Below are 72,089 nucleotides of genomic sequence, written 5' to 3'. Positions count from 1 at the left end.
TTCTTCAAGTGCCATCCACTTGCTTGCGAATTTCAAGGTATCATTATTATTTTCTGCAGAGTAGTATTCTATTGTGTAGATGGCCACATCTTCATTAACCATTCTTCAATTGAGAGGCATCTAGGTTGCTTCCAGGTTCTTGCTATTACAAATAGTGCTGCTATGAACATAGTTGAACAGATGCCTTTGTTGCATGGATGTGAATCCTTTGTGTATATGCGTAAGAGGGGGATTACCGGGTCCTGTGGTAAACTAATTCCCATTTTCCTGAGGAACCGCCATACTGATCTCCAAAATGGCTGTATGAGTTTGCACTCCCACCAGCAGTGGAGGAGTGTTCCACTTTCTCCACATCCTCTCCAACATAAGTCATCACTGGTGTTTCTAATTTTAGCCATTCTGGCAGGGGTAAGATGGTATCTCAAAGTTGTTTTGATTTGCATTTCCCTGATAGCTAAGGATGTGGAGCATTTTCTTAAGTGTCTTTCAGCCTTTTTGATTTCCTCCATTGAGAATTCTTTCTTCAGTTCTGTACCCCATTTTTTAATAGGGTTATTTGGTGTTTTTTTGACTAGTTTCCCGAGTTCTTTGTGTATTTTGGAGATCAGCCCTTTGTCGGATATAGGATTAGTGAAAATCTTTTCCCAGTCAGTGGGCTGCCGTTTGGTCTTGTCAACTGTGTTCTTTGCCTTACAGAAGCTTCTAAGTTTGAAGAGGTCCCATTTATTAATTGTTTCTTTCAGTGTCTGTGCCCCTGGAGTTATGTTCAAGAAGCGGTCTCCTATACCAATTTGTTCAAGGGTACCACCTACTTTCTCTTCTAAGAGGTTCAATATGGCTGGGTTGATGTTGAGGTCTTTGATCCATTTGGACTTGAGTTTTGTGCATGGCGACAGACATGGGTCTATCTGCAGTCTTCTACACACCCTCATCCAATTGTGCCAGCACCATTTGTTGAAGATGCTGTCTTTGCCCCATTGTATAATTTAGCTGTCAAAAATCAGGTGTTCATAGGTGCGTGGATTAATATCAGGATTTTCAATTTGATTCCATTGGTCTACCTGTCTATTTTTATGCCAATACCAGGCTGTTTTCAGAACTATAGCTCTGTAGTAGAGCTTAAAGTCAGGAATGGTGATGCCTCCTGAAGTTCTTTTATTGTATAGGGTTGTTTTGGCTATCCTGGGTCTTTTGTTTTTCCATATAAAGTTGATTATTATCCTTTCAACGTCAGTGAAGAATTGTAGTGGGATTTTAATGGGGATTGCATTGAATCTGTAGATTGCTTTTGGCAAGATTGACATTTTTACTATGTTTATCCTACCTATCCAAGAGCATGGGAGATGTTTCCATTTTCTGGTATCTTCTTTAATTTCTTTCTTTAGAGTCACAAAGTTCTTATTATATAGGTCTTTTACTTGTTTGGTAAGCATTACACCAAGATACTTTATGTTGCTTGTGGCTATTGTAAAGGGTGATGTTTCTCTGATTTCTTTCTCTGCCTCTTTGTTGTCTGAAAAAAATAGGGCTACTGATTTTTTGAGTTTATCTTGTACACTGCTAGTTTGCTGAAGGTGTTTATCAGCTGTAGGAGTTCCCTGGTAGAGTTTATTGGGTCGCTTATGTAAACTATCATATCATCTGCAAATAGCGACAGTTTGACTTCTTCCTTTCCAATTTGGATCCCCTTGATCTCCTTTTGTTGTCTTATAGCATTAGCTAGAACTTCTAGTACGATATTGAAGAGATATGGAGAGAGAGGACAGCCTTGTCTTGTTCCTGATTTTAGAGGAATTGGCTTAAGTTTCTCTCCATTCAGTTTGATGTTGGCAGTTGGTTTGCTGTATATTGCTCTTATTATGTTTAGGTATGTTCCTGTTATCCCTGACCTCTCTAATACCATTATCATGAAAGGGTGTTGAATTTTGTCGCAGGCTTTTTCCGCATCTAGGGAGATAATCATGTGGATTTCTTTTTCAGTTTGTTTATATGGTGGATCACGTTGATAGATTTTCGTATGTTAAACCATCCCTGCAATCCAGGGATGAAGCCTACTTGATCATGGTGGATGATTTCTGTGATGTATTCCTGGATTTGGTTTGCCAGTATTTTATTGAGTATTTTTACATCGATGTTCATCAGGGATATTGGTCTGTAGTTTTCTTTCTTAGTTGTGTCTTTGTGAGGTTTTGCGTACCAAAGTTATTGTGGCCTCATAAAAAGAGTTTGGCAATAAACCTTCTGTTTCTATCTTGTGGAACAGTTTGAGGAGTAGTGGTATTAGTTCTTCCTTGAATGTCTGGTAGAATTCTGCACTGAATCCATCTGGCCCTGGACTTTTTTTGGTTGGAAGGCTTTCGATGACTGCTTCTATTTCATTGTGGGTTATAGGTCTATTTAAGTTGTTTGTCTGTTCTTGATTTAATTTTGGTAAGTGATAGTTATCCAGAAACTTGTCCATTTCCTTTGAATTTTCAATTTTTGTGGAATACAGGTTTTCAAAGTATGACCTGAAAATTGTCTGGATTTCCTCTGTGTCTGTTGTTATGTTCCCCATTTCATTTCTGAATTTGTTAATTTGCATATTCTGTCTCTGCTTTTTCGTTAATTTGGGTAAAGGTTTGTCTATCTTGTTGATTTTCTCAAAAAACCAACTCTTTGTTGCATTGATTTTTTGTATTGTTTTCCTGGTTTCTATTTTGTTGATTTCAGCCCTCAAGTTGATTATTTCCTGGCGTCTGCTCCTGCGGGGTGAATTCGCTTCTCTCTGTTCTAAGGTTTTCAGTTGGGCTGTTAATTCTTTTATGTGACTATCCTCTGTTTTCTTCATATGGGCACTTAGTGCAATGAACTTCCCTCGTAGCACTGCTTTCAAGGTGTCCCATAAGTTCGGGTATGTTGTATCCTCATTCTCATTGAATATTAGAAAGTCTTTAATTTCTTTCTTTATTTCTTTTTGACCCAGGAGTGGTGCAATTGCACATTGTTCAGTTTCCATGAGTTTTCAGGTTTTCTGCTATTTGTGTTGTTGTTGAATTCCAATTTTAAAGCATGGTGGACCGATAAGATACAGGGGACTATTCCTATTCTCTTGTATCTGTTGAGGTTTGTTATGTCTCCTAGTATGTGGTCGATTTTAGAGAAGGTTCCATGTGGAGCAGAGAAGATGTTATATTCTTTTGTCTTTGGATGGAATGTTCTATAGATGTCTGTTAACCCCAGTTGAGACATAACTCCTGTTAATTCTTTTGTTTCTTTGTTGAGTTTCTGATTTGTGGTCCTGTCTAGTGTTGAGAGTGGTGTATTGAAGTCTCCACTATATGTGTGTGAGGTTTTATATGAGCTTTGAGTTTTAGTAGTGTTTCTTTTACGAATGTGGGTGACTTTGTATTAGGGGCATAGATGTTCAGAATTGAGACTTTGTGTTGATGGATTTCTCCTGAGATGAATATGAAATGACCGTCTTCATCTCTTTTGATTAATTTTGGTTTGAAGTCTAACTTGTTAGATATTAGGATAGCTACGCCTGCTTACTTCTTATTTCCATTTGATTGGAAAATCTTTTCCCAACCCTTTACCCTGAGGTAATGTCTATCTTTGGAGCTAAGATGTGTTTCTTTTATGCAGCAGAAGGATGGATTCTGTCTTCGTATCGATTCTGTTAGCCTGTGTCTTTTTATAGGTGAGTTAAGACCATTAATGTTGAGGGTAAGGACCATTGATTGTTGATGGTTGTTTGATTTAGTTTTGTTGTTGGCAGTGGTATTGTGAATATATTTGTTCTGCTTCACCCTAGGTTTCTGGTGTACTTGGATTTTCTGTTGCCTACATTTTTGTGGGCGTAGTTACCTTCCTTGGGTTGGAGTTTACCTTGTAATACCTTCTGTAGGGCTGGATTTGTAGATACATATTGGGAAAATCTGGTTTTGTCATTAAATATCTTGTTCTCTCCATCTATATTGATTGAGAGTTTTGCTGGATATAGTAGCCTAGGCTAGCATCCGTGTTCTCTTAATACTTTTAGAACATCTATCCAGGACCTTCTGGCCTTGAGGGTTTCCATGGAGAAGCCAGGTGTAATTTTGATAGGTCTGCCTTTATATGTTACCTGTCCTTTTTCTTTTGCTGCTCTTAATATTCTTTCTTTATTCTGTATGCTAGGAGTTTTGATTATTATATGTCGAGGGGTCTTTTTTCTTTGGTCCAGCCTATTTGGGGTTCGGTATGCTTTTTGTACTTTCATGGGCATGTCCTTCTTCAGATTTGGAAAGTTTTCCTCGATGATTTTGTTGAATATGTTTTCAGCACCTTTGAGCTGGGCTTCCTCACCTTTTTCTATGCCTATTATTCTTAGGTTTGGCCTTTTCATGGTGTCCCACATTTCCTGGATGTTTTGTGTTAAGGATTTGTTGGATTTATGATTTTCTTTGGTCGATGAATCTATGTCTTCTAGTTTATCTTCTGTGCCTGAGATTCTCTCTTCCATCTGTTGAATTCTATTGGTTATGCTTGTGTCCGTGGTTTCCGATTTTTTGCCCAGCTTTTCAATTTCCAGCCTTCCTTCCGTTTGTGTTGCCTTTATTTTCTCAATTTCAGTTTTCAAGTCTTGAACCGTTTCCTTCACCTGGTTAATTGTTTTTTCTTGGCTTTCTGTACTTTCCTTAAGGAATTTGTTCATTTCTTCCACTTTTTTGTTTGTTTTTTCCTCCATTTCTTTAAGGGATTTTCTCACATCTTCTTTGAGGGCCTCTATCATTTTTATGATGGCAATTTTTAAGTCGTACCCTTCTGCTTCCTCTGCTTTGTTGTTGTGTTCCATTCTAGTTGGTGTAGATTCCCTAGATTCTGGTGGTGTCATGTTTGTCTTTCTGTTGTTATGTGTTCTCTTGTATTGCCTTCTTCCCATAGTTTCTTCCAGTAGGTGTTGGTGGTGTCTCTTCTCTCTCTCTATGGTACTTCCCCGATGGGCTTATGTGGATTCAATGTCTGTAGCTCTGTGTGGTCCAAGCTCTCTAAGAGGTTTTTCCGCAGACAGGGATCCAGGGATGGGGTCAAGGATGAGGATCCAGAAGAAGATGCCAGCAGGTACTCACAGTGGTCCTCTGGCCAATAGCTCTGGCCAATAGCTTTGGCCAATAGCAGGCAGAAGAGGATGAGGGCTGAGCTTGAACTTGAAAAGGTTTTGTAGGGTAGTGGGATCTCACTGGAAACTGGCGCTCTCCCGCTGAGACCTCATTCTTTGGCAGGGGCCCAGATTTGGGGGTCAAGGATCTTGCCTGCAAGAACTCAGAGTGGACCTGCAGAGATAGGTGGATCTCTGGGAGGGGCCCTGGACTCCAGCAGAGGACTGGAGGCGGGGTCAGAGACCCAGCTGTTGGAAATTACAGGTGGTCCTGTGTGGATATTCAGGTCTCCTTTGTTGGGAGTTGCTCCGAGAAGTCTCCGAAGTAGGGTGGACTGTTGGCTCCACCCTCTGTCCCAGTGCTCAACCAGAGCGTCAGGACTGTAGGTGAGGTAGGGCACAGGGTTGATGCATTTCTTGTAGGAAATGTCCAGTCTAGACACTAGAAAAGCAGATGTGAAATAAATAAACAAAGGGAGAGAAGAAGGAAGGAAGGAAGGAAGAAAGGAAGAAAGAAAGGAAGGAAGGAAAGAAGAAAGAGAAAGGGGTTTAGGAACAGATTTTTGCTTTCTCAAGAAACTTTGGTCACTCTCTCAGAGTTATATTTAAAATTAACAAAGAAAGGATAGTCTTATAGCTTAAACTCAGGACCTTGCACATGCCAGGCAAAGTGCTCTCCTACTTAACAGTGTTCCTAGACCCACCCTAACTTTCCTACTTGAAACTGCTTGGAGCTTCAGTCTTAGTGGATTTATTTGTGTCTATGCTATCTCCCATTTCTCTGTTTTGCTTATTTTGAGACAAGATCTTGTTATTTAGGCCAAAATGACCACAGATTTATTACTGTCTTGCCTCAACCTCTGAAATACTGAGATTGCAGGTGTATACCACCACACATGGCATTTTTATTCCCCTCTGTTCTTTCTATTGCTGTGAGAATGCTAGCTTATGAGGTATATGAGATTCTTATCGCTTCATTTTTTCTTACTTCCACAGGATCATAACCAGCTTCCTGACTGTATGAATGAGAATTATAATGGTCATAAGTTTCCCTTGGTTACCTCATCTATGAAGAAGCAATCTCATCGTACCTTAATGTTGAGGTTCTCAGACATAATTGGTTGTTTAGGATGTATACAAGGGTATTACTCATAATAGTGTTTGGACTCTGAACCTTCTAGCCATGTCATTTTATAATATCTTCCTCTTATGTTGCTGCTGTATTTAGTAAGGAATTTTGAAATCACCCTGAAGCCTGGCTCCTGTGTGAAGCCAGGTGATGACTTTCTTGATGTCTGTCATCTGTCCCATTGTCATTCTCAGATCTCAGAAGGATAAAACACATTCTTCTTGTCAAATGCTTGGTAATATAGTGTAAACAGAGATCTTTGAAAAGCTCAAAAAGAATGACCCTTGATCCTTTTCATCTCAGTCAATTAGGAATCAACCAGAGGCTGACAACTGGCTAGGTTTAAATTCACCTTTGCTTTGGAAAGGCTTCCTTCTGACATGTAAAACTTAATTGTGTAAATAGAATGTCAGGTAAGAGATGGGAGAAGAAAGCATTTAATTGCTCTCATGATAAAAGCAATCTTTTTCAAACAAACAGGATCAAGTTAAGAGTAGTGGAGAATAGAAAAAGATTGTTTAGAGTCCCAACTGCTTATCCTAGCACTTTTCTAACAACTATGCCACTAAAACATACTGATTTCCCTTCCTGGACCTCAGTTTTTTTTCAAAATCAGAAGTCTTTCTCCATGGCCTCTTATAATTTTATACTCCATGTCCTTTTGTAAATTAATACAGCTATAACAATTTAAGTTGTCAAACAAGAATAAACCTAGGCTTTCATTTTTAAGCCAGCTATCCTATTCTAATACTAAGGTAGAAAGCCCTGTCTGTTCCTTGATAGGTCACCTGGGGACAATTGACTTAAACTTCTTCAGTTCTGTTGTTTTCTTGCTTTGCTATTGACCTCATCCAGAATCAATTCTCTTCTATCTCAGTCGGGCAGTTCTCAGACTCATAGATACAGCCCCACCTTCTAGGTAAGCTATGGGAGAACTTTCAGTGTTTCTTCCTGCCTCTCTGTTTTGTTCAGATCTGCACATGTGCTGGGTACTGGGCATGCTGTGCTGTGTGCCATTCCAGATTGTTCCTCAGCCCCTCAGATGCAGTGTGTTTAATCATGTTGTTGCCCCATACTACCTTGGGACTGATGGGAGATGTCATTCTGTAAATATGTTTCTCATACTGGTTAATGAATAAAGCACTGTTAGCCCATAGGAAAGCAAGATAGGCAGGAGTAGGAGACAAGGAGTAAAGAGGAAGTAGAAAGGAGGAGTCAAGATGTAGAGACCGGAGAACAGATGTCCTGGCCCACTCTCTGGTAAGTAGAGACCACGTGGAAATACTTAGATTAATAGAAATAGGTTAATAATTAAGACAGAGCTAGCCGATAAGAAATTAGTACCTGGCCAACAGCATTATATCAAGTACAGTGTCTCTGTGTGTTATTTGTGGCTAGTGTTGCAGTGGGACCAGACTGGAGGAAAAACCTTACTGGAAACATGGGACTGCACCAATTTTCCCACTTTCAGTAAAAGTGCTTCATCAATATTTTATTCAAGCTTAGTAGACAGAACTGGTGAAACTTGGCCTCCCGAAGCTACCCTTATCCAGTGCTTCTCTTGCTTATAGTCACCTGTTTTTGTCTACTGCATTTTGTCTATGGGAATAGAATTTGTCTTATTTATCTTTGTGTTTCTGAAGTTAAGTGTGGCATACAAATAGGTTCATGGCATGGATGAATGAAAATAGTGCCAAAGGTAATAAAGAGGAAATTTTTAAATTTTCTTGTGGAAAGAAGAGTATTCTTAATTTGGGAAGTATGCCAAGGTTAGATATTGAGATGATGGTAGAGCAGGAATTTAATATTAAGGAATAGCCTAGTGTCTAGATGCCATGGTCTTAATCATCCCCAAATTTCTGCCTCTCAATGAAAAGAATTTATATTGCTTTTCTTCCCCTAGGGGGTTTATTTTCTAGGTCTGTTTTGTAGGTTATGGATTAGCAGCTTGAAGAATCACCTAAAGAAAGACCTGGAGCCAATGTCACAGAGATCATGATTATTATCTCCACATGCCTTACTCCTGAGCTCTCTAATGAATTCTTATCTTTACCTAACAAAAATATGGAGTGAAGAAATTTAACTACTTTATTTATATATAATTTGATTGTTGTCTACTGGTCAGAGAAATTATGTAAAACAGGATAAGATTCCAATAAGGTGAAATTTACTTTCTTTTTAAACATTATTTTACTTAAATTATTTTTAAGAGTCCTCACTGGGTTCACTCTCATAGATTCCAGAAAGTTTCTGCTTTACTGAGTTCTTTATGTGGTGTTTCAATATTGTTAAATTTCTGGGTCCAAATGGAAAATGGATTTTGAAGCCCTATGGTTTCTTGCATGTGTGGGATTTACACATTGAATTCCCATTTATATAAAGCAGTTCTTTCCTCAATTTGATCACTCTTAGCAATGAGACCTGAGCCTGAGTAATCAACTTCCTTAGGTATAAACTGATGAATAGCATCAGGAGAAAAGTGAAGTGGTAATTTAGAAGTGGAAGACATAGAACATGACAGAAATTTTGTTTTCATTGGTATATAAGGAAAGAAGTTATAGTTAATTTCTAATCTTTGGAATGTTTGAAAAGTCCTGTGATGAGCTGAGCGTTGGTGGTATACACCTTTAATCTCACCCCTCAGGAGGCAGAGGCAGGCATATCTCAGAGTTCGAAGCCAGCCTGATCTATAGAGCAAATTCCAGGACAGGCTCCAAAGCAATACAGAGAAATCCCTTCTTGAAAAACAAAAAACAAAAATGAAAAGAAAAACAAATAAACAAACAAACAAAAACGAAAGAAAGAAAGAAAAGTCCTATGGTGAAACTAAAGGGAATACAGTGCCAATACAGAGAAAGCTGTCTTAGGTAACAGATTGCGTCATATCACGTTTAGTGGGCAGAAGCAAGGCAATTGAAAAGGACCATAAAGGACCATCAAATATGACAAAGTAGGAAATTCTTTTGGGCAGGGTGAAGGGAGGGTTTATTGGATTTATCTAGATCATAGTCCATCGCTGAAGGAGGATAGAGATGGCACTCACCTGGAGGAAGAAACTGAAACAGGCTGTGGAAAGCTTTGTCCAATAGCGTGCTCAGCCTCCTTTCTTAGACCACCTAGGATGACCTGCTAGAGATGGCATTGCCCTCAGTGGGCTGGACCTTACCACATCAATCATCTTTCCCATAATCCCATTCAGAGTTGCCCAAAGTCAATCTGATGGAGGCATTTTCCTCAATTGAGGTTCTTCCTAGTCATGTTTCAGGAAGAGCGTTGGTAGGAAGAAAAGTAAGTAAGGTTCTTGATATATTTCATAGCCCTAAGAAAAAGTTTAAGAAAGTTGAAGAAATGAAGTGTAAGTACATGGACATTTTGCTAAGAGAATACTCTTAAAGCAATGGTTTAAGTGGTTCATTTATGAAACCACTAAGTATCATTACAAAGACATAGAAGATGGGCTTCCTGTGACTATAGTGGCAGGAGAAATCAGCAACTTCTGTGATCCTGTTCAACCCAAACCTGTATTGGTCCTTGGGATCACTTGTACACACAGAAGAAGTTGTTAGGATTTAAAGACGCTTCAGGATCTTCATTGTCACCATATATCAGTGGCTTAGCTCTTAGGCTCAATCCAAAGATAAATTGTGTGAGAAATTAAGCTGGTTCCTAGTACATTTGTTACAAAATAAATAGGCAAATGGGAGAGACAGCTCAGTTGTTAAAGGTAGGGGATTCTAAAGAGCATGCTTTCTTACAGAGGATGCAAGGTTCTTTGGTGGTGGAGTAATAGGAAGAGGTCCAACTAATTTACACAATCATCACCTTACTTTACTATTTGTTTTCCTCTTCCCCTCTCTTCTCACATTCTTTTTTATACTATACTATACTATATGCTTTAAAGAATTTTTATTCTCAGTTAATTTGATGTGAAGAGCAGCATGCTAGTGTATTTGTAATTCATATTATGCTGAGATATGGCTTATATAGGGTTTGAAAACATTTACTTGGGTACAGTGAGGTGGGTGGTGAAAGTGAGAGAGAAAGAAAGAATGGTTGTTGATTCTGATGATGTATTGGCTAAGGGTAATTCAATGCTAATGTGTTGTTCTGTAAGCACATGGTAAAGAAACTGAAATTCTGAATGAGACCTAAGGATGGACCCGAATCTTTAGGGTGACTACATCAAACATGGTTGAGAGTAAGAACAGCAATGTTTAGAAACTGACTGATGACACTGGCAAGGCCAAGAGTTAGCAATCCAGCAGCCGCAGGGAGTTTAAGGCTTTTTATTCTCATTATTGTTTATGCCAGATATCAAAGAAGGCAAGATTAAAGTCTTTATGAAAGAACTTCCCTTTTGTTATTGAGATTTCTATGCATGTATATAATGTGTTTTGATCATTTGCATCCCTCATTCTCTCTTCTTCAAATTATTCCTTATCTCTCTGCCCCTTCCCTCTTAAATTTATTAGATTTTACTTTTGGTTTTTTGAGACAGGGTTTTTCTGTTTTGTTTTGGATCCTGTCCTGGAACTTGCTCTGTAGACCAGGCTGGCCTTGAACTCATGGAGATTCTCCTGCCTTTGCCTCCCTAGTGCTGGGATTAAAGGGACTTGCCCGATAAAAGAGGATGATGCCTCTCTTAGACACCATAGATTATCCACCCAATAAAAAGCCCTACTCCAGGTATGGGTTACCTCTTTTCTAGTTGGTCAGTGGAGTTCCATGGAGTCCCTAAACATTAGACCTTATAGCCATTGCTCTTGGTTATATGCCAGAAGCTGATGGTAAGTCTCTGTTTCTGAAGACACCACATGCTAGAGAAATAGCACTTGGAGAAAACAAACTGGTACTGTACTTGAAGCTTGATTTCCACTGGGCAGTTTTCATATTACTGGAAGATTCTATGCACCCTTCTGGGGAAGAAAAATAATCATCGGCCTTGCCCATCTGTGGGCTTTGCAAACTACAGTAATAACTAGTTTGGCAAGATGTACCCATCAGTGCAATAGTGACATAAATGTTCCAGAAATAATCATTTACCCTTTCATAGAATTTAAAGCCAACTCTACAGAACAAAACTCATGCTCTGTATTGTAATTGAACTCTAAACCCATTGCTGGCTAGGTCATCAGCAGGACACTAGTTATTTGGCCAAGGCTCCTTGTTAATATTAATGTCCAATTTCAGAATGTTTCGCTGGACAGCTATGTCAAATGCAATCTTCAAGTCATTCTTGTTATTCATGGTAGGACCTTCTGGCATCAAATGCCTCATCTACCATGCCCTGACAGTCTCTCATGATCTCTAACTTTACATGCAAGTATTTGACTTCTTGCATTTTGACCTTCTTGATTGTTGCTTGGCACTACTGCCAATCAAAGCCCCTGATTTCTGGTTCCTTCATGTGTAGGTTCTTTAAATCATGAATCCTACCTGACTTAGATGAGGCTTTGACTGATCTCCATGACCTGACCATTTTTAAAACTCACAGCTCCAAATACATATTCCTGAAGTTGAATTTAACAACTATTAAGTCATTGCTTATAAAAACATGGTACCAAAATATGAAATATCTCAGTTTAATGTAGTAGGAACATTTTCCCACATAAAGTAGATTATGGCTTAATGTAAGCCCAGAGGGAACAGATGGGATCCTAGAGAGATGTCCAAATTTGCCGTTGGTGCTAAAGCGTAGCTAACTCAACAGGAGGGAAGCATTAAAAATTTAAAGCATTTACTTCAACACAATTATGGGGACAGATTTTTAAATGAGTTTTTTTTTGGGGGGGAGCATCAACATAATTCTGAAAGGAAACAGAAAACATTTTACAACTTTTCTAAACAGGTGGTAGAATTTAGACTGGTGGTTACTTTTTTAAAAACATGGTTATTGAATGTTATTGAGTAAATCTGGTGTCTTTGTCATTATCTTTTCTTTTAGGCTGTTTTACCTGCAACTGGGCATGATAAAGGTGTGTTTTGATGTATGGAAAGTTAAGAGGAGAAGTGGTATGCAAATAAGGCAATGAGAGACAAATTCATTAATAACAGCCTGCTCTGGTTTCCTTTCTGTTGTGCATACATTCTTTGACGAAAAGTCATTTATGGAAGGAAAGGTTTTATTTGGATTATACTTCCAGACTACAGTCTATCAGTGGGGGATATCTGGACAGTAACTCAAGAAGGGGCTTAAAGTTGAAACCATTCATGATGCTTGCTGCCACTCAAAGGCATATAGCCCCGGACCACCTACCAAGGGAACAGCATTGCTTACAGTGGGCTGGACTCTCCTACATCAGTTATCAATTAAGACAATCTACTATACGCATGCCCACAGGTTAGTCTAATCTGGGTATTTCCTCAAGTGAGATCCTTTTCCACTGTGACTGTAGGGCATGTTCAGTTGACAGTTAAAGCTAACTATGACACAGCCACAAAGGATTTTATAGGACAAATAAAATCCACAAGTCTCAACTCTCTATCATAAATTTGGAACAACAAATACCATAAAGGATCAAGTGGACATAAAAGTAGAATTTATTTAGCAATTATTTTAAATGAAGAAAAATATTAAACATAGGATAATTGGTGCTGGTCTTGAAATCTTTCAGGAAAATTATTTGTGTGTGTGTGTGTGTGTGTGTGTGTGTGAGAGAGAGAGAGAGAGAGAGAGAGAGAGAGAGAGAGAGGGAGGGAGGGAGGGAGGTAAGGAGAGAAAGGGAGAGGGAGAGGGAGAGACAGACAGAAACAGAGACAGAGAGAGAGTTGGAGTTACAAGCTGTTGTGAACCAAAATGTGGGTGTTGGGAACTGATCCTCTTGAAGAACAGTACATGCTCTTATCTTATGGGCCATCTCTCCAGCTTTTTAATTCATGATTTGCTAAAATATGAAATTTTGCTTGATTACTGCCTGTTGCAAAAAAGCAGCTTCTCTGACCGTGAAGGACATTCCAAGTCTATGTGTAGAAGCATAAACATTTTGAAGGCAATTCCACAGCATGGCCATTTAGCAAAACAGCAATAGTGGGTTCTATCCCAGGGCCTGTGACCTGCAAGCTGTGGTCTTTTGACCAAGGTTACAACATCAGGCATGTTAATCTCTCCTGTGAAGCAAGCCTTGGAATCCAATCAGAAAGCAGTGAGTTAGCTCACAATAGTTTTCCCACTATGGTACCAGTGGTTGTAATTCTCTCTGCAGGTGATTATTGTAGCATGCTGGCAACAGTGCTGACAAAGACCATTGATGTTTTTTCTTCCCTAGTCACCTCTGCAGCTCTTTCCAGCACTGTGAAATCTAGCCAGCAGGAAGGAAGTTTCCAGGTCAGTTTGAGACTGAGCTTTCTATGTCCTATAGCCAAAGTGTGTGGTGTCTTCGATAATGTGGTTTTACTCTATTGAACAAAAACAGATCCGTGTTAGGCAAATTCCGAAAACCAAAGTGGTTGAAACTAAAGAATAAAATGGTTTTCCTGATAGGAGTATAGAAATATTTAAAATCTTTTAAAGAGTCTTACTAATCCTATTAAGTTTTATACCTGTGCTTTATTTGTATAGAAACTGCTTTAAGATTAAATAAAGTAACATGATAATGAGAGATGTTGCAAACATTTCTGGCTACTAAGCTACGATTTGGACCTTATCACCCACTCATCTTACCTTTTTCTTTTCTATTCTGTGTACCTATTAATTTTTATTTCTCCCCAAATAGGGCTTATTACATTTTTTTCCAGTTTCTAGGCTCTACCCATTCTGTAATAACAATGGTACACATGTTCAATGTCTTATGTATGTCAGATATGCTGCTAAGGGTATGCAGACTCTCATAGTGCACATGAAATTGTCTCCAGGGACTCAGTCTCAAGTAAGTCTGATGAGGTAGGAGACTGTTTCTACTAAGCTTTGGATATTCAGACAAGGCAGAAAACAGGCAAGAACATCTAATACAGGTATTTTTTAGCTTTAATGACGTTGTTAGGTCAGATATTCATGACAAGCAGGAAAGGTATGGGTCATTTCCATGTTCTTTGAAGATACAATGTTGTACATAGAGAAAGTTGTTGGTCTAGGCTGTATAATGGGTGGGACTTTGAATTTTACATCAAAGGAAAAAAAGATTTAATTACTTATAAAGTAGGAATTTTTTGTGATGTCTCTTCATGTATGTGCATTACAGTCTTGCTTTTGTTAAAGGTTCATAACTGGAAAATGAAAAACAAGCTATGATGAAAATATTTGTAAAAAGAGCAAAACTAAAATAGAATTTTGAGGAGCCAGTAGAGGAGGAGCAGTTGAGGACCTGGAACTGTCCAAGATACTTGGTATTTATGTAATGCATAATAAGAAGACATCAGTTTAAGGGGTAGTGGAAAGAAAGTAGTCAGATGTCAGAGTAACAGTTGAAGACTCCATAGATAACTAGTCATGTAACATTGGAGAAGATGTTGAGCTTAGATTCCTAGTCTCCTGATACCACAGTCACATGAGATGATTTCTGTGGCTGTTTTTTATAGACTCCCCCAGTTGTAATGTCAACTGTATCTATGAGTAGGTAAGTATTAATCTAGGGCAGGATGAGATGAGGTTGTTTTCATTGATAATCATATTTCTTCCTTTTAAAATATGAAATTGTGTTTACTGGAAAGTACACACTGTATTTTTTTTTGACATTTTCTTTGAAATAATTCTATCCTTTCCTGGAGGCTTGTCCTGTATCATCTTACTAGAATTCTTAATAAAATTCCTAGAGACTGTTTTGTCTAAACTATATCATATTCCTATTATGGAGCAATATGAATTTATTTTCTATAATCTGATAACTTTCTTGAGTTTATTCAAGTTGGTCAGATATTAAATTAGACCCACCATATATATGCCAGGTTCTGGGACTTACCCAACCACCAATGACACATACACACAAACATACACACATGCACACACACACAGAGGGCATGCCTGTTACTGTTTTTCAATAATCAGCAAAGGGATATCTCAGAACAAATACTAGACACAACATTAGCAGGAGAATGAATATTCTTATTTGTGATTCTGAATGTCTTGTGGATTGTTTAAAAGTTTATCATGTCAATATGAAAGAAAAATATGGAAAAGCCAAGTCTTCTGATTAGGTGTCTGTCTATTGGTTACTGGCTGACTTTGAATAGTCCATTTTCTTTTAGATGTTTGTTTAATAAGGCAATTAACATGGAAGGCTTGATAAAGTTACCCTGGAGAGAAATTTTTGATAGGGTACAAGATAAAAATGCCTGTTTCAGTAAAGTGAGAAATTTATGTTTCCATGACATTTTGGGTAACTGAGGATGAAAACTCCAAGAAGGACAGATGTGTGTATATGAACATAAACCTCCTCTGGCAGCTCCCACAAAAGAGGAATAGTTTGCAACAAAGTGTGCTGCACTTACAAGACATCTATTGTGTTTGTATTGCATATATTTTATAGTAAGTTGCTTTATAATGCTTTTTGTTGTAGCAGTAAAAGCCCCATGTTCATACAGCATGGAGTTCTATGCATGAATTTAAAACATCTAGACAATCCTCAGATGAAAAGGGAAAATAGACTATTTCTTAATAATCCTTAGTAATTTCTTAACAATTTTCAGGGTATTTTTATTTTTAGATGAGGATGTGTTAGATTCTGAGGTACAGTAGAAGGAGGACTTACAGTTGACTTTACAGTGTCAGTTGTCAATGCTCATGCATCCTTCTTTGTCTTGTGAGAACAGTGCTGTCAGCAGAGCATCCAAGGTACCATGACTGTTATTTGAAAACAGTGATACTAATGCTGGTCATAAAAAACTTTGAGCCCTCACCTATGGAATTATTGTTGAATTAAAAAATGACACTGAAACAAAAGTGTGCTTTAGAGCCTAATCTTTTCACTTCCAGAGCCTCTGCTCTAGTCATTCCTTACTTTTGCTGATTCCCAGAAATGCCTTTCTGCACTACTGAAGTGGACTATTTGATATTCTTTACATATGTCCCTGGTTGAATCCCAAATCCTCAAACAGTTCCTCAGTCCACTTGTAGGACTGTCTTAGGGTTTCTATTGCTGTGAGGAGACACCATGACCACAGCAATTCTTATAAAGAAAACATTTAATTGAGGGTATTTGCTTTCAGTTCAGAGGTTCAGTCCATCATGTTGGGGAGCATGGTGATGTGCAGACAGAGGTGGCAGTGGAGCTGAGACTGAGGAAGTCAACTGACACACTAGGCAGTATCTTGAGTATATGAAGCCTCAAAGTCTCAAACCACAATGACACATTTCCTCCAGAAGGTGTGACCCAGATTAAAGGTGTGCTCTCCAGCATCAAGGTCTAGATTAAAGGAGTGTGTTATCCAGCCTTCTCCAACAAGATCACATTTCCTCCAACAAGGCCATACCTTCTAATAGTGCCACTCCTTATAAGGTTATGGGGGCCAAATAAACTCGAACTACCACAAGGATCCAGCCCCTCCTACCAGGTTGGAATCAGAAGCTAGAGTTTTGGAGACCATGGCTGCAGCACAGAAACACTCTAGTGCTTGAGGAAGCTACACCCAGTACCTGAAGGAGGCCTTGTGGTTGAAATGGAGTCTGGGAATAGAGACATCTTCCTTGGGACCAGTTCATGGTGAATTTTCAGCATTGTTTTTAGATACAATGACTCCCAGGCAAACCATGATCATTCTTCTCATATATTCAATTTGCTCAAAATAAAATTCCTGTTGTTTGTAACTAAGAACCTTATGCAAAAATGCCCAGAAACCAGTTAAAATATGCCTTCTGTATAGCTTCTTTGGTTCTTTTAGAATATGTTTACTCTTTTCTATGAACACTCTAGTCCTTGGTTTAACAGGGAAGTGGGCTTTGCTTGTTTTAATGGTCTGTACTCCTCTTTGCTGACTCAGCACAGTACCTGAAGCAAAGAAGTTTCTCCATCAATTTGTGTGCTTTATAGGGTAGCCATAGTGACCAGCACACCAACTCTTATTTAGATACAGTGATAAAAACATGATGTGAAAGGCCTTTGGGAGAGCAAAGCTTCTACCTTGTTTAGCATTTATTATTTAAATGTCATACCTTGGTTTAAAAAACAATGTTTGCTTTTAAGTTTTCCATTCAGGTATATATTGTGTGTTAGTTCTCCCCATACCCCTCTTCTCATCTCTTCACTCTTTTGTTAACCTCCTTTGTCCCTCAGAAATGCCTTGATTTCTACTTCCATGTCATACATATACCTGCAATTTTATGTATATATTTAAAATCTAGAAATCACAAAAGAGAGAAATCATATATTTGTCTTTCTAAAATTGTCTTAATTCATTGAATATGATGGTCTCAAGTTGTTTCCATTTTCCTCCAGATGGTGTGGATTCTTTCTTATTTATGGTTGAAAAAAAATCCAATATATATATATATATATATATATATATATATATATATATATATATTCCACATTTTTCCCATTCTCTCCTCTGTTTTTAGACATCTAGGTTGGACCCATGCTTCACTAATATGGACAGTGAAGCAGCAGACATTGATGTGCTGGTGTCTCTGTAGTATGTTGACTTGAATTCTATGGGTAAATGTTCAGGAATGATGCAGTTCTGTGAAATTGAAGATTTATTTTTATTTACTTATTTTTTTGAGAAACTGCACAGTAACTTCCATAGTGGCTGGACTAGTTTACATTTCCACCAGTGGCACTTAAAGGTTCCCCTTTGTCCAGCATTTGCTGTTATTTGCTTTCTCAGTGGTGGCCATTCTCAGACTCACACTGGGTCTCTAATAGTGTATACCCACTCTTCATTTATTTCCACCTCTCTCTTTGCTTTTACTGTTTATTGTCTTGGGAACCACTGTAATACTTTCTTAATAACAGGCTTGACTGAACTTGTTGAGTGCCACTGTGCCAATTTTTTCTTTTAAGGAGAATCAGGTTTTAACTGATTGCAGTTATTGTCAAAAAGTGAGGTTCATGATACTGAAGCAGAGAGGAGCATTTTTAATTTCATTTCCAATTCCCTGTCACAGTCCCTTACTGGAAGGTGATACTCATTGCTGCCTTGAATTCTCTGTGTACAGTTATGGAAGTATTTTAGTTTCTTATCTGCAGACAGGGGGATATTAGATATTATTCACATGGTCCCTTTTCTGTAGTAATGAGCAATAAACCTTTTGGTGAGTTGAGGATCATCTGTCTTCCCCAAACTATTTCCTTTAAAAGTTGTTTATTTTATATATAGAATAATTATTCTTCTTGTTTATATGAACAGATTTCTGTTTTAAGACTTACGACCAATTTTGTCAGTCTTGCTTTATGACTGCAGTTTCATGCACATATTGGCAAATAAATCAAGGGGGGGGTGTATTTACAAACACTACGATAATATTTAAATATCTAACTAAGATGTTAACATTTCAGAAGCCCATCAGATTATCACTTGGATGGCATGGTACAATTTCACCTCAGTGTCCTCTCTTAATTAATTTCAAGGTAAAAACCCAAAGGCACCATGAAAAGTTGAAATGAAAATAAGACGCTTCATGCCTGATCTATTTTTTTTTCATCCTGAACTCAATATCTTCTAAAATTGGAAGTCAGAATCCAGGTGTTAGCATAGTATTTGCCTCGGGAATTGTGAGAGCAGAGGTCACACTGTAGAAGGTCGCTAAAGCATGAATATTGCATGAGGCATTAATTGCTAAGAGCATGTAAGAATTATGACAGTAATAAGCACAGCCTGAACAATCACCATTGTGGGAAATTGGTTGCATGTCTCCAAACACAGGAGTGCTCTGAAACGGTAATGAAAACAATGAGATCTTCTTTCCTTGGGACTGCTAGGTGCTATGAAGGGGAAATCAACAGTGATGAGCAGTATTATGATACTTCACCATAGCTCCTTAAACTTGAAATTCTGAACAATATGATAGTTGAGTCCCTGTTTAAGGAATAGCAGAGGATACCTTAAGGCATGTCCAGACTTAGTGGTTTGCTTATTTTATGAATTTACAGCAAGAATGCTGTACATTGGAGATCTATTTTATCATACAAAGCTTGAGGCACAATTAAACCTTAAGTACTAAATGGTAATTCAATTATTTTCTTTCCATCCTATTTACTAAGGCAGAAAATTTAAATCATTCATCTTAGAACAGTATTTTTCCCTATGGGGAAAGGGGGTATAGAAAATGCCATCCCCCAGCCTTCCAAAAGACCATCCAGGAAATATATAAAAATATCTAAAACAAAACTTTAAATCAAACAATATGAAAACCTTACTTGTACAATGTAAACCATGGCAGAAAAATTGAAGATAACTTCTTGGCTAATCAGCTCTGCTCATCTCTCAGGGATTCCATTATTCAGAAGAGAATAAGGTTTCTGGATATAAAATGGTGGAGCAGGAGTTCTAGGCATGGGAGGAGATCTTTACATTCTAAAGCAGGCTGAGGTCATAAAAAGAAAGTAGAGTGATGGTCGTATGGTAAGGATTCTGAGTGGCAGGTCTCCTATAGGGATATATCATTACCTCGAGTTAACTGGGAAATTCAACCTAACACAGAGTTTCTGAACAGTTTGCTTAAGATCTACTCCCCCTACATGCGAAGCCCCCTTTCTTTTGCATGGACTATTTTGTGTAGTATGTATCCCTGACCTCTATGAAATGGTCTCTTTGAGGCAAGAGGAATCCTGAATCCTTTATGGTACTTCAGAATACTGTGAAGTTTCCTGGGGCATAAGAAAGGAATTATCACAAATAGATGGCCCTTTGGATTTGATTGTGAGGAAGCTGGGGTAAGATACTGTTCACCAATGCTTAAAGTCTATTACATCTATTTTCCTGCTTTGCTTGGAGGAAGCGTATAAGAAATGTTTTTTCCTTCAGCTTTTCATTTCTCACTAAGCTTGTTAGAGGATGTGACATTCAGAAATTCCATGCAAGTGATAAACATGCCATTTGTTTCAAATCTAGCATGGTTTAAGGTTACAAAACCATCCATGGAATTGGAGAAGAGGAAGAAAAAGGCTTTAAGTTATGGAATGATTATCCCATAGTTTGAGGAATATTATTTTTATATAATTTCATTGCAATCTCAGGATTTCATGCCAACAGTGATAGAAACATATTTAACACCAGGCTTAATATAGGACCAATAATACAGGAACTTGTTTCACCTAGTTCACAGGCCAAATACTGCATTAACTTTGAGAATGTATTTCTTTAGGGGCTGGAAAGATGGCCCAGAGACTGCCGCTTTTTCAGAGGCCCTGGTTTCAGCTCTCAGCACCTACCTTTATGCTCACAACTACAGGTGTCACTCCAGTTCCAAGTTTGCAGTACTCTCTTCTGGCCTCTATAAGCACCAGGTACTCATATGGCACACATATGTACACATTAAAGATAGTATACTTCTACCCCCTTTTACATTTTTAATTTGAAGAGAGTTCTGAGAGTAGTTTCTGAAAATGTCAGTTTTTCTTGGTAATTGCTAGAAATGCCCCCTTTAATGTGGATGGAGACCAGAAGTGAATCCTGTTATATGATGCAATAATGCCAGGCATGGAAAGACTCTATACTCATTGCTGGATTTCTCAACTTAGGAAGAATTTGGAGAGGTATATAATAAGCCATAAATATCAATAAAGAGGTTAAAAGGTCTAAATTCCAACACAGGCCAATAAACAGATATTGCTTATATACTTGGGAGGAAACAGGAAGATTGGTTCACTAGATGAGAGGTCTAGCACAGTATTTACTACCAATGCTCAATGTGTCTTCTTACATCATGTCTTAACAGAATAAACTGGAAGCTAGTTTGTGGAATGTTGTAATGATTCAGAGACACACAGCAGTGTAACAGGGAATGCATTTCTCAAGATGCTCATTCAAAATTTTCATGAGATAAAATACTATTTGATTATACAGCAAATAGGCTATCTTTTTCTTATATGTAGAATGATACTATAGAATTCTCAGGAACAAGGAGTAATCCAAGTATTATCATTAAATATATATGAAAGAAATATTATAAAAATATGTTGATAAATTACTTAAGCAGAACTTTGTGATGCTAGTACTTGTTTAAATATCACTTAAGCATAATTTTGTGATATTTGTAAAAAAATATTCAATTCTTTAATCCCAGATTTATTAGCATTTTTTAATTTTTTTGTGAGTAAATCCATGTTGAACTTTTAAGGTCATTTTCTACTTCAAAGTCCTTTTTCTATAAAATACACCGTGGGTTGCATGAGCACCCCCATCAGGGTTTGTGAATATGAATGCTGTATTAGTTTGTAACAAGAACTCCTACACCCTTTGCATGTGTGTTCAGAGATCTGAAGTGTCCCAAGGAAGGTCTTTGTCAGCATTTCTGATGCAGCACCTCAGTGCTTTTCACAGCATCTTGAATTGAACAGTTTCCCACTAGCTGGATTTGGGTGCTGACAGGGCTCACGCTTAAGTGGTTCATCTAATAGTTTTTTGAGTTCTGTCAAAAGATTAATTACACATAAATTACCAAGGAGGAAATAAATCTTGTTAATTCAAATAAGTCTAAAAAAGAATAAATCTTCCTTGTTCTTAGAGAAAATAGTGGTGGGTGAACAAAGTGCAGTGGGAAAGGATTTGAAGACTTCCATCTTTAATAAAAATTAAAAAATCGCATAAAAAGCAACAAACAAACAAAAGAAGTGAACTAGGAGGGGAAAAAATGAAGAGGAAAGAACGAAAGCCAAGACAATGAGACCAAGAAAATGGTTACTTCTGAGAGAGATCATGAGCTTTTAACATCAATCAGATTTAATTGCCATCTACCCCAGGGACGAAAAATATACTTGCCAATTGGCTGATTCCACAAAGATTAGGATTGATTCCATAAGATATTGAGTAACCAATAGTTCCAGGTTATAGGTGTGTGTGTGTGTGTGTGTGTGTGTGTGTGTGTGTGTGTGTGTGTAAAAAGGGGGTCTGAGTGAGAATAGCTTGTAGAAGATGTCTTGCTGCAACAGTGTCTTGAAGGAGACTTGAAAAGACTTTTAGAGATGAGGAAAGAATGCACGAGACAGTAGGATAACTAAAAACAACATTATAAAGATAGATTTATGTTTAAGAAAGATAGAGAAAAACATCTTCAAACCAGTATAAAGTAGCCATTTTATTAACACAATAACCCAAGGGCAAATTACTACCAGCTTATGGGAAAGAGGAGAATATAAAATCTTCAGTTTAAAAGCATGCCTAGTAATATCCAGAAGATGCCCCAAACAATATCATGTCCATTTGGTACAATAATATTTTATTTTCCTTATTAAAATAAATCTTGTATATGAAGCTTCTGTAATAATTAACAATGTTCTAAACTTGATGCTTTGTCTGATTAAAGACATTACCACTTATTTTTGTTTCACTGAGATAACCCATTTCCTACTTATCATTTTTACTATTTCATTGACATAACATTGGCAGGTTCTCAATGCTCTCTTTAAAGTCACTATCTTGTTAACTAATATTTTTACAGCTGAAATTTTAACTTAAAAGCTAACAATTTGAAATTTTATGTTAAGAGGAAACACTTGGTATACATGTAATATAGTGTGATCTCTATGCATTGGAACAATTCAGTAATAGGAAAATTAGATGCTGTTGAAGAGGAAGAAATCACCTTAAATTGTGCATTAAGTATGTTAAACTGTTTTTACTTTATGACAGTCTTCTTGAACAGCATTGCTTTTACATATAGCTGACTGTCTAAAATAATTTGTGCAGGACTTTGAATATAGGACCTGAGATCTCTAATATCATTTCAATAAGAATCCTGAATTATCATTGTAAGGACTTGTTTAAACAGGGACTACAGCTGGATATAGTGACACATGCCTTTAATCTCAGCACTTGGGAGGCAGAGGCAGGCCGATCTCTGAATTCAAGGGCAGCCTGGTCTATAGAGTTAGTTCTGGTGAAGCCAGGGCTACAGAGAGAAACCCCATCTTGAAAAGACCCACCTCCCCAAACAAAGCAAAACAAAACAAAACAGGAGCCATAGAACACAGACTTCAACCTATAACCACACTGTCAGACTTGGAAAGATTAATAGAACGTGAAAACAAAGGGAGAGAGAAAGAGGAAATATGGTAAAACAGAAACTCACTTTCTCATGTGACTGATGGATAAGCTAATGCTTGAAGGAGACATGAGTTCTTGGGGCATAAAGCAAGCTGAATACCTATAAGAGTAGTGATGGTGGGAGACTAGAGAGATGGTTCACCTTATTATTGTTACTATGACTCAGAGACTTATTATTAATCATGAAATCTTGGCCTTAGCTTAGGCTAGTTTTGCTAGCTCCCATAACTTAACCCATATTTTTTATTGATCTATGTTCTGTCATGTGGCATTACCTCTCTTCCATCTTGCACCTCCTGTTTCCTCTCTGTGTGACTGATAACTCTAGCACACCTTGATTCCTCCTCCTTTCCTTTCTGGATATCCCATCTATGCCTTCTATCTAGCTATTAGCCATTTAGACTTTTATTACACCAATCAAAGAAAATATACCTTCATACAGTATACAAATACTCCACAACATACTACTTCTACAGAGGATTCAAGTTTGGCTTCCAGAACCCACAAGCACACAACAGTTTGTAATTCTAGCTTCAGGGCCATCCAGTGCTTGTGGCCTTCAGAAGAAATTCCACTCATGTACATACATATTACCATGCCCTCAACCCCTACACACACAATTAAACATGAAATAGAAATGTAAAAATCCAATAAACTGAGAATGAATTTGAAGTACAATCATCACAAATACATCCATTTGTAGTCACAGCAGCAAATATTAAACACATTAGACATAAGGAAGCAAAGTACGTTACCTGAAAGAAAAGAAGGAGTGCTTTGATGGTTCATACTGATTTCCTTCTTGGTAAGTTCTAGAATATTTCTGGAGAAAAGCTTCCTGATGTGCTGGAGAAGGATTAAGTGAAGTGAGATGAGAAGACTCCTCAATCAAGAGTCAGGTGATTCTATGGGAGAAAGAGGCTGTGTGCTCAGGTTCATTGTTTTCTGCTTCCTGACTGTCAAGAAGTGTAACTGTATGCCTCAGCTCCTGCTGCCAGGATTTCCCTGCTAGGATGAACTGTCTCAAAAAATGAGAACAATCCCCTCCCCCTTTCTCCATTATGTTGTTTTTGTTAGGATACTTTATCACAGCAATGGGAGAAGTAACTAAGACAGAAAGCAACTAAGCCCTTTACAAAAATAGCTATTAGACAAAGTGTACATTTTAGATAAGGAAGAAAGGACTTGGGAAGGGAGAACTCACATTTTCCAAGCACTATTGGAAATTAATTCTTAGCCTAGAATTTTATATCTAGCTAAACTATCTCATTAGAATCAGTGCAGACTTTTCTTAGACCTACAAAGATCAAAATCACAATATATCATGGAAGATAAATTTATAAACCTTACCAAAGGAAAGAATGAGGGTTATGTGGAGAACAGAGATACTGATAAAACTTAACTACAACTATGAAAATGATGACAATTTATGCTGTTTTTTTATATTAGTGGTAATTCTAAAGCTTTAGCAAAAATGGACTAGAAGTACACAATATATCAATATCCTTATAATATTTGAGAGGAAAGTAGAAATACTGAAGATATGTATACTCCAAAAGAAATGATAAAAATAAAAAAGTGCCTATTAAAATTGAAGGACAGAATTTTAGAAGGATTTGGGGACAAATGAGAGGAGTGAAAGGAGGGATGTAAAAGTTATACTTATGCATGAAATTCAAACAGGTAAAATTAAATTTAATAATTGAAGGAGAGTTTCAAGGAAGAATAAAGTGATTTTTAACTAATCAGCACATATCCCATGTTCATTATGAATTGTATCTGTTTATTTTTATTATTTGACCAAAATTATGAAACCGTTCACTTTACTGTCCAGACTGAGTTTTTGAGAAGGAAGGTATAGTGACTGACAATGCTAGGAAATACATACAAGTGTAATAATGTGAACAATGATGAATGAAATCATTTTTTTCACATAATTCTGAACTAAATGGACCTTCATATAATATTTTTATCCTCTTTATTCCACTGTTTAATCTTTCTATAACCCTGTTTTATTTCATATATGGCTCTTTAGGATTCCTAATTTTGTTTTTGAATTTTTGAAACCTTCAAACGTAATTTCATTCTCTGTCTTCTCTCCAAACCCTCCATATTCCCCTCACTTCCTCTAAAACTGGTGACATCTTTTTATTATAATCCTTTCATATGTATATATGTATAAACACACAAATATAATCTGTTGGATCTGATGTGGCTTGTGTAGGTGTAGACATGGTTTCATGGCTGACCACTTTGTTGTGGATAACCAGTTAGGGGGCTCATCTCTGGAAGAGGCTAATTCTCCCTCTGTTAGTAATCATTAGTTGCTTGTAGTTCTTTTTCTGTGGGTGGGAATCCAAGAGATTTTCCTCCTTCTATGTTAGCATGCCTATTGATATTGTCATTGTTCAGATCTAGATTAGGCAACCTCTTGTTGAGGTGTTAGGTATGAATCTTTCCTATCATTTCTAGGAAACACAACCTCCCAGCAGTCATCCTATTCCTTTCTCAAACTTTCTGCTCCCCTCTTCTGAGATGTTCCTTGAGGCTTAGGTACAGTAGTTTGTATCACAAAAAATAAAAGGACCCAGAGTGATATTGGGATTCAGAATAGCAAACTAGCAAGGCATTAGCTCCTACCACTACCTCAGGCTGAATGGGCTGATCCTGCTGCCTCTCCTCAGTGTGACTGGAGACTCCTGAGACTGAATGTCTTCCTATCTTCAGTGTAGCTGGAGAATGAATTCCTGATACTGAGACTTTGCTCCTGTTTTACATACCTCCCTAATGCTGGAATTAAAGGCATATGATCCCAGGTGCTAAGATTATCTTTGTGTGAGCTGTTTCTCTTGAGTACTGAATTAATCTTGTATAGATCTGAGTGGCCTTGGACTCACAGAGATCCATCTGCCTCTTAATTCTGAGTCCTGGGATTAAGTTGTGTACCACCATCTCCTTGCTTCTGGCTGCTGGATTTAAAGGTGTATGCATGGTTTCTATGGCTTGTGGCTGACTTTGCTTTCTGAATCATCAAGCAAGTCTTAATAAATCATAAATAATATATCGCTACAGTAGTTATATTGTGGTTTCTTTGATAAAGAATGAGCTACATTTATCTGTTGGTATGATTATGTTTTAGAATATAGCTAGAAATGTGCTGGTCCAGTAAACAGCAAGCACCAGGCTCTCCTCTAAGACCCATAACCTCACTATCCCCAGGTAGTTAAATAGGTTTTTGTCTACCAGATATTATTTCTTTCACAGTGAGTGGTCTTTTAGTCCAAGTAGACAATGTGGGTTACTACCAAGATATAAGTGCAAATATTGCATCTTTAAGAATTTCCTATCATGCTGTTCTTTGCTATAGTTCATTGACATCAAATCTGGATGCTTATATAGTACTTTTTTAAAATGTTTTTTTTATTTAATTTATTATTTTACATGTTGATCCCAGTTCCCTCTCCCTCCCTCCCTCCCTTTTACCCTCTCTGCCCTCTCACATGCACCCTAACCACCCTCCTCCCCATCCTCCCACCCCAATTCCATATGTAGGGGAATGCCATCCAGTTGGGGTCATGTAGATCTGACAGGTCATATGAAGTAGGGACTAGGACTTCTCTCCTGTCTCTAGATTAAGGCAGTTAACCCTCCATGGGGCATGTGTTCGTAAAGGTCCTTTTGTGCACCAGGGATACATCCTGGCTCCACTGTCTAAGATCCCTTAGACTGCTCAGTCCTTCTGGCTGAGACGCATATTCAGGGGGGCCTGAGTCAGTCCCATGCTGGCTTCCCAGCTATCAGTCTGGGGGCCCATTAGCTCCTCCTTGTTCAGGTAAGCTGTCACTATGTGTTTCTGCAGCCTGGTCTTGTCCTCTCCATCTGCATCTGGGTTCTAGTTCGACTCAGTGTTTATATATAGGTGTTTGCTCCTGTTTCCAACAGGAATTAGATGAGGGCTCCCTGGATAAGTTAGTTGTTGATCTCATTATCCGGGAAGGACATTTATAGTAGCTTTTCTACATATGCTCAAATTGTTAGTTGGGAGCAGTCTTGTAGTTCTCTCGACCTTTCTTTGTGTTCAACTTTATCTTCAAACCTATATTGGCTCCCTCTTTTATGTTTCTCTCTCTCCTTTCTTCTAATCCTAATCAGGCTCAATCTTCCTAGTCCAACTTCTCTCTCCATTTGCTGCCCCCCCCCACTTCCCCTGTGCTCTGGGGGACTTGTCCCTTCCCAGTTCTGTGAGGAACTTTATATGAATCTCTTAGAATACACCTTGTAGCCTAGTTCCTCTGGTGGTGTGAATTATAGGCTGGTGATCCTTTGATCTAGGTCTAAAATCCATATATGAGTGAGTACATACTTTGTTCCTCTTTTTGTGACTGGGTTACCTCATTCAGGATGGTTTCTTCAAGTGCCATCCACTTGCCTGTGAATTTCAAGATTCCATTATTTTTTTTTTCTGCAGAGTAGTATTCCATTGTGTAGATGTGCCACATCTTCAATAACCATTCTTCAATTGAGGGGCATCTAGGTTGCTTCCAGGTTCTTGCTGTTACAAATAGTGCTGCTATGAACATAGTTGAACAGATGTCTTTGTTGCATGGATGTGAATCCTTTGGGTATATGCCTAAGAGGGGGATTGCTGGGTGCTGTGGTAAACTAATTCCCATTTTCCTGAGGAACCACCATACTGATCTTTAAAATGGCTGTATGAGTTTGCACTCCCACCAGCAGTAGAGGAGGCTTATACAGTACTTTTAAATACTTTGAAATATAGGCCACAGGGTGTCAAGGGTTTTATATAGTTTACTTTCTTCTCAGAAGTTGACACATAGACCTAAAATGTATTCAGTACCCAGGATTTCCTGTTAAGAATAAAAAAAAATTGACTTAAATATCTATAACCATCTTTTAATATAATATATAAACTTATTTCTTTTGTTCTTGGGTCTATTCTGAGTATAGGATATGAAACTGACTTAGAATGAAATCTTGCTAGTATTCCTAGTATACAAGTAGAATTTGGAATTATTTCATATTTGATAGTGGCCCCTCACTGTGAAACATCAGGGAAGAGTCTGATCACGATGGTTAACATTGGGTTCTGCCTGTGCTTTCCTTCTCAGTACTTCAATGTTTTTCTTCCAAACTGCAATGTGAATCATGTCACAGTGGTAACATTTATTTCTCTAGTAAGGACTCTGAATCCTGTGTTTTCATACACTGCCTTCCAACTGATACAAAAACTGGGTTAGCATTTTATCGTCTATTGTTTCTCTTCAATTTCTCAAGTTCCTGTGCTTTATTAAAAGAGGAAACATTTCTCTGCATGAACGGAATAAAAAAAAATCACTTTTAACTTCTATTATTCTATTCTCCAAAAGAATGATTGGAAGATCTCCCAAAGTCTCTAGGACCTGCTGAGTTCAATCTAGTGTATAACTGTGGTGGGTAATGACTATTTTCTCAGTCCAGTTAAAGGTGTTATTAGTTAATATCTCTGCAAAAGGGTTAGCAAGGGAGGAATGAGGCTTCCTTACTTTTTCTTACTTAAAAAAGTCTTCTTTTACTTTGAACTCCAATAAGTTGATGCTACCTGGGCAATGAAGTAAATCCAACCAAGAAGAAATGAGAAACTAGAAAGTGCAGTTTATCATTATGGAGGCAATAATATGAGGTGGTTATGACTCAAGAAAATCTCTGTAATTTCCTAATGCATTCCATTTCACATGCTGTGGATTTTTTCTTATTTTTTGATAGTCATATTGATAAAATGACTTACCAATGAAAACTCTTATTTTGGGGTTATTCTTCCTTTTTCTAACATGAAAATACACTATCAACATTTAGCATCTCAGCTTTGAGAATTTGGAATGAAATGGTCATATAATATTATTGACTTAAAATTTTTATAATTTAGGTCTTTCTTACGTTTGCTCTATTATTAGTAGTTATCTGTCAAAGAAAATGTTTAATTCATGATGGGGATACCTACATGCCAACATCTGAGAAATTTCCTAATTCTTTGAAACTGCCCCTGGAGCACATTTATACATCTAAGGTCTGTGCCAGAAAGTCCTAGCTATACAGCCCTGTCATTCAATCTTTTATGTTACAAACCACGCCCACCAGAGTAAGCATAAGGAAATTCACACCTTGCTTGAGATGGTAGAATATTATTTTTCTTTAAGCAATGGCATTTGTTTTATTTTTGAGATTATAACATAATTACATCATTTCACTCTTCCCTTTCCTCACTCCAAACCTCCCATATCCCCTTGCTTGAATTCAAATTCATGGCTTCTGCTTTCACTAATAGTTATTAGAGATATATATGCATATGTATATTCATATACATTTCTTAATATAGCATGCTCAGTCTGTCTAATGTTTCTTGCATGTATATTTTCAGGGCTGGCATGCAAAGTTGATGGGGAAAGTCTACAGGTCTTGAACCCTACATATAGAAATATAGATGATTAAAGAATGTGGAGTGAGAAGTCATCTTACCTTGGAAGTGGCAGTAGAATGTATAATGAGTGGGGACTAGTGCAATCCCTTATTTTCTGCAGCTCTATTGCATACTCATCCTTGAAAGTAGAGCTTCATCGAGCTGCATTTTAGACAACAATTGAAAACGTATGTGTCATCATCCCCTCCTGGCTTCACAGAGGCTGCTTTCCTGGTGAGATGGCTGAGAAGGTGGGAAGCTCTAGGCTTTCATTCTAGAACATAATCATTTTATGTTTAGGATTCAACATACTACCTGGCTTAAAATAAAACTTTCCTTTTTTAATGTTTGAGAATAATTGTTCTTCTGAACTATTAAAATGAACCTCTATTATTTTAAATTGATGCCTCAACTTGTCTTTATGTCTTCTTCAATAAAGGATCTCACTGTGTATCCTTGGATGTTCTGAAACTTTTTATATAGACCAGGCTAGACTCAAACTCATAGATTTTCATCTGCTCTTGCCTGGTTTCTGGGATTAGAGGTATGTACCACAACTGCTGGCTTTTATTTTCCTAAATTTAAAATTGATTTTTATGGTGAGCATTCAAGGAAATGTATTTTATTACAATAGTTTTCAATGTATGTGCCATTATACTTTTTGTTTTATTTGTTCCCCTCCACCATTGGCCTTTCTCTGACTGGCTTCCTTCCCCTTGACAAATTCCTCTAAGTCTGATGTCTTTTCATTTGTATTTCATTCTCTTCTTTTTACTCCTCCCTCAAGATCTCTTCCTCTATGCTTGTAATTCTTTTATGATGTACACACACACACACACACACACACACACACACACACACACACACACAATTTTAAGTGTATGAGCTCGTATTCCCCAATAAAATTCTCAGTATGTGGATCCTTTGATAAGGATGAGAGGACAAGTCTGAGAAGGAAATGTACATGTGCTGTGTCCAGGATGAGGAGAGGGATAGGGGGAATGGTCTAATGCCATTTATTCCCTACTAATATTTCCAGACTTATTCTTCACATTGTTCACTAAAATACGTGTTAGGAATGTAGAGATTATTTCTCTTCTGCCTGCATGTTCTTTCATCTGTCATCACATGCGGTGACCTGGTTTTGGAATGCTCAGCCTGTCCTCTCGACTGCCAACACATACTCATTCTTCATGGCCCAGCTTAAATTCCATTCCCATTGAAAGCCTACAAATCCCACAAATGAATGTCATCCCTCACTTTCAGATCATACTTTTCTTCTGCCTGTCTTGTTTTTCCTGGCATTCTCTGCATGGTATTTTCTACTGGGTTGTTTCTATTCAGGGTAATTCTGTGACCTCCAAAGGTAAAATCTGGTTTTGAGTTTTTAATTGCCATCTATTGGCCTTCACATTGTTTAATTTAAATAAGAAAATATGTTTAAATACTTTTGCTTACAGCCGAAAATGTTGGGCTGCCTACATCAATTGTGAATCCTCATAGGTCACACTTTGATCTCCTAGGAACTTCTGGAGCAATGGATTTAATTCTCTCTGGTTGTGGGAAAAAAATATCCATACTGAGGTGCACCATTATTTAGAGGTAATAAAGTTCCTCTCCTAGCAGCTGCATTTATAGTGTGGTCAGTAAAATTCATCGTTCTTCATTGGTGCTTCAATGGTTTCAGGGAAGACATGGGCATTATTAATATGCCTTTCTAAGGGTCACAGCAATTTTCTTATGTAAGCAATGATTTGCACTCCCTTCCAAGAATGCAGTTTTATTTTTTTGGGGGGGGCAAAATTTATATCTGATGCTTTCTACTAAATTATCTGTGCCAGGCATTGACTTTTTTCTTGCTCTGTAAGGGTCTAAAAATTTTGTAACATAACTCTTATTTTCCACTTCAAGAAAGAAATCAATGATCATGTTGGTGTTTCTGTCTGTTTCTGTAAGACACAGACTGTCATCTTAAAACCTGACTGACAAATGAAAAGGAACACAAGGTCCATATATGACAGTAATAGAATCAAGGTGTTATCAGTGGATCATTGATGCAATCAGCTCCTAAAAATAATGATAAAAATCAAAATCATTAGGGATGGGGAAAATTAACTCAAATCACTAGGCTAATGGCTCTATTGCTTGTTTATTTAATATAAAAAAGGACATTGAAGATTCACAATTCTGATGACTGCTATGGTAATACAGGGAAATGATTTAAGTGAGAATAATTAATTATTTATGTTGGGGTTTTATAATTTCTCTGCCTATAAATCAGTTATAAGAATTTCACTTATATCTACTACATATGATACACTGGTAACCCTAGATGGTGGCTGTTACAGGAGCAGCACATCAGAAGATTGAGTTCGTTAAAGCCAGACTGTTTGGAAATTATTTCACCCAACACTGCCGTACATTAAAGACACTTACAAAGAGAGTAAATGAGTTATACTTATTCAGACAAAAAAATGAATGTGTATTAAAGCTTTTGTTTAAGTAGTGAGGGATCTAGGCAGATGTGGAAAAGAATAGAGTATTTTAAGAATATATATATATATATGTATACTTATATATATATATATATATTTACCTTCTATATTGTATACATATATACATAAATTATTTAAATGGATTTAGAAATGACAGAAAATTGTTTCATAAAAGTAAAAGGCAATTGGATTTTTACTGAGCAGAGTTTTATGTCTAGAGCTCTCTCTCTCTCTCTCTCTCTTTCTCTCACTCTCTCAATCTGTGTGTGTGTGTGTGTGTGTGTGTGTGTGTGTGTGTGGTGTATGTATGTAATATGGAGGCCAGAAGTGTGTTCCTCAATGGTTTTTTTAATTTATTTTATATAACAAAGTCCATTTAAATGAAAACAAACATTTATAGACAATATTTGGGAATTAGGGAATTGTTCTTTCCAAACTACTTCCTGCTGGTAAGGGGCGCTGTCTTGGGGGATTCGAAGAAGATTCAGAAATCCTGGCTGTAGTCTGTAAGGCTGCTTTCTCCAGCTGTTTTGAATGTAGGATCACCTCTTACTCTGTTTCAGGCGGTCTGGCGTAATCAAACCACATTAGTCTGGAAGGAATCCACAGCTTTTCATTTTCTGTGGAAACAAAAATAGAAATCCTTTTCCCCAGTAACTTGTCCTTGAACTTAAATTTGGGAGTCAAAGCATTTTTTTATTTAATTTATTATTTTACATGTCGATCCCAGTTCCCTCTCCCTCCCTCTCTCCCTCCCTCCTTCCCTCCCTTTTACCCTTTCTGCTCTCTCACATGCACTCTAACCACCCTCCCCTCCCATCCCCCCACCCAATATATGTAGGGGAATGCCATCCAGTTGGGGTCTTGTAAATCTGACAGGTCATGTGAAGTAGGGACTAGGACTTCTCTCCTGTCTCTAGATTAAGGCAGTTATCCCTCCATGGGGGATGTGTTCGCAAAGTCCTTTTGTGCACCAGGGTTCTATTCTGGCTCTACTGTCAGAGGTCCCTTAGACTGCTCAGTCCTTCTGGCTGAGACCCATATTCAGAGGGCCTGAGTCAGTCCCATGCTGGCTTCCCAGCTATCAGTCTAGTGGCCTAGTGGCCTTTAGCTCCTCCTTGTTCAGGTAAGCTGTCTGTATGTGTTTCTGCTGCATGGTCTTGTCCTCTCCATCTGCATCTGGGTTCTAGTTCGACTCAGTGTTTATGTATGGGTGTTTGATCCTGTTTCCAACAGGCATTAGTTGAGGGCTCCATGGATAAGTTAGTTGTTGATCTCACTCTCCGGGAAGGGCATTTATGATAGCCTTTCCACGGAAGCTCAAATTGTTAGTTGGGAGCAGTCTTGTAGTTCTCTAGACCTTTCTTTGTGTTCAATTTTATCTTCAAACCTATATTGGCTCCCTCTTTTAAGCTCTCTCTCTGTCTCTGTCTCTCTGTCTCTCTCTTTCCTGTCTTCTATTCCTAACCAGGCTAAATCTTCGTGGTTGCACATGTTTTCCTTTCCTCCCCCTTGTTTTCTCCTACTTCTCTCTCCATTCGCTGCCCCTCCCCCACTTCCCCTGAGCACTGGGGGACTTGTCCCTTCCCAGTTCTGTGAGGGACTTTATATGAATCTCTTAGAATACACCTTGTATCCTAGTTCCTCTGGTGGTGTGAATTATAGGCTGGTGATCCTTTGATCTAGGTCTAAAATCCATATATGAGTGAGTACATACTGTGTTCCTCTTTTTGTGACTGGGTTACCTCATTCAGGATGGTTTCTTCAAGTGCCATCCATTTGCCTGCGAATTTCAAGATAACATTATTTTTTTCTGCAGAGTAGTATTCCATTGTGTAGATGTGCCACATCTTCATTATCCATTCTTCAATTGAGGGGTATCTAGGTTGCTTCCAGGTTCTTGCTATTACAAATAGTGCTGCTATGAACATAGTTGAACAGATGTCTTTGTTGCATGGATATGAATCCTTTGGGTATATGACTAAGAGGGGGATTGCTGGGTCCTGTGGTTAACTAATTCCCATTTTCCTGAGGAACCGCCATATTGATCTCCTTAATGGCTGTATGAGTTGCACTCCCACCAGCAGTGGAGGCGTGTTCCCCTTTCTCCACATCCTCTCCAACATAAGTCATCATTGGTGTTTCTAATTTTAGCCATTCTGGCAGGGGTAAGATGGTATCTCAAAGTTGTTTTGATTTGCATTTCCCTGATAGCTAAGGATGTGGAACATTTTCTTAAGCATCTTTCAGCCTTTTTGATTTCCTCTATTGAGAATTTTTTCTTCAGTTCTGTACCCCATTTTTAATAGGGTTATTTGGTGTTTTGTTGACTAGTTTCTAGGGTTCTTTGTATATTTTGGAGATCAGCCCTTTGTCAGATATAGGATTGGTGAAAATCTTTTCCCAGTCTGTGGGCTGCCGTTTGGTCTTGTCGACTATGTCCTTTGCCTTATAGAAGCTTCTAAGTTTGAAGAGGTCCCATTTATTAATTGTTTCTCTCAGTGTCTGTGTTCTTCAAATTATGTTCAGGAAGCAGTCTCCTATACCAATTTGTTCAAGGGTACCTCCTACTTACTCTTCTAAGAGGTTCAATGTGGCTGGATTGATATTGAGGTCTTTGATCCATTTGGACTTGAGTTTTGTGCATGGCAAAAGTCATGGGTCTATCTGCAATCTTCTACACAACCTCATCCAATTGTGCCAGTACCATTTGTGAAGAAGCTGTCCTCACTCCATTGTATTCTTTTAGCTGTTTTGTCAAAAATCAGGTGTTCATAGGTGCGTGGATTAATATCAGGATTTTCAATTTGATTCCATTGGTCTACTTGTCTATTTTTATGCCAATACCAGGGTGTTTTTTAGAACTATAGCTCTGTAGTAGAGCTTAAAGTCAGGAATGGTGATGCCTCCTGAAGTTCTTTTATTGAATAGGGTTGTTTTGGCTATCCTGGGTCTTTTGTTTTTCCATATAAAGTTGATTTTTATCCTTTCAATGTCAGTGAAGAATTGTGGTGGGATTTTAATGGGGATTGCATTGAATCTGTAGATTGCTATTGGCAAGATTGCCATTTTTTACTATGTTTATCCTACCTATCTAAGAGCATGGGAGATGTTTCCATTTTCTGGTATCTTCTTTAATTTCTTTCTTTAGAGCCACAAAGTTCTTATTATATAGGTCTTTTACTTGTTTGGTAAGCATTACACCAAGATACTTTATGTTGCTTGTGGCTATTGTAAAGGGTGATGTTTCTCTGATATCTTTCTCTATCTCTTTGTTGTCTGAAAAAAGTAGTGCTACTTAATTTTTTTAAGTTTATCTTGTATCCTGCTAGTTTGCTGAAGGTGTTTATCAGCTGTAGGAGTACCATGGTAGAGTTTATTGGGTCACTTATGTAAACTATCATATCATCTGCAAATAGAGACAGTTTGACTTCTTCCTTTCCAATTTGGATCCCCTTTATCTCCTTTTGTTGTCTTATAGCTTTAGCTAGAACTTCTAGTACAATATTGAAGAGATATGGAGAGAGAGGGCAGCCTTGTCTTGTTCCTGATTTTAGATTAATTGGCTTAAGTTTCTCTCCATTCAGTTTGATGTTGGCAGTTGGTTTGCTGTATATTGCTCTTATTATGTTTAGGTATGTTCTTGTTATCCCTGACCTCTCCAAGACTTTTATCATGAAAGGGTGTTGAATTTTGTTGAAGGCTTTTCTGCATCTAGGGAGATAATCATGTGGTTTTTCTTTTTCTGCTTGTTTATATGGTGGATCACGTTGATAGAATTTCGTATGTTAAACCATCACTGCATTCCAGGTATGAAGCCTACTTGGTCATGGTGGATGATTTCTCTGATGTATTCCTGGATTCGGTTTGCCAGTATTTTATTGAGTATTTTTACATCGATGTTCATCCCGGATATTGGTCTGTAGTTTTCTTTCTTTATTGTATCTTTGTGAGGCTTGGGTACCAATGTTATTGTGGCCTCATAAAAAGAGTTTGGCAATGAACCTTCTGTTTCTATCTTGTGGAACAGTTTGAGGAGTAGTGGTATTAGTTCTTCCTTGAATGTCTGGTAGAATTCTGCGCTGAATTCATCTGGCGCCGGACTTTTTTTGGTTGGAAGGCTTTCGATGAGTGCTTCTATTTCATTGCAGGTTATAGGTCTATTTAAGTGGTTTGTCTGTTCTTGATTTAATTTTGGTAAGTGATTGTTATCCAGAAATTTGTCCATTTCCTTTGAATTTTCAATTTTTGTGGAATACAGGTTTTCAAAGTATGACCTGAAAATTGTCTGAATTTCCTCTGTGTCTGTTGTTATGTTCCCCTTTTCGTTTCTGATTTTGTTAATTTTCATGTTCTGTCTCTGCTTTTTCGTTAATTTGGATAAAGGTTTGTCTATCTTGTTGATTTTCTCAAAAAACCAACTCTTTGTTGCATTGATTTTTTGTATTGTTTTCCTGGTTTCTATTTTGTTGATTTCAGCCCTCAAGTTGATTATATCCTGTGGTATCCTCCTACGGGGTGAGTTCGCTTCTCTCTGTTCTAAGGCTTTCAGTTGAGCTGTTAATTCTCTTATGTAACTATCCTCTATTTTCTTCATATGGGCACTTAGTGCACTGAACTTCCCTCATACCACTGCTTTCAAGGTGTCCCATCGGTTCGGGTATGTTGTATCCTCATTCTCGCTGAATATTAGAAAGTCCTTAATTTCTTTCTTTATTTCTTCTTTGACCCATTGCACATTGTTCAGTTTCCATGAGTTTGCAGGTTTTTTGCTATGTGTTGTTGTTGAATTCCAGTTTTAAAGCATGGTGGACCGATAAGGTACAGGCGACTATTCCTATTCTCTTGTATCTGTTGAGGTTTGTTATGTCACCTAGTATGTGGTCGATTTTAGAGAAGGTTCCATGTGGAGCAGAGAAGGTATATTCTTTTGTCTTTGGATGGAATGTTCTATAGACGTCTGTTAACCCCAGTTGAGACATATCTTCTGTTAGTTCTTTTGTTTCTTTGTTGAGTTTGTGATTTGTGGTCCTGTCTAGTGTTGAGAGTGGTGTATTGAAGTCTCCTACTATAAGTGTGTGAGGTTTTATATGAGCTTTGAGTTTTAGTAGTGTTTCTTTTACGAATGTTGTTGAGTTTGTATTAGGGGCATAGATGTTCAGAACTGAGACTTTGTGTTGATGGATTTCTCCTGGGATGAATATGAAATGACTGTCTTCATCTCTTTTGATTAATTTTGGTTTGAAGTCTAACTTGTTAGATATCAGGATAGCAACGCCTGCTTCCTTCTTGGCTCCATTTGATTGGAAATCTTTTCCCAACACTTTACCCTGAGGTAATGTCTATCTTTGAAGCTTAGATGTGTTTCTTGTATGCAACAGAAGGAGGGATTCTGTCTTCGTTTCCATTCTGTTAGCCTGTGTCTTTTTATAGGTGAGTTAAGACAATTAATGTTGAGGGTGAGTAAGGACCATTGATTGTTGATGCTTGTTTGATTTACGTTTGTTGTTGGCAGTGGTATTGTGAATATATTTGTTCTGCTTCACCCTAGGTTTCTGGTGTAGTTGGATTATCTGTTGCCTACATTTTTGTGGGCGTAGTTACCTTCCTTGGGTTGGAGTTTTCCTTGTAATACCTTCTGTAGGGCTGGATTTGTAGATACACATTGGGAAAATCTGGTTTTGTCATTAAATATCTTGTTTTCTCCATCTATGGTGATTGAGAGTTTTGCTGGATATAGTATCCTAGGATGGCATTCCTCTTCCCTTAATACTCGTAGAACATCTAACCAGGACCTTCTGGCCTTGAGGGTTTCCATGGAGCAGTCAGGTGTAATTTTGATAGGTCTGCCTTTATATGTTACCTGTCCTTTTTCCTTTGCTGCTCTTAATATTCTTTCTTTATTCTGTATGCTAGGTGTTTTGATTTTTATATGTCGAGGGGTCTTTTTTCTCTGGTCCAGCCTATTTGGGGTTCAGTATGCTTCTTGTACTTTCATGGGCATGTCCTTCTTCAGATTTGGAAAGTTTTCCTCGATGATTTTGTTGAATATGTTTTCGGCTCCTTTGAGCTGGGCTTCCTCACCTTCCTCTATGCCTATTATTGTTATGTTTGGCCTTTTCATGGTGTCCAATATTTCCTGGATGTTTTGTATTAAGGATTTGTTGGATTTATGATTTTCTTTGGTCGATGAATCTATTTCTTCTAGTTATCTTCTGCGCCTGAGATTCTCTCTTCCATCTCTTGAATTCTGTTGGTTATGCTTGTGTCTGTAGTTGCCGATTTTTTGCCCAGCTTTTCTATTTCCAGCATTCCTTCAGTTTGTGTTGCCTTTATTTTCACTATTTCAGTTTTCAAGTCTTGAACTGTTTCCTTCCCCTGCTTAATTGTTTTTTCTTGGCTTTCTGTATTTTCCTTAAGGAATTTGTTCATTTCTTCCACTTTTTTGTTTCTTTTTTTTCCATTTCTTTAAGGGATTTTCTCACATCTTCTTTGAGGGCCTCTATCATTTTTATGATGGTAATTTTTAAGTCGTATCCTTCTGCTTCCTCTGCTTTGTTGTTGTGTTCCATTCTAGTTGATGTAGATTCCCTAGATTCTGGTGGTGTCATGCTTGTCTTTCTGTTGTTAGGTGTTTTCTTGTATTGCCTTCTTCCCATAGCTTCTTCCAGTAGGTGTTTGTGGGGTCTCCCCCTCTCTCTATGGTACTTCCCCGATGGGCTTATGTGGGTCTGAGATTCAATATCTGTAGCTCTGTGTGGTCCAAGCTCTCTAGGAGGTTTCTCTGCAGACAGGGACCCAGGGATGGGGTCAAGGATGGAGATCCAGTAGAAGATGCCAGGAAGTACTCACAGTGGTCCAGCAGAGATAGGCGGATCTCTGGGAGGGGCCTGGGACTCCAGCAGAGGACTGGAGGTGGGGTCAGAGACTAAACAGGTGGAAATTACGGGTGGTCCCGAGTGGATAATCAGGTCTCCTTTGTTCAGAGTTGCTCTGAGAAGTCTCCGAAGTAGGGTAGACTCTTGGCTCCACCCTCTGTCCCAGTGCTCAACCAGAGAGGCAGGTCCATGGGTAGGGTAGGGCACAGGGTGGGGGGGTAAGCTCGCGGTGGGGATGGATGGGGGTATATCAGAGCTCCAAGGGTGCTCTCGATGGGGACCAGAGACAGGATCAGCAGGATCAGGGGCCAACCCACGGAGTTTGGGCAGGGGAGGGTGAGGAAGAGGTTGTAGGGGACAGGAAGCCCTGATTGGGCCCAGAGTCACCTTTGGCCAATAGCTGACAGAAGAGGACAAGGGCTGAGCTGGAACTTGAGAAGGTTTTGCAGGATAGTCAGATCTCACTGGAAACTGGAACTCCCCAGCTGTGGCTTCTTTTTTTTAGCAGAGGCCTGGATTTGGGGGTCAAGGGTCTTGCCCACAGGAACTCAGAGTCTTCCTCAATCATTTTACACCTTACTTTTGAATACAGACTCCCTTACTCCATTTTGGAACTCACCAATTCAGTATGACTGCATTTTATCAACTTACTGTCATCTCAGACCAAGAATTATCTTGTATCACTCTCACTTCTCTGTGGTTTGTGGTTTCAATATATCACAAAGACAAGGAAAGGGCAAAACAGATAATCTGAATTGTATTCATCTGGAGTAGACAATGTATAGTTTTCCATAAAATGTAATTTGCTTTTCTTTTTCCTACCAAATGAACTAAGTAGGATGTAGCTTGCTTAGCTTCACAAGAGGCAGAGATCTTGTGGGTTACCTGTGTGAATAGCTGAGTATCAGACTGCTTTTGTATGTGTTGCTCACCATGCTGAATGGACTTTACTTTCTTGTGAGACGATTACTTGGCAAGGTAGTATTTGTGAGTAGTTTAAAACATCTTCACACACATTGTTATAGTTAATAGCCACCTAATGAAATAATGAGGATAAGAGTAAATATTTGTTTGTAATGACCATGAGGAAGGTTCATAGAACTTCTGGGTAAACTAAAGAGGAAAGCATCTCTGAAACTGTGATTTCTGAATATAAAGTTTTGCAAATTGCCAAGATTGTGTCTATAATAAATGATGAATGAGACCTTTATGTTTATTAATATTTTAGATGTTGAATGGCATTTTAGTTTATAAGTGACATATATCTTCATTTTACAAACAAGAAACACAAAGTACAAATTTCTAGACTTTTTTTCCAAGACATGGTTTTCTGTGTAGTCTTCACTATCTTGGAACTTATAACTTAACTGCCTGTGCCTCCTAATTGCTGGGAGTAAGGGTAACTACAGGGTTATATTCATCCAGAAATTTTTATTTAATATATTTCAAAACTCATTACAAAATGTTATCAGTGTATACTGCAAAACCCAACAGGCAGGAAGTACCTTCTAATAGCAAGCAATTAATACAACCAAAATATTCAAAATATTCTGTCCAGCCTCTTTAATACTTAATATTGGGTCTAACTACTTCATTTTCAAAGTCATAATTACTACCAATAACATTTGTTCTTGGCAGTGTGTTAATTCTAAAGTAAATTAATTTTGTTATTTGGACTCAATAAATCTAATGGAGAGACATTTTAATGCCCATCTTAGTGATGATAAAAACTTAACTTCTATTAAACTAATTAACTTTCAGAAAAATAGGTAAAAAGCTGGTTTGGAATCTAGAATTGTTGGTCCCATCATGTGCATCACTGCAAACCGTAGTTCATTAAACTGTGCCTAGTGATTCATTTTCATAGTGAAGTTGATTATTACCGAGAAGAGCCAGACATCTCTGGAATTCTGGCACAGTGGGAAACATCTCTTAAGCTCAAATATCTATGACAGAGTGCCAGGAGACTGGTGGGCTGATATTTAAATTACATGGTGTAGCAGTTTGTGGGAAAATGGCTACCAAGGAGAGTGGCACTATTAGGAGTTGTGTCATTGTTGAAGGAAGTGTTCAGTGTAGGGGTGGGCTTTGAGGTCTCTTTTTCTCAAGCTTCCCTCAGTGCAGTTGACTTCTTTCTCTTTGCCAGATGTAGCACTCTCTCTTAGCTCCAACACCACATCTGCTTAAACATGGCCATGCTCCCCGATATGATGATAATGGACTGAATCTCTGAAACTATAAGTGACCCACCTTAATTTAATGTTTTCTTTATAAGAGTTACTGTGGTCATTGTGTCTTTTTACAGTAAAAATCCTAAGCAAGACACATAGGTACCTTGAAGTAACCCAAAGGAGAGTCTGAACTGCATTTTATACTCAAGGTATCTTTGGTGGTACATCTTTATTATTATTATTTTTTAGACATGATAAACCCATGGTCAAGAAGAGCTGTTTCTTCCACAATTCCATAAAGAAGTTCAAAATCTTCAGATGGTCCTTTCTGTTCTCTCTTCATCACCTCCACTATGTTCTTAATAACACTACATTTGTGGCTCAGATACTTAATAATTGGGTCCTTGTAATTTCTCTTGGAAGGTAGTTTCTCACTTGATTGGTTTCTGTGCTTTGCCCTGTGGGACAGCCTGCACTCTCCAGGCTCAGCCTTGCTTCCTTACTCTGGCTCTATTTAATCCATTACAATTATTCCTCATAAAATCAATGGCATTTTCTGCTTAAAGTTTGTTTAAAACAAGGAGGGAAAAGTAATTAATATTCTAGTATTTTTTGTTTGGCTGAGAAAGCCTTATTATCTTTAGCCTAATTTTACCCCATATCATCTTCATTTTCCCTTTGCCTGCATACAAGTCAAGAAAAAAACCTCTGAGGGATTGTGTTCAAACAATTGGCAACAATCAAGCAGAAAACAAAACAAAAAAATGTCTAAATTACTATTTTTTTAGTCTGTGCCAAGTTATGAAATAAAACTCTTAACATTTTTCTGCCATTCTTTATGTATGGAACAATGTTCAAAAGGCAGAGGGCCTTATTTAAAATTTTGTATTAGTTGAGAGGGAGAGATGGCTGAACAGGTAAAAGTATTTTCTGCTCTTACAGAGCACCTGGATTGTTTCCCAGCACATGGTTCTCATGTAGTGGCTCACATCTGTCTATAACTTACATGGACTCTAACATTTTTTTTTTTTTTGCCTCTTATAGGAGGAAGCACTTGGTGCACATATATTAAATGCAGTTAGATATTCATATACATCATTTTTAAGTTTGTCTTTCTGAGTCTTATTGATTTCCCTCAACATGAGGAGCTCCAGTTTCATCCACTTTTCTACAAATGGACTCATTTCTTTCTTGTTATAGCTGCATTATGCTGCACTGTGTGTTTATACTATGGTTCTATTTTCTATCACCTGCTGATGATCACCTAGACTGATTCTAGAAAATGGCTGTTGTTAAAGTACCACAGCAAAAAACACCTATGCTGGTATCTTATTTGTAAGCTGATTTGATGTCTCTGGGTATGAATCCAAAAATGGGTTAGCAGGATCAAGTATAATTATGGTTTGGTTTTATTGAGCACCTCCCTATTAATTTTCACAGTGTGTGCATTAATTTACAAATATTTAATGCCTTTTCTATAATTTTTAAAAGTATATTATATAAATATGTGAAAACTCATAATCAAACCTATTATTTTCCACCATTAATATGTACTGTCTTAGTTAGGATTTCTATTGCTGTGAGGAGACACCATGACCATGGAAACTCCTATAGGAAAATATTTAATTGAAGGAACTTGCTTACAGTTTCAAAGATTTAATCTATCATCATGGCAGGGAACATGGTGGCATGCAGGTAGACATGGGGCTGGCTATGTGTTGATCAGAAGGCAACAGAAAATGGACTGTGGCACTAGGTGGTATCTTGAGCATAAGAAACCTCAAATCCTACCCCCATAGTGACACACTTCCTCCAACAAAGTAGGCCATACATATTCCAACAAAGCCATACCTCCTTATAGTGCCACTCCTTATGAGGTTATGGGAATCAATTACATTCAAACTACCACATACACTATTAAAGAGAAAGATACAATATGCTTTGCTATTTTATATAGTTCTAATTTAGACTGTTGAAATGAACACTCAGTAGAATTCAGTCCTTATTTGTGTTCAGGTCCTGATTTGATCAGGGATTATTCACTTAAACAGTATGCCTCAGTTTCTCCATCTAATGGGTTCTTTGAATTGTTCTTTGAAATTTTTTTTAATTACTGTGGGAAAACATGTTAATTATCTGTGAGTTATCCCTAGAGGCCTCTGGAGAGATTTGTCTTCACTCAAGACCTATCAATAAAAACATGTCAACCTTTAGATTAGATCTTCAGTTCTTTAATTGCCATGCACACATCACTCTGCTACCTTATTGATTTGGAAACAATCTCAAGATGTAAACCTAGTACATGCTTCTCTCCATACAGTATCTCCTAGTTTATGGCATAGACAGCTTATGATAGCTATCACAGCTGTCCAGCATCACCTGCTTGAGATAAATATCAACAGTAATATCATCAACAATATGTCATTTGGATATGTATATTGTATAGAATAAAAAATTATTAATTCAGGATGCTCTTAAGGACACTGGAAGATATAGATTTTACTGTCAGCACCAGTGTGTGTTTTGTGCTATAAAAGCAACTTATTTTTTTTAAAGCAACCTTTTAGATTCTATAAAAATTGTTTTTCATGCAAATAAAATAATTATAACAATACCCACTTCTTATATCTAATAAGCACAATACTCAAACCAAAATATTTTCTATTAAATAATTGTATAATTGTGGAACAGTTTGTTTCTTAGGGAAAAATCCATGAATCTATTCAATCAAGATGACATATGAATACTTCCTTAGTGTTTGGAACTACCATGGTTCCCAGGGATATGTACAAAAGTTCACCCTGATGAGGCAGCCTGGCAATACTGATCTTGTACTCATGTGTCCTGTGAAGACATTAGCTATGATCTTGATAACTCATGAGTCTAGTTATTTGTTTGTTTGTGTTTTCCTTAAGCACTTCCTTTATTTTCCATTGTTGCATTTTTAAGTGTGTTGTAACTTCAACTTGAGGATTTTCCTCCTGTTGCTTTCACTTTTGTGAAGTTGTACAATAACTGGATTTAAAACCCTTTTTTGTTAGTAAGTATGTAAAGTACACTAGAGATGTTTACTCCACTGTATTTCTACTAAAGAGCTTACCAGCTGATAATTTATTTGAGGGATTTTTTTTCCCCTTGGTAAGCATTATCTACAATGTGCAAACATTTGGAATATAACACCATTAGTATTATTTATTATTATGCTCTTTATTTAGCTGATGTAATTCATTTAATGTTCGTCTCTGATGGATGTCTTGTTGTCCCAACATGTGATAGATATGCTCTTCAATACAATCAATCTTTTAAAAGCATATTCCTCTTTTGATTTATTTTCTTAGATTATGACACTCTATCCCAGCAGTGTTGTTGTGTCCGATTTTAATTGTTTGTGTTCCATCTACTTTACTTTAGTCACAGACACAAGGAAATTTGGAAAGTCATTCAATCAGTTTCTCTGCCTTTGGGCATGAAAGAGCCAAACAGAATTGTTTCATGAGATCTCTGCAGAGAAATCTGAAAAAGAAACCATGCTCTTAGGCAATAACTGCTTTAAGATAATGTTCAAGTATACTTTGATTTTTCATCTTTTGGGGAAAAGTTGAATATATTTGTTTTTCTTCTGCAAAATTAAAAATCCTCATTCAATTTTATTGATTGCCATAGGCAATTTTAGCTGTCACCAAATTTTATGCTAATAAAGTGATTTTTAGTATCCTTTGATTTCTATATGTTTGCTTTTATTGTGCAGTGACCTGAAAACCCATCAGTCCCGTACTTTATCTGTTAGTTTTGTCTATTTGAAATTGAGAACCAAATAGCTTTTTAGTTTGCTAGCAAACAGTATGGATGTTTCCCCATGTTAATCTTCCTTGCCTCTCCCAAATATTGTCACTTGGCATTGTTAATTTGATCTGCAGTTATGAACCAAAGTAATTCTCATGTTGCTTGATGTCAGTTGCAGGGATCCAGCATACTGCCTAAACATTACCCCCTTGGCCACTCTTCCTCTGTCTACCTATTTTATTTACTCTTGCTAATTAGTAGTTGTCTTAATACTCAGGACCATGAAATTTTCTTAGGCTGCAGTCTAAGAAAAATTGTCTCTGTTCCTGAAGACAAAAAATTCTAGATGACTTGGCAGATTTTCTCTTCACTTAATTTAGCCCGTTGCCCTCTCCTGAAGTGATACTTCCCTCACTTTTCTGCTTGATGCATCCTGGACTGTTTTGCCTGCAAATTTCCAGAGTTCTTCCAAAACTCTGCTTCACTAGGATGCCAATTCTCTTCACCTTGGTTCTTAAGTACTGAACTCCTTAATGTCTTCTCAACTCAGGAAGGATAGAGAACTGTTTAGAACACAGACTCCTGTGATATAGGCTGCAGTCTCTTGCCTGATACTAAATGGTATTACCAAATGGCTTATTTACTAGGGTTCCTGCTTTCAGGGACCAAGGTCTTGGTGAATTCTTATCCAATGTCTGAAGCTTTATGTAATTTGCCTACTTATTTATCTTTCTAAAGATGGGAGAGTATATTTAGTTCTTTGCACTTTATTACATCCCAAAGAAAATATATCTGGGTTATGACTGTCAATAACAGTAACTGACTATAGAAACCACTGGGACTAAGTATTTCAAAACTATAGTTGGGATGCTCATCATTTTATATTCTCCTTCAGGCTTCTACCTTTGTGCACTACTGTGGTTTTCTTCACTGTTTATGTACTTCCAGTCCTGTTCTCCTGGCTCTTAGTTTTTAGTACAAATCTAGTCATCTTTATTTGAATGTCTTAAAGGAAGCCTCAAGCAGACAAATCCACCACCTTAACAAGTCTTTTTTTATACTGAACTTGATTTTTGCTTCATTTAATAACAGCAAGGGTATTGTACTGATTAATTTTTCATGTCAATGGGATACAAGCTGGAGTTATCTGAGGAGTTATCAACAGAGAAAATGCCTCCAACAGACTGGCCTATAGATAAATCTGTAGGGATATTTTCTTGACTAATGATCGATGTAGGAGGGCCTAGTCCACTCTGGGACCTGTTATAAGCAGTTTCCCACCAGCCTGGTCCCAGAGAAGTGTCAGCCCCAAATATATTTTTAAACACACTGTAAAAAAACTTTTAGAGGTTTTACTCCATTTGAATTTGTCTTTACTGTATATCTCTACATTTTTCTAGCTGTGAGTCTTTTATCTGCTAAACAACATGGCTAAAATTAAAGCAGTGGCTGTATTAGCCAGTATCTTGCCAAGATGGCGGGAGTGCATTTATCACCAACACTGAGAGCTGTGCTCACCACCTTGGTCTATGCTACTGTACAGCTGCATGATGCCAGCTTGGAGATGTGGTCATTGCCACTGCCAGCTGCCAGCTGTCATACACACCATTCAGTGTTAGCAGGGTTTCTTAGCATTATTTTTTCCTCCTTATGTTGAGTCAGAAAGCCTCCCTTAAAGGAAACGCATGGGTCTCTGCTTGTCTCTAGCAAAACATAGCCCACCTGAGAAAAATTCTGCTACCAAGAAGCCTTGCTTGTCTCTGTTATTTTATTTCTAAAATCCTTTTTTAAGCTTTTGTTAAGTTTTAAGTGGAAGTTCTTAGTACCATGTTGTAGATGCCATTTTGTTATGAGCAGTTTCCCAACATCCTGGTCCTAGAGCCGCATCAGCCCCAAATAACACAGAGATGTTATATTAGATATAAAGCTGTTGGCCTGTTACTAGAATTTCTTATTGGCTTAAATATTAACCCATTTCCATTAATCTTTGTTTCCACATGATCTTATCTTACCAGAGAGAGGGTCTGCGCCTCTTATTCCTCTTGGTCCTATAACTTTACTTCTCTCTTCTACCTCTCAGTTCTATTTCCTCCTGTCTTGCTTTCCTATTGGACAAAAGGGCTTTATTCATTAACCAATAAGAGAAATATATTTACAGAATGACATCTCCCATCATATTTGATATTTGTTGTCCTTATATATAGTTATGTGTCAAGTCTAAATCTTTTCTTTAGACTAAAAGGGGAATTGCAGTGAGATATCCACCCTGCCTACACCTGTTATACTGACCATGCGTGCCCATTGGCGCATGGGGACAGGTGTGGGCATGAACAATGAAGTCTAGGTCTGGATCCCAACCTGGATGCTCTCTCTTACTTCCAGGTCAGAGATGGAGAGGTGTAGAGGGCGACTGGTGCCACTCCCGAAGATGGCGCCGGTTTCCTGTCCATGAGCCAGCAAGGCGCAGTTGTTTTCCACCCGAAGGATAGCAACTCACATGCGTAACACACCTCATGGGGTGTTTGTCACGAGTATCGTGGGTTGCACCAATCAGTAACGGACACGACTCCTCTGAGCATATATAAGCAGAGCCCTTTTTCCTCCTCGGGGTCCTTCCTCATCTCACGGTAAGAGCTGCACAATAAAGCTATGCTACAGAAGGATCCTGTTGTTGAGCATCGTTCTTGCAGGTGAGGCGACAGAGCTCAACAGAGAGGATCTGAGGAGATCTTTGGAGCAGGAACTGGTGGTGGTCATCTTTTTCTTGTGTAAGTGAATTCTCCCTGAATAAACCCCAATCTGCCTATATTGTGTCCCAGAATCTTATTACCCTCATTATTGACTTGTGTAAGAAAGTTGTGTAAGAAATCAGGCTGAGCATTTCATAGAGAGAAAGCCAGTAAATAATATGGCATCTACTTAAGTTCCTACCTCCAAGATGCTGCCTTGCTTTAGTTCCTTCCTTGGCTTCCCTATATGTTGAAATATGATAGGGATATATAAGCCAAATAAACCCCTTTCTCCACATGTTGCTTTTGATCATGGTGTTTATCATTGCCATGGAGAGCAAACTAAGGCAGATACATAAGGTCATTCACTAACCTTCAGTCTTGGCACACAATTAATAACCAACCCAATTATTCAATCAACAGATGTTCCTTGAACCTCTACTATATTTATGTGTTAAGTTTCCCTTAGGCTATCTCTGTAAGCAGAAAAGAATGTTAAATGAATGAAATAGACAAAATACCCTGCCTCTTCCTTGTGGGACAAAAGTAAATCATGAGAAAACAAGTAGTATAAAAGATTGTAGGCAATATATGATGTGGAGAAAAAATGGGATAAGACAGGGTGTCTTAGGGTTTCTATTGCTATAAAGAAACACTATGATCATTGCAACTCTTATAAAGGTAAATATGTACCACTCCACCTGTATCTAAGCTGTTGTTTAACTCATTCTCACAACTTGAATAGTTAGCTGGATGGGATCTTTTCCTTAGGTCACCATTCTTTTTATCCATTTAGCATCAGTATTTTCTTTAAAATTTTTCCTGGTGCTCCTTTTCTTCTCAAACTATATGTTTTGTATTTTGTTTTGCTCAGCTTGATCCTTTTCATTACAGAGTTACATAATACTAGTTACTAATAACCAAACAACACAGCAATGCTAGGTTGTTTTTGAAATATCCTCTGCTGTTAATCCATAATTGTTCAATTTAGCATCAGACAGATATTTTGGAAGAGGGTGGAAAACAGCCACTTCTTTGACAAAATATAAACATAACAAGAACAGCCTTTAGGCCACTTACTAATCTGATCTAATAAAACCACTGAAGATTAGAAAAGCAAACCAGTCAAGCCACCAGAGAGCACATATCTTTATCAAGGCTGGGGAAATCCTTACCTCAATTTTGCTGGAGACTAACTGCCCAGTGGTGAATGCCCTGCTCTTATTTTATGTACCTCTCTAGTGCTAGGCTTAAAGGCATGAGATATGTTTCTCTTTTAGACTCATTCACTCTCATGTATCCCTGGGTGGTCTTGAACTAACAGGAGTCAGTCTCCTGACTCCTGGGATTAGAGCTACCATCACCTAGTTTCTATGTCTGTGGCTAACTTTGTATTCTGATCTTCAGTGGCTCCACCCTCCAGATCTCTCACACTACATAGCCTTAGTTTTACAGATCACATCTCCTCTGAGACTTAAGTTTGCCTGAACATTTTACAAGACATGTGCCCCCAGAGACTTGAGATGCCCACTTTTCTCAAGATTTTATCCACCACCCCGGCTCTGAAAGATATTCATGCCCTATGGTAAGAGGCTTGTTAATTGTATGTATTGGGTACATGAACTGGAAACCTTGTGGGATCTAAGAGAATTTTTAAAGAGAGAATTTTTAAGAAGAAAATCTAAAGAGAACCCAAGAGAACTTTTAGAGAAAGAACTTTTGAGGAGAAAACTTTTGGAGAGAAACTATTAAAGACAGAAATTTTGGGGACATAGAGACTTTTTTTTGAAGAATAAAGAGCCATGTGAAAAATGATACATGTGTGAATTTATTTGTTAGTTCTCAGATCATATTATTCAGCCTCAACCAGCCTGCTGTAAACCTTCTTCCTAAACCCACCTTATTTTACAATCAACTTGTAGACATATTACACATGTAATCAAAGTCAGATATATTTTAGATTGACAGGTAGTCCTCAGACACCAGAGATAAACAGAATATGACATTAAAATGTTTTAATAACATGTCTTTTTATGACAATGAAACATTTCTGCTCCTGGAAGCAGCAATCTACTAAAGAGAAGATGATGGGCATTGAATAAATTCCACATGGAGTTTACTTTTTTTGGCAAAACTATCCACTGGGCAAGAAAGTGCCCTTGCTTCAACTGCTGAGAGTATGCTTTCCAAATTGGACAAACAGGACACAAAAGACAGTGACTGGAAAACTTCACCAAGGCAATGTGGTACAGTCCCTCAGAAATCCTGCTTCATAGAAAATTCTGTCAGATATGCTAGGCCTGTAGGCCAAAGATAGATGTCCCAACATTGCAGAGGAACCTTTGGTGACTGTCCAGGCATCCAGTTATTTTTGTCATTTCCACATTTTTTGGAAGTGATTTACTTACACTTTCTGCTTACTCAGTTAATATTATTTTCTTATCAAGGCTCTTGAGGGGGTTGAATACTAGATAGTTATAGTCATAGTTTTCCTTGTTTACCAGACTCAGAAAAGAAATTCACTAGAGAGGTGTAAAGTTTAAAAGTTTGAGAGACATTAAGGAGATTATTTGATAGTACAAATTAGAACAGAATGGTAAATTAGGTATAAGATTTTGGACTCTCTGAAATAGAATGGATAATGGAGTATTTTCTCTGAATTTGTCAAATACAAATGAACTAGGCATTGTTGTTGTACTTATTGCCTGTATATATTGTATATAGCTATTGAACTTATTGTACATTATTTTCCTTATATTAGTTATCACCTTTTTGTATTAGACAAAAAGGGGAATTGGGGTAATATATTGCTTATGAAATAATAAAGCAACTTACGATCAGAATGCAAAGATAGTCACAGCCGTAGAAGCTGAGTAGTGGTGGCACACATTCTTAATCCCAGGACTCAGGAGACAGAGGCAATGGATCTCTGTGAGTTCAAGGTCAACCAGGACTACATGAGAGTGAATTACTCTAAAAGAGAAACAGAACAGAGCTCACACTTTTAATCCCATCACTAGAAAGGTATATAACGTAGTGGTAGGACATTCAGTGTTCAGTCTTAGGCAATTAGTCTCCAGCCATGTTGAGGACAGGATCTTCCCAGCCTAGGAAGAGATAAGAACTCTCTGATGGCTTGGGTGATTTGCTTCTCTTATCCTCAGCTTGAACCTCAATATCTGCGTCTGGGTTTTATTATTCATGTTATAAAAACATCTTGAGCTAGGCTCCCACAGTTCAAATCACCCTCAGCACCACTATCTTTCATTCCCCTACTAGTATGTCCCATTAAGATGCACTAAAGTTTACATTCCTTCCCAAACATGGTCCCGCCTAACACAGCAAAACCCCAGTCCCTGGTACAAACTCCTGTCTTAGGATTTTATTTCTGTGAAGAGACACCATCACCATGGCAACTCTCATAAAGGAAAATATTTAATTGGAACTGATGTAAAGTTCAGAGGTTTATTCCATTATTGTCATGGTGGGAAGCATGGCAGTGTGCAGATAGAAATGATGTTTGAGGAGTAGCTGAGGGTTCTGCATGTAGATTGGCAGGTAGCTGGAAGAGAGTGTGACAGTAGACCTGGCTTGAATATCTGGAAACCTCAAAGCCCAACGCCCAGTAACACCCTTCCTCTAACAAGCCCACACCTACTCCAACAAGGCCACATCTCCTAACAGTGATAATATCTATGAGTCTATAAGAGCCATTTTCCTTCAAACCACCATATTTAGATGTTTACGCAAAATTTCAATCAAATTTTGCTAACTCGCCAGCATAAGTATGTTCTTTCATTAAAAAAAAATCTTATTGTTTATTTCTGTGTGGTGCTTATGTATGTTTCATATGGCAAGCATTCTGTCATATTAAAATTTAAATTGTCATATGTTAGATCCTCCATAATGCCAGTATTCATGTTCTGATTTTCTTTTTGTCTCACACTTCTCCATACAATACTGAGCATGGAGGGATGTACATGGTAAAATTTGAAGAAATATCAGTTTGTAATGATTATTTGTGTGTGATAAAGGTTGCATCAAGGAGAGCCATGTCTTGAAGATACGAAATTTCACCTATGTAGTTACTCCTTAGATATGACAAAATTGGTGAAGTATTCCAGCTTGAGCAAACTAAGTCTCCAGAAAATACTTACTGTAGTAAAGGTGTATGCTGAATGTGAGAAAAATGGAGATATCAAACATGTACATCATTATAACTTGTTCTTATGTACCTCACCTTCTCTTGAATTTCCTTCTACCCTCACTAGTCCTGTTATATGCCTCAAAAGCTCTTCCTTATATTTTGTAGCTGGTACATTCCATTGTCTTGTTTTTGTCCCTCCTTTTAAACATCATCTTCTATCCTCATAGTCACCTGTCTACTGCAATGCCATATAATATGAACTACCTATTAACCTATATATGTATGTATGTATGTATGTATGTATGTATGTATGTATGTATGTATCTATCATCTCCCATATCTTCAAACATACATGTGTTTAAGAATTTAAATATAGGTTCTATGCATAAGAGAAAATGTGATGTTTGTTTTTGTGTGTGTGTGTCTGAATTTTTCACTTAGCATATTTTTTCTCGTTTTCATTCACATTTTTAAATGCCATTATTTCATTTTTTTAAAAAACTGAATAAAATTCCATTGTGTATATGTGTCACATTTTATCCATTTATCTGTTGATGAATCTCTAGGTTGGTTACATATCTTGGCTATTGTGAATAACGAAGCAATAATCACATATTTGCCACTATTTCTGTGATACTCTAAATTAGAGCCTTATGTATAAATACCAAAGAAAGTTTATATGGATCATACAGTAATTCTAGTTTCAGTATTCTGAGGACTATACAGTGATTTGAGGAGGGGCTGCACCAGTTTGCATTCCCACCAACAGTGTTCAAGTGTACTACCTCTCCATCCTCCCAGGTATACTATCTGTTCATCCTCCCAGCATTTCTTATTCCTTGTTTTCTTGATGATACTCATTCTGAATGAGGTGACATAGAGTCTCAAAGCATTTAAATCTGTGTGTCCTTGAGGGCAGAAGATAGTGGACACTTTTCCAAATGTTTATTAAATTTATTAGTCCATTTATTAGATAGATGATTCAGGATTTTTTGGTGTTCGGCTTTTAGACTTCCTTATGCATTCTAGATTCTAATACCTTCTTGGATGTATAACCAACACTTTTCCATACATTTTTCCAGCTGTATCTCTACTCTACTAATTATTATTGTGCTCTATAGAAACCCTTTAACTTTATGTGATCCTATTTTTCAATTTCCAAGAATATTGGAGTTGTTTTTAAAAAGTCCTTTTTGTTTTTATAACCTGATGTGTCTTTAAACCTTTGTCTTCTTCTGGCAGCTTCAGTTCTAGGTCTTAAAGAAAGGTTTTTGATAAAATAATGTATATGCAGGAAAGAATGTACATATATAAATAGTATTTATAATGATAGTAAGCCTCAGATGGAGCATGGCTGGTGGAAAGACAGGGAGATGTTTGCTGTCAAGACTCAAAATCACTTCATCTTAAATTTTATTAGGATCTGATTTTTTTTTTGGCAGAAGTGCAACAAAAGAAGTATGACCTTGAAGATGACTTTTTAAGCTTAAAGCCATTCTGACAATAATTGAGAGTTTTGTGAAGGCTCAGTGATGGGACCATAGTAAAAACTTCTTCTGGAATTACTGCTTATTACTTGTCCTAATCCTTTCTGCCTTGGGGCTGCCAGCCCTTTATCATTTGTGTTTTTATGGTAGCTATAAAATAGAAGAAATTACAGGAGGGAAAAAGAGACACAGGGCTGGTTTCAAACACATACAAGTGATAAGTTTTAGCTGAAATTTCATTAAAACATTAACCGAGGTATAAAATGCATTCAGTAATATCCAGAGAACACTTAAGGAGCAGTGGGCCCAGACAATTCCCAGCATTGAATGCAGTTTCATAGACTAAAATGATGACATTCTCATCACAGATGGTAACCTCATGTGGAGTTGAAGAACACAAACTGCACTGGAGAAGGTAAGGGTTGAATGGAAGCATGAGCAGTCAGGAGGATGGCATAGAGTGTGTCTTGTTTCTCCTTCCACTATAATTCATAGCTGTATGAAACTGACTCTCAGACACTACCATTTCACTAGTGGCTTTAGTTTCATGGAACAAAATTCAAATAGCAAAATTTATCTTGTATTTCATGCTTTTCACCTTTTGGATTCACAATTTAGGTTTGGGATATTTATTTTAGCCTTACAGATTGTATATAAATATTTGAAAAATGAACCACGACAAGGAATTTATTATAAAGAATTTATCTACTTTAAGTCTGTGAATAAAGAAACATTTTTTAATCAATTTATGTATTAATTGGCATAAAAAGGGTCAACTTGGGGCCTAGTTTGGCTTTGGAAACCTTATTTGAGTAGACATTCATTTATACCACAAATATGTTTTGAAATTTTTTGGCAGTACAGACATAATATCAACTGGGGGTATAATACCAAGCTGTCTTGAACTACCTAAAGTAACTTGATACTGCTTCACTTACAGTGTGCTTCAATAATAATAAGCATTCTTTCTTTTAGGCATTACAAAAGAATATATGCAAACCAACCTCAAATACCATAGGACATGTAAACTTTCTCCACCCAGACCATCCTTCTTAGTTTCAGGGATGGGAATGTCACCATCCTCACCTTTGTTCTGGCTCACTTCAGCTCTTGGTATATGTGGGTGTTCCACTTGTGTCCTGTCTAGGATTTATGGATTTTTTGATGAAATAATGCCACAGGCATCTATGAAAACTGGAGCTGGAATTCCCTTATTTGTCAACCAATAATGTTTCCCTATTGATCTGGCTTTCCTGAAAACCCCAGGTTATGAACAATGAATAAAATACCACATATTAAAGTAGACACTTGAACAGGTTGACATTTTCATTTTCATTTTCTTTCTTTCTTTCTTTCTTTCTTTTTTTTTTTTTTTTTTTTTTTTTTTTTTTGGTTGGGGTATAAAGTTTCTGATTGGAAAGATATTCCTTATATAAAATCACTTCTTGCCAAAATTTAAAAAAAAAGAAAAAAAAGAGAAAAAAGGATTTGAGATGTCTTCAAAATGTACTTACTTTCTAGTGAACATTTCTAAGAGATACTACCCACTTCACAAAAAGTCCAGATGAATTGACTACTTTGGGTTTTGACATTATATTATTCCAGATACAAATGTTTTTATAAGCTATCCTCATTGAAAATCAATGATGTCCAAAGGGCAGAAAGAATGCATTACAAGAGCACAGTGAGAGAGGGTATAATTGTTCAAGCAAGCATCTCACTCCACAGCTGTTACAAATACGTAGATCACCCTAAATTATACAATAGTTGTGATCACACTGACTGCAGAAGGCTGTATATACAGCATTTCCTTATTTTCTCATGAAGTCACTTGCAGATGACAATCCTAAGTCTCTGTTTTGGTTGGTCTTTTTTCATATTCTTCTCTGCCTTTACTCTTATCAGCTTCTCTCTTCCCAAGAATGAGTCCCACCATGCTGTTGCACTGACAAAGGAAATAGACACATTCCAGTTGTGCTACCCTTTGTTAAGTTAATTTGAAGCTATTGTGATGCTATTAGCTAGCCATGGTGTCAAGAATAAGGGCTTCTTTTTCATGGGAAAATGTTGCAATGGCATATTCTAATCTGTATCAAAGATAAGAATGCTTGACTTATCACTTGTGTGTCAGGAATGTGTGTAAAACATGTAAGCAGCTGTGGCTGTGGTTGGTTTGATATAAATGGATTATGTGCTTTCCTGAAACAACTCAGCATCTGTTTGCATCTTCAGGTCTCAAGTTGAGAGCTGTAGCAGCATCCTTCCAATGCTGCTTGCTAATTTTCTTTTTTGGCTTTTCCTTTCATTTTAGAGCATGTAAATAGCTGACAAGGACTGTAGTGTTTTAGTTGAAGACCTATGCCAAGTAAAGCATGCCTGGCCATTAGAGCAAATAAAAAACCAATAAAGCAAAAGATGTGCCAGACTGCTTTGATTCAGGCTACACAATCACTATTTAAGGACCACTGAATTTAACTGTAGTGATGACTTTTGTTTTCAAAGCAATAAATGCGATTACACTGTGGATTGGTATTTCTGTGACCAGCTGTGGAAAGCTATTTGCCACCTGCTTGGCTGACTGGACACTTGCTCTGCTCTTGTTGACAGAAGCACTGCTAACCAGCTGAGAACAGAGCACACTCAATTGACTTCCTGAAGATACTGCCGGTCACTTCTCCATAATAGCTTTTTGGGAACGAAGGCATATGATGCTTTGAGGACTTGATTTCATTGGATTGGAATTGATGTCTGGCTTAGTTTAGTTACCAATAATGAGACATTTGACTATATAGCATCTTTCCTGGTTTTTGATATGGGTTGCTTCAAGAAGCCAAGTCGGCTAAGTGTCAGTGCTTCCCCACTTGCTGAAAATCCCAAAGCAAGGATTTTCTTCTAGTGTAGTGATTTGGCTTTGTTAGATGGTGAATATTGTCCGACTGGGTTATGTATTCAGAGTCACCATCCACATCTATTCTCGTCTGGAGGAATTCTGAATTCTTTGCTGACAGCTGAGGAAAGCACAATTTGGGAAGGAGTCTGAGTAAAAGTGATAGTGAAGCATGAAGAGGGATGACAAGACCAGGATGTAGGATCAACAAAAAGCTGACAAAGCAGTGACAGCATATCTGTGGATGCTGCCTTATTCTGCCAGGATCACTTGGTTGTACCTCTGGATATTAGCAATCATTCTCCATTTTTAGAGAAATCAACAGTAAATTTGATGATGCTATCACATTTAATACAGCCTCTGCCCTGTTGTATCCAGTTGATACCAGCATACATTGAATAATGATATTATTTCATGAGGGCATGACGTGTTGAAAGTGCATAATTTTCTGAGAGTGATGTTTAATACTTTCTACAAATACTAAGATAAAATAAATTGTTCTTCTTATCCTTCTTTGTGACTGTGGTCAACAGGAGCCCTTTTAGCATGATAATATAGAAAGCAAATGATAATGAATGTATTTGATATAAAAATGGTAAAGGGCGGATTGCTTTGTAGATATCCTTCTGTAAAAATTTTTATAAGTGCTGAACTTTTATGGATAGGAAGGTGGCAATTAAGGGACTGTATTTTTAAATCATATTACAAGAATGTGAACCTATGTTTATCATGATTTTATAGAATCTGTCCAGATAGAATAAGTAACTGGCCCAAAGTATCAAGTCTAGTAACTCACAGTGAATCTACTTCATAGCTTTAGATTGTGATGTGCTTTCTTTCCATTCACAAACCAAGATGATGCTTGCTAAAAGGCAACCTCATGGCTCTTCCTTTGTGATACATCCCATGAACCCCTGAATGTGCAGATTCAGCCTGGTCCTTTTTGTTGCCCTATGATGCAGGGCTTCTAGAACCCTATAACTATGCTGACACTTCTGCTAGTGATTTTCCACTCTATACTAAGACACTTCATTTCTGACCCACCAGTCTTTTGTCTTCTATTAGTACCCCCCAAAACCATTAAAAACTAGCTTGTTGGCTTACAGAGTTCTCTTACTTCCATACTTGTATACTATCACATCCACTTAAATGGGGTAAAATTATAATATGTGAGTGTCTTAAGGGAATACTTGATACTGTCTAAATTCAGTAAAATAATGAGAAATTTGAAGTATGGAATATAATTGTTTTCTTATATTATTTTCCCACTTATTCTCACAGAAAGCACATGTCAATGATTTTTATCAGATCTTAAGCCCCAATAGGTTATATATATATATATATATATATATATATATATATATATATCACTGTTTTCAGCAAGATATTTATGAAAAACAAAGTCTTCTTTAATAAAGAGCTAAGCAATGCTAAATAAATGAATGTGTTCCTAAATAGTCTTGCAAAACAACTAAATTACAGTCAATTTTAAATATTTACATAATGCGGATAATTTATAGAGGAGGAAAGACAATGACATTGTCTGTAAATTAAACTAGATCCTCTGTGTTTTTATACGTAATATTTTTCTTGAATATGGCCTCCTCTGGGCTCTGGGCTGTGCAGCATCCATTCTCTGCACAGAGCATAGAATGGCTACTTTGAGTTATATATATGTTTAACTAGAGAATCAATATGGGTGTTCCTTAGAAAATTGGGAATTGTTCTACATCAAGACACAGCTATACCTAACTCTTGGGCATATAACCAAAGGATACTCCTTCCTACCACAAGGAAACTTGCTCAACCATATTAATTTCAGCTTTATTTATAATAGTCACAACTGAGAACAACCTAAGTGTCCCTAAACCAAAGAATGGCTAAAGAAAATGTGACAAATTTACACTATGGAATACTATTTAGCTGTTAAAAACAATGGCATCATGAAATTTGCAGGCAAATGGGTGGAACTAGAAAAGATCATCTTGAGTGTGATAACCCAGACCCAGAAAGGCACAAAAGATATATACTTATTTATAAGTGGCTATTAGAAGTTAAATAAAGAATAATCATGCTACAATACATAGATCCAGAGAGGCTAAGTAACAAGGAGGATTCATCGACGGACAACTTATTCTCCCTGGGAAGGGGAAATAGAATAGATTCTGTGTGTAGACTGGGGACAGGAGGGCTCACACAGGAAGTGGGAAGGATAGAGGAAGAGAGTGCTAGGAGAAATAACTGGAATGGGGGGCATTTTGTGGGTGACTTAGAAACCCAGGGCAGTGGAAACTCTCTGGAATATACGAGTGATACTTTTGAAGTCTCCTAGTAATGTAGGCTATGGAGTCAGAACTGACCATCTTCAATACCAGGCAAGACTCATAACAGGGGAACTGGGACATCAACCCAGGCACAAAACCTTCTACCTAATATCTGTCCTGCTTGAAAGGTGTATTGGGAAAATTGAGGTGCAGAACTTGTGGGAGTGGCCAACCAATGCCTTGTCTAACAGGATGACAACATGAAAGGGACAGTGACTAACAGTGCCTTGATGATCAGACACAGAAACTTCCCAACACCCAGGATAGAACTAAACATGACTGGAAAAAAAGTCAGTGAAATGATTCCTAATTATATTCTGTTTTACTCATAGATTAGTGCCTAGCCCAAGTGTCATTAGACAGGTTTCACTGAGCAACTGATTGGAGCAGATGCAGAAACCCATCAAATACTAGGCAGAGGTAGGGGAACCAAGTGGAAGAGGAAGAAGGATTATAGGAGCCAGAGGGGTTGAGGACACAATGAGAACACGGTCCACAGTATCAACTAAGTAGGGCTCACAGAGACTGAGAGACAAACACAGATCCTGTATGAGTCTGACTTAGGTCCTCTGTACATACCTAATGGTTGTATGACTTAGTGTTTTTGTGAGACTCCCAGCAATGGGAGTGAGAGTTATGTCTGATTCTTCTGCCTGTCCTTGGGACCCTGTTTTTTTCTATTGGGCTGCCTAATCCAGTAGATTTTATGCTTAGTTTTATTGTAACTTGATAGGCCATGTTTAGTGGTTGGATATTCCTGGAAGCCCTGCTGTTTTATTTTTTAAAGGAGAAGCAGAGGGAGAGTACATTTTGGGGAGTGGGGAGGTGGTGGAGGGACTAAGAGGACTGGAGTGAGGGGAAACTTCAGCCAGAGTACAATGGATGAGAGAATAAACTAGAAAGAGACAGATGAAATAATTTCTCTGAATTTTGTAAGAGTTAACCACATTTTTCACTCTAGCAACACACAGGTAATCTGAATTAGAACATTATGTATTAATGAGTATTCCATGAAGGGAGAATCAGAAATTACTATTAGTATTAAATTACAATTAGAAAATGAATTCAATCACTAGTCTACTTTCTCTTTATATTAGTCCAAAATTTAAAGTGGAATAAATTTTTCCAAATATATTCCATGAGACAAGCATTGCTCCAATATCAAAGCAAACATGGAAACATCACCATAAACTATACGCTAATATCCTTGATGAACCTAACTAAGAATTCCCTTAAAGTATTAGATAATCAAATCCAAAAGCACACTAATGACATATTGTAGTTTGATTAAATAGAGTTTATCCTGGCATGCAAGGATGATTCAATATATGTCAGTTAATAACTCTACACCACATCAACAAGAAAAAAAACAGCAAAATTATTTAATATTACAATAGAAGCAAAAAGAGCATTTAACACATTCAAAGTTCCTCCTAATAAAAGCAATAAACCTAACTAGATACAAAAGGAACCATCTGTACATAATAACGCTTCCTTATGATAAGACAATATTCACATTATACTAACTTGTATAATGCCTTTGTAGCAAGCATTATCCATTTTGGTTTTGAGTCAAAAAGAATCAAATTGCACAATATAGATACATTAAGCTCATTTGTTATTTTTCAGTATTTCCAGTTCCAAATAAATCTGAGAAGTGGTTCAATGGTCCTTTCATGAAGGTGATAAGGCTGAAGTATGCCAGATTATACTTACGGTTTGTGATGCTCCTGGGACAGAAATAAACTTTTCCACACTGTAAGTAACATTGTGTACTCTTACTTTCTGTCCCTATCGTACTCATTTTCATACAATGGCACCACAGTTTTAAAATCACCTAATAATATTTCTTTTGCTTGTTTTTTTCTGTATCCATGAAAAGCAGTGTCAGCACACCATGGTGTGGCATGTAAGAAACATTTGTTGAATACTAGTACGCAAAAGGACTGCACAAAAGAATGTTAGTTCTCAAGCATATCCAGGAACTAGTAAATAGTCTGTCCCATTGTCAGTGAGTCACCATGTTCGGAGAAGATGAGACAGCAACTAAGAGCACAGGCTCTAGAGTCATGGGAGTTTTGGTTCATTGCTCACTGGACTAATGATCCTGGATAAGTTATCTATATCATAAAATTAAAATAAACTTCTGTGTTTCTTCTTCAGAAAGATTCAACTGATTATCATATCTATCACACAAATTAGATGAAAATGAGTTAGTATATTTGAAGTACTTTGCACATTGTGATTTGAAGAACTAACCCTTCAGGCTTATGTAGTTAAACACCTGGGCCCCATGGTGGGTGCTGGTTAAGAAGGTTCTGAATCTTTAATAAGGAAAGCATTGATTGAAGATATTTGTTGGTGGGCATGGGGCAATCTTTGAGGTGTTATAGTCTGACCTCAATGCCTGTCCTCTCTGTTTACTTCCTGAGGACAGATGAAATGCTGTCAGTCTGCTGATTGGCATGCCAACATCATGTTCTTGCTGTCACGCCTTCATGAATTTTTCAGGGTATTTTATCACACCAAAAGATTAAGTAATTCAATATAAAATTTAGAATAAAGGCACTGAGAAGTTCTGCATGAGGAAACTCACCTAACACCACTGTTTCTCAAGTTCTTTGCCTATGCACAATAAATAGTTTTATTTTGTATTATTCCATCATGATCCCATACATGCATTGCTCTGAAAGCTATATGTCTAATAAAAATTCCCTGGTCAAACAAAAGGTCACAGCTTCCTTTATAGCTTATAAGATAAGGAATTAAAATTCACAGAAATGAGCTAAATTTCCTTCATTAATAACCTTGAATAAATCATGGCTCACAGGAAGAGTTTGGATTTGTGTTTTTAAAATGAAGTCATGTTTCTACAAGCTTCTGGGATGTCATAAAGGCTCACTACTTATTGATTTAACTGTGATCCACTGAAGAGGTTGATTTAATTTTTTTGAGTGCAGGGGAAACACTTCTGACATCAGGCCTACTGAGTCTTTATTCAGAAACTGTGTGGGTGAAGACCAGAACAGACATTCAGGTTTCTAATGCAGAATGCTCTTCAGAAACACAGATAAATGTAGGTGGAATGCAATGGTGAGGTGTGTTGGATTTCATTGACAAGGTAGCATATGTTGTCTAAAATTTAATACATTATGTTGGCTTTGGATTTGGGGAAGAATCTTTCCATTTAGAACATTTGCAGATGAAGATAGAGCACAAGTCAAAGCCTTTGTCAATACTTCTAAAAAGATATCCATTGAGGCCAGGGAGCACTGACTTACAGCAGTTAATTGCACTCATCTACATAAGCTTATGTTCAAGGAGACCTTGTTTACTGCTTAAAGTCAGTCTTGGTAGAAGACTTCAGACCATCAAAATCTGCAAATGCTCATAATCAGAGTAAATACGTCTGTCAGTTATTTTGCACACATCCTACTCAAGAACCTCAACCGTATTTGGATGCTTTGTTGCTTGATCAAACTAGGATCAACATTGTGTTGCTCACCCGACTTGGAGAAAAAAAAAATTTACTTTGATTTCTGGTATATATTTTCATCCAGCGTGTTGGTAACATTCACTGCAGGAGTTTGCTTCATAGATAAATTAATGATCTTGTGAATCACTTATATATGATGTTTTTCTTCTCTGAGAACTGGAAAAAATTGTGAGGCACATGACTTACGTTGTCAAACATTGTGGTCAGCTCAGTTGAAGTATTATTTTTGGACTGTGTTACAGAATCTGTAACAACTTTAAGGATAATTAGTGTGCATCTTTATCCCCAGAGCAGGCTTTACCTGACTGCTCTACCACCTCTTTAGTAGTCACTTGGTGGAGGAAATCAGAGCTAAGTTTAATTGCTTTCCCAGATTAGAAATAGTTCTCCTTCTCTCAGGATATAGACTGAAGTCCTTCATCTTAGTAAAATACCGAAGTTTAGCTTTTAACAGATCCTTAATTACTCATCCAGATAGAATATTTCCTGCCAACAATTCCAATCAGAATTACTCATGAAGGACTTTCTGATCAGGACAAGAAAGGGTGATGTTAACATTTGCTATGGCTGGTAACTGACATGTTGATGTTAAATGTGTACATAGAACAAATTGCTAAATTGACAATTATATTTCTGAAATGTTTATTATTGTATACATGAATAATATGTATGTGTAAGTGTGCATGCCATGGAATGCATATGGCATTCAAAAAACAGCTTTGTAGAGTCAGTATTCTCCATCTACCTTTATGAGGGTTCAGGGAGTTGCACTCTGGTCACTAAGTTTGTCAAGCGAGCATGTTTACCCACTGTAACATTTTGTTGGCCCTATTATCACATTCAACTATATATTAAAGACAAAAAGTCCAAAGAGAGGAATGCCTTACTTAATCATACTGTTAAAATAGATGGTGCTTTTTTTTTTTTTTTTTTTTGACAAAGGAAAAGTTCCTGAAGCTAACCTACAATCAATGGAATTACATTATTCTTTTGTGTTCACATAATCTCAGAACTGTATTAAATCATTTGTATGATTAACTTATCAGTACAAACCAGTTAGGAAGAAATATCTACCTTTATTTCACAAACAGCAAAATTGAAGGTCATAGTAGTGGCATTAGGTATTTTAGTGATCATATAAAGGCTGAAAAGGTGACAGGAGCTTACACCTAAGTTGCTTCCTTCAAAGTTAATACTGTTAACCAATTACGGTGTATGGCTTTTCATTCTATGACAAGCTCAGCTTTCAGTAACATTATCAATAAACTAATAGGAAAATAACCACTTTCTTTCCGAATCTCCCTTCTTTCTCTTTCTTTTGTCAAATATCTTGAAAATGCATTTAATATTTGTTAAGAAAAAATATCAGTAAGAAAATTGTGAGGTTATCAAGTTGAGGCAGGAACAAACTTCTCCCCCTTGAATCAAGACTGGGAAAGGCACCCTACCATAGGCAATAGGTTCCAAAAACTACATCATGCATCAGGCACAGGTCCTGGTCTCAATTCTAGGGTTCCCAGTCACAAAAGACCAAGCTACACAACTGTCACCCACATGCAGAAGACCTAGATATGTTCCATGCCAATTCCCTAGCTGTCAGTTCAGAGTCCCTGAGCTCCCACAAGCTCAAATCAGCTGTCTCTGTGAGTTTCCCAGTCATAATTTCATAATCTTGACCCCCCTTACTCATATAATCTCTACTTCCTTTCTTCAGCTGGACTCCTGGAGCTCAGCCCAGTGCTTGCCTGTGGACCTGTGCATCTTCTTCTATTGGTTACTAGAGAAAGGCTCTATGATGAAAATTAGGATAGTCACCAATCTGATTACAGGAGAAGGCCAGTTCATGCACCCTATCTACTATTGTAGGAGTGTTATCTGGGGTCATCCTTGTGGGTTCCTTGGAGATTCCCTGGAACTAGATTTCTCCCTAACCTCATAAAGGCCCCCTCCATCAAGATATATCTTTCATTACTCTTCCCTTGGTTCTTCCCCAACTGGACCATCCTGATCCCTCACATTTCCATCCTCAATCCCTTCCATTTTACCTCTTGCCCCCAGTTTACCCTTAACACCTGATGTATTCCTATTTCCAAGGAGATCCATGTATGCCTCTTATTACCTAGCTTCTCTAGGGCTGAGGATTGTAGCCTGGTTATCCTTTGGTTTACATCTAATCTCAACTTATGTTTGTCTTTCTGGATCTGTATTACCTCACCCAGGATGATTTTTTTTCTCGTTCCATCTACTTAACTGTGAATTTCACTATGTCATTGTTTATTTCCACTGAGCAATACTTCATTGTATATATGGGCCACATTTTCTTTATCTATTCTTTGGTTGAGGGGAAACTACATTGTTTCCAGGTTCTGGCTATTACTAATAATGTTGCTATGAATATAATTGAGCAAGTGTCCTTGAGGTATTATTGAGCATCCTTTGTGTTTATGTCCAAGAGGGTTATCACTTGGTCTTGAGGTAGACTGATTCCCAATTTTCTGAGAAATCACCATACTGATTTCCAAAGTGGTCATACAAGTTTGTACTCCCACCAGCAGTGCAGAGTGTTCTCTTTACTCCACATCCTCTTCTATATGGGCTGTCATTAGTGTTTTTTACCTTAGCCATTCTGGCAGGTATAAAATGGCATCGTAAAGTCCTTTCGATTTGCTATAGAAAAAAGAATAAAAAATTCAGGAGAGATACTATAAAGCAAATACTTTGGCAACCATCTATAAATGAACAAAAACCAAAATTAAAAATCCAAACGAATGACCTTGTCACAGAATGTCTTGTAGATACAGGTAGACATAACAATAATTGCATGAGAATCTTAGCATCCAAATTCGCTTCCTCAGTATGTAAATGTTCAGATTTTAGGGACTGGAACTTTTTCTCATGTAAAACAGAGCATGTGTTGGGTCAAATGTATAGGGCCATAAGGACAGATAGTAAAAATTAAAGCCATATGTGGTCAACATAGCATTGGATTTATAGGAAGATGATTAGTTACAGCAATGGAATACTCAGATTAACATGTCTCAAATCTTAGAAACAAATCATAAATTAATATATATTTCTGTGGAAAATATTAGAAGGTATTATAAAACACAGTCACTGGCCATTCAAATTGTAAAAGAATAGGGCACAACAGCTGCTGATCTTTCAAAGGCAACAACAGCCCTACCTGTAAAACGGTTGATGGACAAACCTGTATGGATTGAGCAATGGTCTTTTAGGCCTTAGAACAGCTGGCACTGGAGCAGCTAAATGCTCTGCATATTGAAGAATCAACCAGCCCTTGTAATTCTTCTTTATTTGTTATTAAAAAGAAATCTGGAAAATAGAAAATGGTAAAATATCTAAGAGCTGTTAATAAGGTGATTCAACCAATGGACTCTCTACAGTTTGGAAATTCTTTGCCTTCTTTATTACCTAAAAGAAGGCCTTTTATAGTTATTGATTTAAAAGATTGTTTATTCACTAAACCTTCACAAGAAAGAGACAGAGAAAAATTTTCCTTCATAGTGCCTACACAATAATTCTCAGCCTACTAAGAGTTATCAATGGAAGGTTCTCCCACATGGGATGTTAAATAATCCTATCCTGTGACAATATTTTGTACAACAATTGTTGGAAATGACATATAAGTAATTTCCTCAATCTATAGTTTACCATTACATGGATGACATCTTACTTGCTGATTCAAATGTTAGTACTTTAGAGAGAATGCTTGAAGAGTTAAAGAGAATTTTGTCTTGTTGGGAATTGCAAACTGCTCCTGAAAAAATACAAAGAGGAGATTCTATTAATAACTTAGGATATAGAATTGGTCTACATAAAATTAGACTACAAAAGGAGCAAATTAGGAGAGATTGATTGCTGACTCTTAATGACTTTCAAAGGTTGCTAAGAGATGTTTCCTATCTATGGCTCACAATTGGGGTCTGCAGTGATGAACTGAGTAATTTTCTCAAAGACTTAGATGGTGACAAGGACCTAAGTAGTCCAAGAGAATTACCAGCTCAAGTTTATAGAGAATTGGCTTTGGTGTAAAAGAAATTTCAGGTTGAATATGTGGATCATTTGAATTCAAAGCTTGATTTCATTCTGGTTATTTTACCCTCTATGCATTCTCCTGCAGGAAGATATATCTTATAATGGATCTTTTAAATACATAAACAGAATAAAATATTAAAAATTTATGTTGAAAAAGTCTCTGAGTTGATTCTAAAGGAAAAATTGAGACTTCATCAATCAGCAGGAATAGACCCAGCAGAGATTTTAGTACGTTTTACTAATGAAATTCACAAATTATGGGAAGAAAGTGAGCTTGAAGTAATTATTTTTGGGAGACATTAGCAAATGTTCCAAAGCAAGAGAATTCAAGTTATAAAGAGAACAGACTGGCTCCTTCCTCACATATGGGGAATACCAATATCTGGAGCCCCTACTTTATATAAGGATGCAAATACATCAGGACAGGCAGATTACAAATCACAAAATTTAAGTAAAGTGGTTCAAAACTCTTATAAATCTTTCCAAAAGTCAGAATTATATGCTATTCCCATGGTGTAAGTGGATTTTACAGAACCTCTCAACTTAGTTACTTATTCACAATATGCAGAAAGTTATTTTGCATATTGAAACTGCTGAATTGATTTAATTTTATTTATTCAGTTACAAAACATGATCAGGAATAAGAATCATCCAATATATGTAACACACATGAGGTCCCATACAGGTCTTGGAGAATGGCTTCTCTTTTGAGAGAATGAAGACATCCAGCTAGAGAATCTGAAGACCACTGGATAAATAATCCATGTGAAAGAAAAGAACAAATCATTCAGAAACAAATGTTCTAAGAAAAAAGAGTGATTTTGCTTATTAGTATTCCCAAATGTTTGTTTCTGCTTTTCTCTACAGACTTATTATGCAAATGGTGTTTTGTAGTCCAGTTAAAAATTAAACCTGGCCTTGGAGAGTGTGGCTCTCTTCTTCTCTAAACCCAAACATGTTTGTTAAAGTAAAATCAAAAATCTCTGTCTAGTATCAGAAGAGCCACAAAAAAGAAGAAAAACAAAAATTAAGGGACTATTGTATTGCCACTAATGTCATAATCCTTTGGTTTTATTTTGACTGTTTAAGACTTTTCTTAATGTATAAATATTATCTCAAAATTTATAAAATTAACATGTATTTTAAAGTTTTTGTCATAACAGTAATGGTCATATAGAGTACTAATTCTAGAAAAAAGGATTCATCTTGCTTCCTGTACATTATTTTTGGGTTTGAGTCTCTATCTGATAATTAGAAATTAAGCTTTTGTACTCTGGTTGTGTGTAACAAACACGGATTTTTTTAACCTATTTGGGATTTGCTGCATATGACATTTAAAATGTTTAAGTTTTCTGCATTGAACCATGACCTTACCTAACAGGGATATTTGAAGTCTTCAAAAGGATCATGGGACCTCACAATTATGATTCCATCAGGATTATGATAACACCACTAAGCTGAAAAATACCATCTAGCTAGGACTTGAGAAAAGCTCTGTACTTTCCCATTATGCAGAGACTGGACAATAAACAATACAGCTGCCTCTCCCAGAACTTGAAAATTAACCCCAATTTTTCTTTTCAGAATCTCCTAAAGATGCTTTTGGCCCCCCCCCCCCAGACAGGAAGAAGTAGATTTAAGAACATGGCACCCACATTTCCAATAGGTGGGGTGGGTTGTTCATGGTTGTTCAATGGTACATGGATAATTGTCATTGGGGAGTTGGTTATAATTTGTTATAGTAATGGTCAGGAAAAAGTTGAGCAAAAGAGATTAGACTAATAGCTGGGAAACCAGCATTGTACCAACTCAGACCCCCTGAATATGAGTCTTAGTTAGAAGGCCTGGGCAGTCTAAGGGACCTCTGACAGTGGAACCAGGATGTATCCCTGGTACACGAAAGGAATTTGGGAGTACATTCTCCATGGAGGGATACTCCCTTAGACTAGAGGCAGGAGGAAGGGCCTAGACCTTACTCCAAATGACTTGACAGATTTTGTTGATCCATCCTCGAAGGCATCACCCTGTGGAGGGGGATATGGGATGGGAGAGAGGTCGGGGGACTTGGGAGGGTGAGAACTGGGATTGGTATGTAAAATAGGAAAAATAATAAATAAAAGTATATATATATATATATATACATATATATATATATATATAATAGTTCTTGTTTTGAAAAGAAAATATGGGGATATATATGATAGGATATAAAAGTAGATTATTAAATCTACTCTGAAAAGAAAAAAGGGGGATATAGAAATAGGATAAGGAGTCATTGAACCTAATTTAAAATGAAAAAAGCAAGTACTAGTCTTAAATATTTTATGTTGATATGGATTTTTGAATATTTTTATCAATTTAATATTATTTTTCTTAGAATATACTGTTTATACATTTCTAATCTTCCTCAAGATATTGTACCTATGCAAATTATTTAACAAGGTAACACAAATTTTTAGCCCTTGAAAGTTATTATTACTATTTAGTATAATAGGGAAATGCAAGTAAGCCATTAGTCAACAGTTACAATCAAACTTGTAGGCATACAAGGTATGTTTACAAGGATACATGGATAGCCATGTTGTCTTCAAACACTTCAGAGATCTTCAAAATATGACAGTTAAGGTATTTTAATAACATATGTTATTTTCTTTTTTTTAATGATAATGAGACATGTTTGCTCCCAGCAGCATGAATCTACTTTAGAGAAGATGATGGGCATTGAAGAAACACCACGTGGAGTTTACTTTCTGTGTGACAAAAGTAAGCCACTGGGAAAGAAAGTCCTCTTGCCTTGACTGCTGACAGTATGCAGTCCAATTTGGAAAAGCAGGACACAAAAGAAATGACTGCTGAACTTTGCTAGGATAAGGTAGCACAGCCCTACAGAATATCCTGATTCACAGAAAAGTCTGTCAGATATGCTAGACCTGTAAGCAAACAATAGATGCCCCAAGATTGCAGAGGAACCTTGGGTGACTGTTAAGGAAGCCAGCTGTTTCTATCATTTCTCACATATTTTGTAAGTCAATAGCTTGCACTTCCTGTTTACTCAGGTAACATTTCCTTCTTAGGTCCCTGATGGAGTTGAAGACTTTATCATTATATTTATAGTTTTCCTTGTTACCAGCTTCAGAAAAGAAATTCATGAAAGAGGTCTAAAAGTGTACAAGATTAAAATACATTAAAAGACAGTTTAATAATGTAGATTAGAATAGAATGTGAATTTGGTACAACCTTTTGAACTCATTAAGATATTATAGATATGAAGTGTTTTCCCTAATATGTCAATTGCTAATGGATTAGACATTGTTGGTATATTTATTGCCTGTATATATTGTATATAGTTTTTCTTATATTAGTTTTAAGATTCTTTTTATTTTTGACAAAAAAGGGGAAATATGGTAATATATTTTTTTTTGTACTCTAACAAATAATGCTTACCTGAAGATCAGAGGGCAGAGCTAGCCACCAGTGAACCATAGAGATCTGAAGATCTGTAGAGACAGACAGGAAGTGATATGGCTAGGCTGGGAGTGGGATACAAGGTGGGAGGAGACAGGAGCTCATTCTCTTTTTTTGCCTGAAAAGTTATTAAAGTAAGGGATGACTGTGGGCTTTCTACTTTGTCTCTGATATTTCAGCATTACCTATATATCTGACTCCAGATTTTTATTATTAAGACCAATGAGAACTCAAGTTACATATTGGATTTAACATTTTCTTTGACTGATGAATCTATTTCCTCTATTGTTTCTTCAATGCGTGAGATTCTCTCCTCCATCTCTTGTATTCTGTTGGTGATGCTTGCATCTATACTTCCTGTTCACCTCCCCACATTTTCCATTTCCAGGATTTGCTTGGTTTAATTTTCTTTATTGTTTTCATTTCAGTTTTCTAGTCTGAAACCATTTCCTTCATCTGGTTGTTTTTTCTTGACTTTCTTTTTTATTGCTTCCAATTTTTGTTTGTTTTTTCTTAAAAATGTTTAAGGGAATTTTTCTTTTCCTCTTTAAGAAATATGTCATTTTCATAAATCAATTTTAATGTTTGCTTTCTTGTGTTTGAGCTGCATTGGAATGTTCAGGTCTTGCTGTTGTAGGATCACTGGGTTCTGGTGGTGCCATATTGCTCTTTCAGTTGTTGAAGGTATTCTTATACCAGCATTTACTCATCTTTTCTTCCAACTGGTATGGCTTATGCCTGTGCCTGTTCATCCAACTCTTGTAGTTTATATATGTGGGCCTATGTATCTGCTGCTTTTCAAACTGGTATGGTTTATGCCTGTGCCTATCTAGTGTCCTGTAGTTGTGGACAATGTTCAGGTGTGTGTGGTTAGGCAGCAGAGTGTCTTGGAGAAACTGAATCCAATGCATCGTAGGGGTGTGGGCACAGCCTGGAGGTAGCTCTCTCTCCTGCTTTCAGTCTGGTGGGGACTGCACCAGAGCTGGAGGTGAGTTTTTGCCTTAATTCTTTCCTAGAAAGAATTTCCAGAGTTTATCCAATCACTTGGTGTTTTCTTCTGACCACTCCTTTATTCACTTTACAAAGTAATTTTAACCTTGTGAATGAATCTTGAACCTGTTATTAGTCAGTCATCTTTCAAATCAAAGAAATTTTAGGAAAATTTTCAGGTGACTTTAGTTCAGGCATTGCCAGGATCAATAATAATAATATAAGTATAGTAGAAAATTATATTTTGGCTTTCTGACAACCTAGTCAGCTCATACATTAGTCAATCTATCAATTCTGCACGTGATTGCCAAGAGCCTACCATGGCCCAGGAGCTAGAGATACATGACCAACCAAAATGACACTGTCTCACTTCCATGAACTTTACAGGGTTCAGAATTCACTTCTCTTGAATATATTTAATATGCCAACACACCTTTGCATGTTAAATATTTAAAGCTGAATGAGTTGAAGAAACTTGAAGAGACAGAAAAGTCATCTTGCCTTTACCTAAACAGTCCCTTAAGAGGGTCATAAAAACTGCAGGTAATGCATTTTCTCCCTAAACCAGGAAGAAATAAGGAAACGATTTATGAGAATACCGGATTTAGAGAAGACATCATTAAACAGGCTTTACTAGCTTTCTCAAGATTATTAGTGTTACGTCGTGTCAGTCCTATCTCAGTCCTTCATTACTATCTACTCTTCATGAAGCTTGCTTTAAAAATAGTGAGTCAACTGTTTCATGCCTTAGTAAAGGATCCTGTGGTATTTAAGCCATATATTAAGTGAACTTGTGTGAATTTTCAGCTCTCTTTTGTTACAGAATTGTCATCTGTGAATGCAAAACAGGAGGGAAGAAAGATATTGTCCGCTTCTGCATAGGTTACAGATTAGAGGAAGTAAAACACTGATTAAATATCTTCAAGATAATACATGATCACAACTTGGAATAAGAGCTGACAAGAACAATATAATGAGTGAATATTATTTAAAGCCACAGGCATAGTGGAATGCTTCAACCTTTAACTTGAAGCCTGAACCAAGCTTGGTCCTGGTGTCTAAGATGAGTGAAGAGGGTACTTCATCTACTCATTTGGGATTTTCTACTGACAGGGCTGTGCTTACAAGAAATAGTACCTGAATGGGAAATGGGTGTTACATTACTTATTATTGTCATTGCTGTGACAAAATTCTTGACAAAAGCAACTTAAGCTAAATTTTGTTTTGATTGATCATATACGATATAGTCCATTGTGGCAGGGGAGACATGGCAACAGAAGCATGAGGAAGATTCTCATATTCATGCATGGTCAGGAACCAGAGTGAAATGAGAGTTAAAG

Source organism: Phodopus roborovskii, unplaced genomic scaffold (assembly GCF_943737965.1).
Source record: "Phodopus roborovskii unplaced genomic scaffold, PHOROB, whole genome shotgun sequence".
In the NCBI taxonomy this organism is placed as follows: Eukaryota; Metazoa; Chordata; class Mammalia; order Rodentia; family Cricetidae; genus Phodopus; species Phodopus roborovskii.
Note: the sequence above shows the minus strand (reverse complement) of the source record.